Source organism: Vipera ursinii, assembly GCF_947247035.1.
Source record: "Vipera ursinii genome assembly, chromosome: W".
In the NCBI taxonomy this organism is placed as follows: domain Eukaryota; kingdom Metazoa; phylum Chordata; class Lepidosauria; order Squamata; family Viperidae; genus Vipera; species Vipera ursinii.
The window spans coordinates 26746328-26818416 of record NC_139522.1 but is presented as its reverse complement, the minus strand read 5'-3'; positions in this window follow the sequence as shown (position 1 = coordinate 26818416).

The following is a 72089-nucleotide window of genomic DNA, read 5'->3' as shown; positions in this document are numbered from 1 at the left end:
TCCCCAGCCACATGCCAGGGTTCATCCAGAGAGATAATAGAAAAACAAAGGCAGGAAGTCCTGCCATAAACTATGAAAGCTCCACCCACTTAACTTGAAAGCATGGTATTCACTAAACAGCTAGACTACAATTCCCATAATCCATCTCTTGAGGAAATAATGTTTAACCCAGTAAATGCTACATGTTCTTACATACAATGCTACTAATGGTGTTGTATTAACCCTGTAAAATGCTGAATACACTAACACAGTTCTTAATTCCTAAACTACAGTAGACATAAAATGGAGCAGCTGAATATATACTGGTCCAGCACAAACCCACTTTATAAACAAAACGCTACATTAAAACTTTAAATTAAATGATTACATGAGACAGTAGTATACACTGGAATGGACCAATTAGGCACTGACACTTCTCCATGTCCATTTCACTCCTGGCCACCTGCCACAGCTAAACCACAGTGGGCTTTTCTCTTCTGCTGGTCCTCTGCCAGTGATTTTCCACTGCCAATGGCCTCCTGGTCCTCCTCCCCCAACCCCTCATGTCAGCTGATTCTCTGAAGCACATTTCTAACCTGGAGATTCACTACACAGGACAAGTAGCCACCCCTCCCAACAGCCAATTGGGTGGTGAGAGGCAGCGATGATGCTGGAGATGTGTGATGCGCGACTGGCAGCAATGTGCAGTGGGGATTGCAGGGGCTCTGGGGGTGTATGATGTGTGACTGGTGGTAAGGAAGGGGATCATGGGGATTCTGGGGGATGTGACACATGAATGGCAGTGGTGCATGGTGGGGATTTTGGGGGGCTTGGGGGGGTGACATGCAACTGGCAGCAGGTGGGGGGATTGTGGGGGCTATGTGGGGTATGGTGCACGACTGGTGGCAGTGCATGGTGGGGATTGTGGGGGGTCTGGGGGTGTGATGGATGACAGGTGGAGGGCAGGGGGATCATGGGGGCTTTGGGGGATGTGGCATGCAACTCGTGGTGGTTGCCCTGCTTGCCGCCAGTCACACGCACAAGAAGGCCCAGGCAGTGGTCATTCTTCTAGGTTCTACCCCCAAAGTGATCACTCTTTGCCAGTGTGCCTTGCCCAGCCAGGCATCCCACTGAAGCCAGTGACAAAGAGAGTCTTTTTCAGGAAAAGAAAAGCTTGATACCCAGTGTGGCTGCTTCTTCTGGCATCCACCCAGATCAGAAGCAACAAACTGCAAGCCTAGGACACCCAGAAATAACAAATGGAATGGTAATGGCAGCTTTTGAAAGTTTGTTTTTAAAGTAAAGCAGGACACATTCCATCACGTTATTTGATGGTTCCAACAATGGGAGATAATTTTATATTGTGCAACACTACTACTGCACTATTGTTTAATAAGAATATTTAAGCATAAGTCAAGTAATTGGATCAGTAACATCTGGGTTAACCAGAATCTTTACTTGGCAGGAATAGACATGTTGGCTTTAAAATTAAAACACTTTCCAATCAGTTAGAGTTGCAATCAGAGTTGCAATCATTTGCGGCCATTCCACTTTTTCATCCTTCCACCAAACAAAACAACATAAATTCACCATATCCTCTTTAGTCAAATTTAGTTTGGTGATTATCTTATTATAGGGTGGTTTTCCCCAATTGCTTAATAAGAGTCCCAAAGGACTCTCTTTATCTATATTCAGTTTGGGATTTTTCCTAAATCCCATAAACTGAGCTGGATTTAAGTTGTGGTCAGTAGTTAACACCAAATAACTTTGTTCTAATAGGATAGCCTCATATTTTAAAATTCTTGAGTCGGTTAACCAACATCCAGCTTTTTTTTGTAAAATTGTTCGGACCTGATGTGGTGTACTAACAACAAGAGCTCCTCCAAATGTTAATTTTCTACTTTCCTGGACAAGTAAGGCCGTGGCTGCAATGGCTTGAATGCATGTCGGCCACCCCCTAATCACCGGATCCATAATTTTAGATGAAAAGGCCACAGGTTTACGCTGGCCAGCCCAAGATTGAGTTAACAATCCATAGGCAACAGAACCTTCAGTGTTTACAAATAGGTGGAAAGGTTTTGTTGTGACTCAGGGCCAGCCTGTGGGTCCGACAGCCGGCTCCGATGTATCGGATGACTCAGATGAGGGGGAGGGAAACGAACCGGCTGATGATGGTTTGGAGGCTTTGCAGAGCCCTCAGCCGGGGACCTCTTCTCAGCTGCGTGAGCCCGAGAGTGCGGAGGAAGATGACCCACAGCTGGCCCTGTTCAAGGACGCCCGACGCAGGAGGCAGTCGAGCAGGAACAAACAAAGAAAGGCTGTGGGACTCCTCGGGAGGAGGCACAGGGAGACCACGCCCTGAGCTCTCTATAAAAGGAGTGTTTGGGGAGGGGCTGGTTGCTGAAAGCAACTTTTCCGCTTGAGAAGACAAGCTCTAGTGTTTTTGTTAACTGCGTAATTAAATCTTGGCAGATGCCTTTTAGCCTTGGACGCTCTCCAGTCTCTTCTTTCTGAATAGGGGTTTGCCTTACTACAAGGCCAGAAGAGGGCTGGTTCAGAACAGTTTGCTTTCAGCCAGCCACCCCTTATTACTACGATGGAGCAGCTTCTTGCCAAGAATGCCCAGCTCACCCAGCAACTCACTTTGCTGGCAGCTCAGGTGGCTCAACTGCAAGCTCAGGTACATGCTGCACCCCCACCCAGGAGGAAATGTCAGATAGCTATGCCGGATAAATTTGCTGGTAATCCAGAACTGTTTCCTGCCTTCCTGGGACAATGCCAGCTTTATATCAGCGTGAGAGCAGCTGATTTCCCCACTGACCGAGATAAGGTGGGATTCGTGTTGAGCCTTCTGTCGGGAGATGCAGCTCGTTGGGGCACGCCTCTGTTGGCACAGCCTAGCCCTTTGTTGGATAACTTTGGGGGGTTTTGTGACCATATGCGCCTCATGTACGAGGACCCGATTAAGGCGCAGACTGCCACCCGACGCCTGAAAGCTTTGAGGCAGGGTCAGCGCCCTCTACAGGCCTATATCAGCGATTTCCGGCTGCTTAGCCAGGATTCCGCCTGGAATGAGGCTGCGCTCGTGGATGCCTTTCAGGATGGCTTGTCAGAGGAGATGTTGGATGAGCTGGCCCGCGTGGACATTCCCTCAGATCTGAATGGGCTGATCCATCTTTGTCTGCGGATCGATGCCCGGCTGCAGCAGCGAAAGAGTCGCCGTGCCTCCCCACAGACCCCTGCAGCCCCTGTTGTGCGTGAGCCCCCAGTCCAGAGGGAGGAGCCAATGGAGCTGGGTGCCGCCAGGTCCCGTCTCTCGGTGACGGAAATGGACAGACGACGATCGGGGGGGTTGTGTTTTTACTGTGGGGACCCTGGACATTTGGCTGCTTCTTGCCCGAAGAAGCGTCAGCGGGCATCAGTGACCAAGCCTGCCCCGAGAAAGTCTTCTACTTTGCTGTCGGGAAACGGCCCGAGCCCGATCTAGACGGTGTGATAGATCGGGCGACCCACAATGACCACGCCGAGCGACGCCGTTCCGACGGTGCCTGTGAACCTCCACGGCATTTGATTTTGGAGGCACGTCTGATCCTTCCTGGCAAGCCAGAGGGGATTCCGGTCCATGCCTTAATTGACTCTGGGGCTACCACTAACTTTATGGACTCGGCCTTCGTGGCCAAATGGGCTGTTCCCCAGTGTCCGGTGGATCCGCCCATGCTTGTGGAGACCATCGATGGTCGAGTGCTCCTGTCCGGGCCTATTACGGCCGCCACGCAACCCGTGTGTATGGCCATCAGTTCTCATGTGGAGGCCATTCAGTTCTACATCACTTCGGAACTGCACTTCCCCGTGGTCTTGGGTCTGGCGTGGCTCCGGGCGCATGATCCACAGATCTATTGGTCTCAGAACTTGGTCACCTTCCCAAGTTTGCAGTGCGTGGACCACACCCGCCATATCTGTGCCGGCCAGGTGGAGGGTTCCCCAGGGGTTTCCTTGCCTCCCGAACTGTCCGACTTTGCTGACGTGTTCAGCGAGTCAGAGGCGGACCAATTGCCCCCGCACAGGCCCTACGACTGCTCCATTGATCTAGTCCCTGATGCGCCTCTCCCAGTGGGGCGTTTGTACTCCATGTCGGAGCCCGAGTTGGCTGCATTGCGGGACTTCCTGTCAAAGAATTTGGCTCGTGGTTTCATCCGGCCCTCGTCCTCGCCAGTGTCTGCGCCCGTGCTCTTCGTCAAAAAGAAGTCGGGCGAGTTACGGCTTTGCTGTGACTACCGGAAACTCAACGCCATCACGGTGCGTAACCGCTACCCGCTGCCCCTCATCCCCGAGCTCTTGGACCGACTCCGGGAGGCTAAGATCTTCACGAAACTGGACCTGCGTGGAGCTTACAACCTCGTCAGGGTTCGGCCGGGTGATGAGTGGAAGACGGCGTTTGGTACTCGCTATGGACATTTCGAGTACACGGTGATGCCGTTTGGCCTGACCAACGCCCCCGCTGTGTTTCAGCATTTTATGAATGACATCTTTCGAGATCTGTTGGACCAGTTTGTCGTGATTTACCTGGACGACATCCTGATTTACTCCCCGTCGCGTGAAGTGCATCATCAGCATCTCCGTCAGGTCCTGCAGCGCCTCCGGAAACATCGGCTGTTTGCCAAGTTGGAGAAGTGCCAGTTCTACCAGGTGACCATCGATTTCTTGGGTCACCGCATTTCTCCTGAGGGCATCACCATGGAACCGAGTAAAGTTGAGTCGTTGCAGAGTTGGCAACCCCCGCGTCGCGTGAAGGATGTTCAGCGACTTCTTGGATTCGCCAACTACTATCGAACATTCATCCCTGGCTTTGCTGCCTTGACAGCCCCCCTCACTCGGCTCCTGCAGAAGAAGACTCGGTTCCAGTGGAACGCCCCCGAACAACAGGCGTTCCAGGCTTTGAAGGACGCCTTCATGAAGGAGCCCATCTTGAAGCATCCTGACCCGCAACGGCCGTTTGTCGTGGAGGCGGACGCCTCCGACATTGCCATTGGGGCCGTGTTACTCCAGGCAACGACGCCCAGCGGTACCCTTTTCCCTTGCGCGTATCACTCCCGGAAATTGAATCCCTCGGAGCGCAACTATACCATCTGGGAGAAGGAGCTGCTGGCCATCAAGGCGGCGTTCGAGGCTTGGAGGCATCATCTGGAGGGGGCGCGGCATCAAATCGAGGTCCGGACGGACCACAAGAATCTGGAAAGCCTGCAGACCGCTCGGAATTTGAACCAACGCCAGATCCGGTGGTCCCTCTTCTTTGCGAGGTTTGACTTCCGGGTGCGGTACATACCAAGCGGGCACAACCAGAGAGCGGATGCTCTGTCCAGGAAGCCCGAGTACACCCGAGCGGAAGACAAGCTTCCGCCCAGGACAGTGATCCCCGTCGAGTCTTTTGCTGCGGTGCGGGAGCCGGTGGATATACGGGCTCGGATCCGGGAGGCGCAGCAGCAGGAGGCGTGGGTGGCTCAGCGGAAGGAAGAGGTGGGGCCAGATTCGCCTTGGTCGGTCACGGATGGACTCCTGTATTATCGTGACCGGCTCTATGTTCCGGGAGGGCCACTCAGGGGACTCGTCCTCAGCCAGTGTCATGATAACCCGGCTGCGGGGCATTTTGGCCTGTTCAAGACTCTGAACCTGGTCTCCCGTACCTTCTGGTGGCCCCGAGTCCGACACGACGTCCAGTCTTATGTCACCTCCTGCATCCCATGCAGGCAGGCCAAGTCAGCGACAGGGGCCCCGCCTGGTTTACTGCAGCCTTTGCCAACACCCTAGAGACCCTGGGGGGCTGTGTCCATGGACTTTTTGACGGATCTACCCCCATCCTCCGGCTTCACGACAGTGTTCGTGGTGGTGGACATGTTGACCAAGATGGCGCACTTCATCCCCTGTCGTGGCTTACCGTCAGCTCGCGCCACTAGTCGCATGTTCATCCAACAGGTGTTCCGGCTGCACGGCCTTCCAGATAGAGTCGTCTCCGATAGGGGGGCCCAATTTACAGCCCGCTTTTGGCAGGAGTTGATGCGGGCGTTGGACATCAAGGTTTGCCTCTCGTCCGCGCATCATCCTCAGACCGACGGGGGTACCGAGAAGGTCATCGGCATCTTAGAGCAGTATCTGCGCTGCTACGTTAACCTGCAGCAGGACAATTGGGTGGACTATTTGGCCATAGCCGAGTTTGCCTTTAACAACTCACAGCACACCTCCACGCAGATGACACCGTTCTTGGCCAACGTGGGTTATCACCCCCGGTTTTTCCCCCTTTCTCCCGTGGACTCACCGGAGCCGGCAGCGAACGAATTCATGGCGGAGCTACAGGCGATCCATCGGTTGGTGCGACGGCAGCTGGAGAAGGCCAAGGCCGACTACAAGAGGTTCGCCGATCGGTTGAGAAGGGATACGCCTCCATTATCGGTGGGGGATCGGGTCTGGCTGTCCACCCGGAACCTACCATCCACTCGGCCGGCGAGAAAGCTGGACCACCGTTACCTTGGACCGTTCCCAGTCGAGGCCGTCATCAACCCGGTCGCCTATCGTTTAACTCTGCCACGTTCCCTGCGCGTGCACCCCGTCTTCCATCGGTCCTTGTTGGTCCCCGAACAACCGGCTTGTCCACTTCGCCAAGCGGAACCTCCCCCATCAGGACCTCGTGATGGCGGCAGCACCCCCGAGTACGAGGTCGCCAGCATCCGGGATTCCCGCTGGCTGAAAGGTCGCTTCCAGTACCTAATCGAGTGGAAAGGGTACGGGCCGGAGGACTTCACATGGGAAGACGCGACCGCCGTTCATGCCCCTGCGTTGGTGACTGCTTTTCACGAACAGTTCCCATCCCGACCGCATCCGGATCGGCAGACCCGGGGGAAGGGCCCTGCGGTGCGGGATAGTGTTGTGACTCAGGGCCAGCCTGTGGGTCCGACAGCCGGCTCCGATGTATCGGATGACTCAGATGAGGGGGAGGGAAACGAACCGGCTGATGATGGTTTGGAGGCTTTGCAGAGCCCTCAGCCGGGGACCTCTTCTCAGCTGCGTGAGCCCGAGAGTGCGGAGGAAGATGACCCACAGCTGGCCCTGTTCAAGGACGCCCGACGCAGGAGGCAGTCGAGCAGGAACAAACAAAGAAAGGCTGTGGGACTCCTCGGGAGGAGGCACAGGGAGACCACGCCCTGAGCTCTCTATAAAAGGAGTGTTTGGGGAGGGGCTGGTTGCTGAAAGCAACTTTTCCGCTTGAGAAGACAAGCTCTAGTGTTTTTGTTAACTGCGTAATTAAATCTTGGCAGATGCCTTTTAGCCTTGGACGCTCTCCAGTCTCTTCTTTCTGAATAGGGGTTTGCCTTACTACAAGGCCAGAAGAGGGCTGGTTCAGAACAGGTTTTTCTATGTTCGGGAGACTTAACACAGGCGCTTTTACTAAAGCTTGCTTTAGTTTTTCAAAACTTTCCTTTGCATCTTCATTCCACCTGATGTCCCATGATTCTGCTTCTGTTAACTTATCATATAGTTGTTTTACTAAAATTGCGTAGCCGTCTATCCACAGCCGACAATATCCCACTAGTCCAAGAAATTTCCTCAAGTCCTTTTTGGTTTTGGGAAGAGGTTGTCTCCCTAACCCCTCTATCTCTTCGGGTGTGATCCTTTGGCTCCCTTCGCTGATTAAATGCCCCAACTACTTTACTTCTTTCTCAACATATTGTAATTTAGTTTTTGACACTCTCAATCCCTGTTGGTCCAGGAAATTTAATAATTCATCCATGGCCAGTTTTGTGTCTGTTTTCTTCTTTCCAGATATTAGCAAATCATCCATATATTGTATTAAATATGTATTCCTAGGGCTGTGGAACTTTTCCAACACTTGTTCTAGCACTTGCCCAAAAAGGTTGGGGGACTCAGTAAAGCCCTGTGGTAAAACTGTTCACTGATATTGTTGTTTTCTCCCAGTGTAAGGGTTCTCCCATTCAAATGCAAAGACCTTTCTTGATTTTTTCCCCAAGGGAAAAGCCTAAAATGCATCCTTGAGGTCAATTACACTGAACCATTTATGTTCACTAGGTATCCTGCCCCTTAAAGTATATGGATTTGGAACCACTGGATGTCTAGCTTTTACTAATTGATTCAATAGCCTCAAATCCTGGACCATTCTAAAGTTTCCATCTAGTTTCTTTACAGGCAGGATAGGTGTATTAAAAGGGGACATCATTGGTTCTAATATCTATTACAAGTTGTAAGCATTTTCTTCCCTCCATAGAAATGTTATATTGTTTTTGCCTTACTACTTCAGTTGGGTTTATTAGTTCTATCTCCAGTGGAGTTATTTGTAGCCCCCCTCTATTGTTTTTCCTTAGCCATACATCAGGATTGTTTTCTCATCTTCTTCCGTTAATACATTAATTACTACTTCTGGCTGAAAAGAAATATTCAGTTGGAGTGCCTTCAGGGTATCTCTCCCTAACAAATTTATTCCAGCTTCAGGAATATATAACATTTCAATTTGGACACTCCCTGTCCCATTTTCCTTTCTTATTTCTACTGGTTTTATTTTCTTAACTTGTAAACCTTCCCCTTTCACTCCTGATACTCTAAAGTCTAGTAGTTTCCTCACTTAATTGCATGTGTGTAATTAAAGTTGAGACTAAGTTGACTTCCGGTGGCTCCGCGGCGACGGAGGGAGCCTTCCTGGGCTGCCCGCGGCTCAGCTGGTGTTTTTTTCGCCCGAAACAGCGCCGATCAGCTGTTCGGGCGAATCTGAAGCCCCCTCCTCGGGAGAAGAGGAGGGGGTGAGCCCCCAGGTGGGGGTTGAGTTCTCCGGGGCCGCCTGAGCTTGGAGCTTGGGCGGCCGAAGGATTGAACTCCCCCGTAGCCTGGGCTGCTCCCAGCTGACCAGCGTCTCTGCTCCGGACTTTATGGAGCAGAGCCAGGCGTCTGCGACCATCCCTGCTTGAAGGAGAGACTATGAAAGGGAAAGAGCAGGCAGAGCAGTACAAGAGGGAAAGATGAAGAGATGAAGAAGATTTTATTTTACTCTCAAGCTTGATGGACTTTGCTTAAAACTTAAAGTGAAAGTGCGTCACAATTGTAAGTAAAAGATGGCGGCGAAACCTCCCCCTAGAACTTTTCGGAGTGCTGGAAATTCTCCGGTGCAACAACAATCATTGCTGCAGGCGTTGCATTCTCCTGATGTATTGACATCGAAGGATCTTGAAAAACATACCCAGTTAATTTTGGAGTCAATGGGTGTTAAATTTCTACAGATGGAGGAGAAATTGGAGAAATTGGAGCAGAGAATGGAAGAAAGGATGGAACAGAAACTTAGAGAAATGAAGGTAGACATTTTGTCCTCAGTGCAAAAAGTTGCTAAATGTGTGGAGGTGCTGGATGATCAAGTGCAAGACTTGATTCAAAAGAATGCTTTATTAGAAGCAAAAGTATTGGAAATTGAAGATTTAAAAGACAAAATTGACAGTGAACAGAGCTTGGCCCAATTTTATCAGATGCAGTTTGCTGTTAGAATTAGAGGCCTAAAAGAGAATATTAAGGAAGATTTAAAGCAGCTGGTTTCTGAGGCTTTTGAGGGAGTATTGAACCATCCAGCATCTGAATTAAAACAAGGTATGGACAAAGTGTTCCGTGTGAATTCGTGGATTGCTAAACAGAGAAAGTTGCCTAGAGATGTGGTGGTTTATTTTGTAAAAAGGGAAATTAGAGATGAAGTTATACAAGCTGCCTACGATACCAAAGTTGTGATTGCTGGTCAACAAGTTTTGGTTTTAAAAGAAATTCCTCCAAAGATTTTAAAGAGAAGGAAGGATTTTATATTTCTTGTGCAAGAGCTCAAGCAAAGAGATATAAGGTTCAGATGGGAGATCCCAGTTGGGTTGAGCTTCATGTATGATGGCAAAAGATACTGTTTGAGTAATGTGAAGCAAGCGCATGATTTTTATAATAATGTCTTGGAAGTAACCCCATCAACACTTCTGGAAGCTGCAGAGGGATCTGGAGAAGGAGAACATCAAGAGGATGAAGATGCACAGATAGACGAGAAGGGTACAGGAGGAGTTCAAGCTGCAACTCTTTTGGATGATCTTAGAGAACAGAGGCTGACGCGTGCTGCCTTAAAACGCTCAAAAAAGAAAAAAAAATAAGACCAGTAGAAATCTATGGAACTTCCACAAAATATTTATAGTTAAGTGGTAGTTGTGTTTTTTAAAAAAAAAAAAAAAGTTTTGGGATGCTATGTATGGTAATAGATTTTTTTTTTTTTAAAATTTGGAATTAATGGACAACTTACTACAGAGGAAGAGGAAGAAAGTTTTGTGGGTTAATGTGGGTTAATTTGTGTAAGAACTATTTATTAATGTGTAAATGAGAATATGTTAAGGTAATAGTGAATTGTGGAAGAACATAGATGGGAATGATGCTAGTTTTCTTTTATTTTAGTTTTTTATATATATTTAGTATTATTAAGGACTGGTTTACTATATACAAGCTAGAGAGTGATGGATTTTAGAGTTTATAATTGTTAGTATATGATTGTTTATGATTGCCTTTTAGATATATACCTTGTATTTTGCTCTGGGAAGTCGGGGGGGGGAGGGGGGAGGAGGGGAAGTGGAGGGGGGGAGGTAGGGGAGGGAGGAGGGGGAGGGGGAGGGGGGGAGATAGGGGGGAGGTAGGGAGGGGAGGAGGGAGGGGGAAGGGGGGTTTTTTTTAAAGGAAAATTGTATTTTATAAAACTTTTCAATAAAAAAAAAAAAAAAGTTGAGACTAAAGTGCGCGCTGCTCCTGTATCAACTAAAAATACCATTTCTTCCCGTTCCGGTCCCACTAATAAATTTATCAAGGGCTCATCATGGGACCTTAAGGTAAATTGCCCCTGACACCTCTAAAACTGACTCTCATCTTCCTCCATCAGTTTATACACTTGCTTTTCCTGCTGTATCTTGGGACAGTCCTTTTTGAAATCTCCCTTCTGTCCACAGCCAAAACAAGCCCTTTCCATAATTTCTGGAGTAGGACAAAAATTACCTCTTCCCCATCCATTCAGATACTTATATCTTCCTCCCATCCTAGTATGGCCATTCCCTCTCCACTATTGAATGTTGGTGGGACGGTTCTGTCCTCCCCCCACTTCCTGTCTCTTCAGTATTTTGTTCACCGTTGCCACCATCATTTTACTTTTCTGTTTAGTTTTCTCATTCTCTCTTTGTACATAAACCTTCTGTGCTTCCTTCAAAAAGTCATCTGTTGGCTTAATAGTCCAGCCCTCTATTTTATGTAATTTCTTTTTTTAATAAGTTTTTTATTGATTTTCCAATATTACAATAGTATCTTTGAAAAGCAACATGATGTCTAGGTTACAATAGTTCCATTTCGTACAAATACATATTATTACAAATCTCCAATTTGTTGTAACCAGAATTTCCTCTCTTTTTTCCTTTGATACATATTATCTCTTATCTAAATTAACATACTTCTTATTGTTATCCATCAGTTATTTAGTAGTTTTCTTACATTTGTCAATACTTTTATATATTTTTTTTTTTATTGAAAAGTTTTACAATACAATTTTCCATTAAAAACCCCCATCCCCCTCCACCCTCCCCTCCCTACCTCCCCCCTACCTCTTCCCTCCCCCCTTACCTCCCCCCTTCCCCCCTCCCTCTTCCCTCCCCTCCCTCCCCCCCACCCCCCTCCCCCCCCCGGACTTCCCAGAGCTAAATACAAGGTATATATATATAAAAGCAATCATAAGCAACCATATACTAACAACCATAAATTCTAAAATCCATCACTCTCTAACTTATATAAGAACAAACAAAACTTAACATTATTAAATATATATAAAAAAAAATAGGAAAAGAAAAGAAAAAACTCGAAAGAAGACTTATTCGAATGCTAGATAAAACTTCTTAACCCTATACTTATTCTGGATAAACTCAATCCACTTTCTCCATTCCATAATATAACGTTCTTGCGAGTGATCTTTCAAATAAGCCGATATCTTCGCCATCTCTGCCAGGTCGGAAACCTTTAAAGTCCATTCTTCTATAGTCGGCAGCTCCTCTTTCTTCCAATATTGTCCTATCAAAAGTCTTGCTGCCGTGACTAAATTCAGCATCAACTTGGAGTCCACCACTGTAGCATCAACAATTATTCCCAACAAAAAAAATTGCGGACAAAACTTTATCCTCCTTTTAAAGATCTTCTGTATATTCCACCAAATTTTAATCCAAAAGGCCTTAACCTTTTTACATGTCCACCATATGTGAAAATATGTTGCATCTTCAACCCCGCACCTCCAACACTTAGGCTGATAATTCGGGTACATACTTGCAAGCTTTTTAGGATCTAAATGCCATCTATAAAACATCTTATAAAAATTCTCTCTTAAATTTTGAGCTTGAGTAAATTTCACATTCCTCACCCAAATCTTCTCCCACATGTCCATTGTAATAACTTCCTGGATATTTTGGGCCCATTTTATCATACAGTCCTTAACAAGCTCTGTTTCTGAATCAATCTCTATCAATGCAAGATATATCCGTTTAATGTGTGCAGGTCCCTGATTTCTAATTTGCTTTATCAGATTTTCATCAATCGTTGCAAATCCAATTTTCTGGTCTTCTTTCCACCTGGCCCGTAACTGAGTATATTGAAACCATGTTTGAACAACCTTCTCTTCTCGCAAGAAGCTATATGATTTCAAGCACCAAACATTCCTTTCCAAACTTAAAATTTCCTTGTAGGTAGTCTCATCGTGTTTGAAACCAGCATGTATATTTTCTATTGCGTGTTTTGGAATTGCCCACAATGGTATCTTACAACTTAGCTTATGTCTATACTTCTTCCAAACTCTCAGCAATGCCTGTCTTAAAATATGCGTCCTAAACACAGTACCTACCTTCTTATCATACAACAAATATGCATGCCAGCCAAACAACAAATCATGGCCCTCAAGATTTAATAACCTCGATTGCGTCAAATTGATCCAATCACTTATTCCTACTAATGCAGCAGCTTCATAATATAATTTAAAATTAGGCAATTTAAGGCCACCTCTCTCACGAATATCCTGCATAATCTTAAGTTTAACTCGTGGCTTTTTCCCTGCCCACACAAATTTATTGATACCACGCTGCCATTCCTCCAAATTAGAGTCTTTCTTAAGAATCGGTATCATTTGGAATAAAAATAAAAATTTGGGCAGGACATTCATTTTCACTGCTGCAATCCGTCCCAACAAAGTCAATTGCAATTTTTGCCAACTCTCCAATTCTTTTTGAATTTTCCCCCACAATTTTTCATAATTATTTTTATATAGCTTTGTATTCGAGGGCGACAAAATTACCCCCAAATATTTAACCCTTTTAACAATCTCAAATCCAGTTAATCCTTCCAAGAAGGCCTTCTGTGAAACTGTCATGTTTCTAGCCAAAATTTTAGTTTTCTGTATGTTTACTTTAAATCCAGAAACCTTCCCATATTGTGTTATTATCTCTATCAGGTCCACAACAGAGTTCTCTGGCTGGGTCACTGTAACAACCAGATCATCTGCAAATGCTCTCAATCTATAGTCCTGATCTCCAACTTGTATCCCCTTAATTTTTTCCGAATTCCGAATCTTGTTCAATAATATCTCTAAAGTTAATACAAATAACAAGGGCGATAACGGACATCCTTGCCTTGTACCCTTCTCAATATTACATACTGCCGTCAGACTATTGTTAACTATGATTCGGGCAGTTTGCTTTTGATATAATGCCCTAATCGGCTGTAAGAAATTTTCCCCAAAATCCATTTTATCTAACATTCTCAACAGAAATTGCCAATTCAATTGATCAAAAGCCTTTTCAGCATCTAAAAAGATTAGCGCTGCAGAGATCTGGTTGTGCCTTTCCAAATACTCTAACACATCAACTATATGTCTAACATTATTTTTCATTTGCCTACCACTAATAAACCCCGTTTGATCCCCATGAATCACCTGTTGCAGAACCCTCATCAGTCTATTAGCCAAAACCTTAGCAAATATCTTATAATCTGTATTTAAAAGCGAAATCGGTCTGTAATTTTTAACTTGAGTAGCATCCTGATCTTCCTTCGGAATCAATGAGATAAAAGCTGTTCTCCAAGACGGTGGCACCTTTCCCCCCCTCTGGATTGTCTGGAACAGTTCCTTTAACGGTTTTATCATCTCAAATTGTAAATTTTTATAAAAAGCCGCAGACAAGCCATCTGTACCGGGCGCCTTATCAACCTTCAAATCCTTAATTGCTGTAAGGATTTCTTCTTCTGTGATCAGTTGGTTAATCCCCTCTCTTTGTGCTTGCGTAAGGACCGGAATATTAGCATTCTCCAAATATTTATCAATGTCTTTTACCTCAATTTCCTCTTTGGTATATAATTTCGAATAAAAATCCACAAAAGCATCCTTAATAAGATTCTGTTGAAACACGACCCTTCCTTTATATTCAATCTTGTCTATATTAGAGGCCCTTTGTTTCTTCCTCAGTCTATAGGCTAACCATCTGCCTGGTTTATTAGCGTTGCAAAAAGTATTATGCCTAGCAAACCGCAGATTGGTTGCCACTTGGTCTGCCATTAATTTATCAAATTGTCCTCTTAACAGCCTAATAGCCTCTTTAATCTTCACGTCCCCTGGATTCAAAATCAAAGCCCTTTCTTTTTCCTTTATTTCATTCTCCAGTTCTTTCCTTCTGGTTTCCACTACACGTCTACGTCTATTATTCATATATATCAACACACCTCTCATATAGGCCTTACTAGCATCCCAAACCATATCCATAGAGGTACCCTTATTCATATTAATCTCAAAAAAATCCTTCATCCGCTGTTTACATTCTTCCACATTTCTCTGATCTCTAAACAAGTTCTCATTTACGCGCCACGAGCGCCTGTCGCTTTTCTCCTTATCAATCTCCAACCAAACTGGACTGTGGTCTGAAATAGTTCTTGCACATATCTTCACTTTTTTAGTTCTCAAAAAGAAATCATTAGTCAACAAAATAAAATCAATCCTTGAGAAAGATTGGTGTCTGTCAGAGTAAAAAGTATAATCCTTCTCCTGCAGGTGCCTCTCCCGCCAGATATCTCGCAATTCGAGATCATCCTTCAATTCAAAAAAAGTTTTAGGCAGTCTGGCGTGGCTTGGAATACGCTTAAAAGCTCCAGCTTTATCCAAGTGTACATCCAGAACACCATTCCAATCTCCCATAATAATAAAAGATTTATAATCCAACTGGGTAAGCTTTGTATGAAGTAAGCTAAAAAAATCAGCTTGTTGTTGGTTAGGTGCATATAGTCCAACTAGAAGCATCTTTTTACCTTCTAACAGCAGCTCAATCATAACATATCTTCCATGCTTATCTGCTTCAATTAAGTCTGCTGTTAAGGCACTTTTAACATAAACAACTACTCCATTTTTCTTATTCTCTGCAGAGGCAACAAAATGCGTACCCAGTCTCGAGTTCAGTAAATACTTTTGATCCAAAACTCTAATATGCGTTTCTTGCAAGCATATAACATCTATCTTAAATTGCTTTAAATATTGAAAAACTTTCTTCCTCTTCTGCGGTGAATTTAGTCCATTAACATTCCAAGTTAAAAATTTAGTTGCCATGCATATCATCCAGAAGCCCTTGGACCACAGCCTTGATAGGACTAACTTCTTTAGGCCGTGCCCCTCCCACAGCTTGACTGTATGTACGTTGCGAAGAAACTGAAGTCTTTTGCTGATCTTGTTCTATTATTTTCTTTGCTCGTTTTAAAGCAGCACGCGTCACTCTTTGCTCTCTAGGATCATCCAAAGAAGTTGTAACTTGATCTCCTCCCACGCCACTTTCCTCTGTTTCCTCCTCTTGTTGTTCTTCTTCTCCAGATCCTTTTCCAGCTTCCAGGAGTGTTAATGGGGTTGCTTTTAGGACATTATTGTAGAAATCACGCGCTTGCTTCACAGTAATCAACCGGTACCTTTTACCTTCATGCATCACCATCAGCCCCTGAGGAATCTCCCATCTGAACCTTATATCTCTTTGCTTGAGCTCATGCATGAGGAATGTATAATCCTTCCTTCCCCTTAAAATCCTTGGAGGAATTTCTTTTAAAACCAAAACTTCTTGTTCAGCAATCACCACTTTAACATCATAGGCAGCTTGTATAATTTGATCTCTGATCTCTCTTTTTGCAAAATAAACCACCACATCTCTAGGCAACTTCCTCTGTCTGGCAATCCATGAATTCACCCGAAACACTTTATCCATAGCTGCTCTTATTTCAGATGCTGGCAGGTTTAATACTTCTTCAAAAGCCTCAGAGATCAGCTGCTTCAAATCTTCTTTAGTATCCTCTTTTAAGCCTCTGATTCTGACAGCAAACTGCATCTGGTAAAATTGGGCTAAGCTTAAGTCCTTCTCCAGTTTGTCTCTTACATTTTCATTCTCTCTTACTTTAACTTCTAATATAGCATTCCTTTGAGCCAAATCATCCATCTTTTCATCTAATTCTTCCACACATTCCGCCACTTTATGCACTGAAGACAAAATGTCTACCTTCATCACGCTGAGCTTCTGTTCCATCCTCTCTTCCATTCTCTCCTCCAGTTTCTCCAATTTCTCCTCCATCTGCGCAAATTTGTCAGCCATTGATTGATTAATTGAGTCCAAAAGTTTATCCACAGCATCTCGAAACTCCTTCGCTGTCAGCGCTTCAGAAGGGTGCAACGCCTGTAAAGATGATTGTTGCACTGGCGAGGATCCACCACTCCGAAGAGTTTTAGGGGGAGGTTTCGCCGCCATCTTTTAATCCTCAAATATGACGCACTTTCACTTAGAGTTTAAAAAGTTCAAGTAGTTAGAGAGTATAATAAAATAAGCCTCTTCACCTTTATCTCTTGTATCGCTCTGCCTGCTCCTTTAAATCATAGTCCTTTCTTCAGGCAGGGATGGTTCGCAGACGCCTGGCTCTGCTCCAAAAAGTTCAGAGCAGACACGCCGGCCAGCTGGGAGCAACCCAGGCTTCGGGGGAGTTCAATCCTTCAGCCGCCCAAGCTCCGAGCTCAGGCGGCCTCGGAGAACTCAACCCCTACCTGGGGCCTCACCCCCTCCTCTTCTCCCGAGGAGGGGGCTTCAATTTCGCCCGAACAGCTGTTCGGCGCTGTTACGGGCGAAAAAACAAACAGCTGAGCCGCGGGCAGCCCGGGAAGGCTGTCTTCGGCGCCGCGACGCCACCGGAAGTCAATACTTTTATATATTTTATATTTTAACATTCTATCTTTAAGACATCAAACACCTTATATACTTTTCCAGCTTTAATTTTGCATTGATATTAAAGTTAAATGTTTGAAGTTTCTCATTTTTATATTTCTAGGTGACCTCCCTTCCCTTTACACAATTCTCTCCAATACCTAGTAATATAAATACACTTCTTATCTATCTCATTTCCATATCAACAAGTTGGTAATACAATATAATATTCTTGTTTTCATTATAATTTCCACATATTAAAAATTAGCCAAAATTTCTCCCATTTCAACATTTAATACATCCTTTCATATCACTACATCCAAGTATATTAATTACATTATATCATTCTTAACATAAAAAGGTAAAGGTTCCCCCGCACATGCGTGCTAGTCGTTTCCGACTCTAGGGACCAGTGCTCATCTCCGTTTCAAAGCCGAAGAGCCAGTGCTTGTCCAAGGACGTCTCCGTGGTCATGTGGCTGGCATGACTGGATGCCAAAGGCGCACGGAACGCTGTTACCTTCCCACCGTAGTGGTCCCTATTTTTCTACTTGCATTTTTACGTGCTTTCAAACTGCTAGGTTGGCAGAAGCTGGGACGAGTAACAGGCGCTCACTCTGTTATGCGGCACTCGGGATTCGACCCGCCAAACTGCCAACCTTCTGAACGACAAGCTCAGCATCCTAACCCACTGAGCCACCGCGTCCCTTAACATATATTAACATCTTAACATATACACCTTAATCAATTTCATTTAAACAGCTCATAATCCAAGTACAATCCTGTCTATTTTAGTATTTTCCGTTTCAGGCCTCTTAAATATGTCCATTCTTCTTCAATCTTATTCTTGCTTTTTTCCTTTGCCATATCATTTTTTGCTTCTTTGCTTCAGGGTCATCAAAGAATTCTTGTGTTATTGTATCGTATTGAAGTGACCCTCCAATCTTCCTTTTTGAAGGGTTGAGGGGTCTAATAAAAGCACCAAATCCTCTGATTATTTTCACCTCTTGATATAATTGTCCTGGACTGTGTAATTTTTCTTCCATTTGTTTATCATTTTGATCTTCAAATGTCTGTGCTTGTTGAGTAGTTAATTCTTCTGTCAATGTATTTGATTGTTCAATTTCTTCTGTTATGTTCTGTCGCAATAAATTATTAGTTGTAGTCACAATTTGAGTTTGCTTCTCCAAGATGCTTTCTAGTTTTTTTCCAAAAGCTCTTATTTCATCGCTGGCTGTAGACAGGAACTGATACATTTGGTAGGTTATTTTTATCATAGCATAGATTTGTTTTTGTATTTCTTCCATAGTGGAGTCTCACATCTGGTGTTGAAGGTTAGTCTTATCTTGTTTTTCTAAGGAATCAGCCAAATCTCTTCTCTCTCTCTCTCTTTTTTTAAGAGTGTCAGATTGCAATTTCAGGTTTAGCCACTGAGTGTCCCCCAAGTGCTTAGAGAATACTTTTCTGTTTCTTTTAGGGACCTATCTGTTAAATCAATTATTTCTTCTATTTTAGAAGAACAGAGCCAAATTTTCGAATAAGAGTAGGAAGTAAGGAGTAGGTAGTCAAAAGCTTTTAGTCCACAAGTTATAAAGTTCTAGTTGAGGTCAATTCACTTTTTCAACTTTTTTTAAAAAAAGAAAACCACCCCTGGAGGCTTGATCGCTGCTCTTTTGAAGGGAGAGTTGAACTCCCCCTTCCCTCTCCACAGGGGGGAAAGTACTTAGCAGCTTATTTAGGTGAAAGGAAGAAGATTGGAATATAAGAGAGGAATCTTACCCAGTCTCTTCCATGCTGCTTTAATGTTGCCTAGTGGTAAGTGTGACTTCGGCTGTCTGCAGCCTAGTAACCGGCCATGTTGCTATGGCCAGTCTTTCATCCGCCGGTTCGAAGGGAATGCAGGCACTAACGGGGGGGTTGCGGCTCCCCCGTGTTTCTACAAAAGCCCCTTCTTGCTGGTCGCCCCTCCAGGGTGACTCTTCGGCCCTTTTAGGACCCCCCAGCAATGCGAAACTGGACATGGAAGATGAGAGCCATCCTCCAGATGTCCATAATGGCAGCGTTGGCAAACCGGAAGTCTCTATTTTATGTAATTTCTTGCTTATATCTGGCCATGCCCTTGTAACAAATTGGACTTGCACTATAGGTACATTAGCTACATCATCTGGGTCCATGCCAGAATACTTTCTCATTCCATCTTTTAATCTTTGGAGAAAGGTGGCTGGAGATTCATCGTTTTCTTGTTCTATATTTAAGGCTTTTGTCATGTTTTGTGCTTTAGGGACTGCTTCTTTCATTCCCCTTATTATAATCATTCTCAAGTCTTCCATATTTTGTCTTCCTATAGGGTCATTATTATTCCAATTAGGTCTATTCAGGGGAAATTTAGCTTCACCATTAGGTGGTGGGTTATTTCCACCTTGTGGATGTTCTCTGTCCCAAAGCTTCATAGCCACCATCCTAATTAGTTGACGTTCTTTGGCAGAAAATAAAGTGTTTAAAATGGCCATTATCTCTTCCCAAATATAAATGTTTGGTCCCAGCAAATTGTTCAATTGTTCAGATGTACCTAATGGGTCTTCTATAAGACTTTTGAGTTCCTTCTTAAAAGCCCTCACCTCTGATGCTCTTAACAGTTCCTGCACAAAACTGGTACGAGGGATACCATTAGCATCTACTGATAGGCCAAGGTACCTGTCTCTCACCCTCTTATACAGGCAGCAGTTAAATAGGATATGAGCCAGGTCCTCGACCTCTGCCACTCCACAGATGCAGAGACGTCCATTATAGGGTATAGAGTGGAATCTCTCATATCTGACCATTGTGTCAAACTGTTCAAATCTCGCTCATGTGACTATTTCCCTAAGATGTTTTGGCAGTTGTAACTTCAAATAGCTGCCTGCTTGAGAATTGCGTTTGTATTTGCTCAGCCATTTCAAGTTACCCACCTTACTAAGGATAGCTATGTCATTTTGTGCTTCTATATCCTTAATTCTTTGGGCAGCTCTTTTTTTAGATTGTTCCCATGTTACGCAAGAGACAGGAAGGCCACAGCTTCTTACAAACTTTGTCCATTTATTGAACCAGGAAGTCTGTGATTGTAATTTTATCTGCTCTAGTAGGCATAACTTGGGGAGTCTATCACTCTCCATTTCATTAATTTTATGCCTGTAATTATATGTTCTGATTTTGGATAGAGCATGAATTCTATAGATTCCCAGTTTAGCTCTAACTGCTGCAGATGTTTTTAGATCTACGCCCAAAATACAACTCAGGTGCTGGGACTGTGTTTGTTCTAGTGCTGTAATTGAGTATATACCCCAAATGTCTGCTCCATACAAGAGCAGAGGAGTAACCTTAGCTTTATATGCTCTGATTAATGGGACAAGGGACCCTGGATAACTATGATTCTTTAATTTAAGCAGTAGATTCAAAAAAGCCTTTGCTCTGAGTGTGCTCCGTTGATGATGGCAAGCCCAAGATCCAGTCTTGCAAAACATTATGTCTAAGTATACAAAGGTGTTAACCTGTTCAATTGATTCACCATGTAATTGCCATCTCTCATGTCTCTCATGATGTTTCCAAACACCATGATTTTTTATTTAGATTTACTGATGGTTAGGGAGTTGTCCTGGCAATAGGAGCTAAACCTTCTTAATAGCCTGCATAATCCTACTTGTGAATATGATAATAGGATCATCGGCATATGTACCATGGGATCCTTCATTAACCCTGGCAGGTCATTGATGTATAAACTAAATAATAATGGGGCCAGGATACACCCTTGCCTTATCCCTTTATTTGTGTGAATCCTGTTAGTCAGGGCCCCATTAACCCCATACCGCACCCTCAAACAGGTACTTGTGTAAAGGGCTTTAATCAAAGCCAGGAGTCTGTGTTCTATTTTAAGAGATGTCAATTTACTCCATAGTACTTCTCTATTTACCATATCAAATGCTGCTGTAAGGTCTATGAAAGCAGCAAACAGGGGTCTCCTCTTATAGGCATATTTGGCAATTAGATGGTTCAAGACAAAGCAGTTATCAATAGTAGATCTGTTTTGTCTAAAACCTGCTTGTTCTTCTGTGAGGATATTGTTTTCCTCTACCCAGATTTCAATTCTGTTCAAAAGGTACCTAGCATATATTTTTGCTACAATGTCAATCAGGCTGATGGGCCTGTAATTACTAGGATCCTTTTTATTCCCTTTTTTATATATGGGGACAACTATTGCCATCTTCCACCCATCTGGTATATGGCAGGTGTTAGCTATATGTGCAAAAAAACCTGCCAGTACTGGACCCCACCAGTCAGGGAATTTGTTAAATAATTCTGCTGGTAAAAAATCCTCACCTGGGGCTTCATTGCTCGTTAGGCTTTTAATGATGGATTGTATCCCTTTTACCGAGACTGGAGGCCAAAGGGGTGGAGTTCTAGTATTTGCTAAGTCACTGCTTAAGGACGGTTTCTCTACAGGTTCCATAGAAGCAAACAGACATTGATAATAATTCTCCCAGTCCTCAGCCGGGATTGGTATATCAAATGCAAATCTCTGTTCCTTTAGGACTCCTGCTACAGAGTGCCAAAATATTACTGAGTTATAACTTTTGGCAGCTAGCTCAAGTTCTGACCAGATTGAAATGGCAAAACTTTTTTTTTGTTAATTTTATGAGTTTTTTATATTCTCTTCTCATATGCAGAATCTCAGCTTGTATATGAGCAACAGGACTCCTCTGAGCGAGTCTCATGGCTGCCTTCAGTTTCTTTTTCAATGACCGGCATTCAAAATCAAACCAGCGAGACCTACCCACACAACAACTTTTAGCAGGGGGTTTAGTTATTAGGTATTTCTTCACCATATTACAAAGATTAAAAAATGCTTTGGAGACTGATAGCCAGTTGGTAGTAGACGACTGAATTGTTCTAGCCCAGTTAACGGCATTCTTTGTTTTAAGACTGTGTGATATTGCCTTTGTATCAACTTTAGCCCAGATTAACCTTTTATTTTGGGTCACCTATAAGTTTTTAGTGATCCATCTGTCGGCCATATTATATGATCTTAAGTCTGAGCAACCTCGTAATGTTACACTCACAGGCTGATGGTCACTTTCATCACCTAAATGTATGGTAACCTCTGAAAAGAGGTCAACTTTATCTCTTGATACACAGAAGAGATATAGCACACTGCTTGAGTGGGCTGAGTGGTATGTGTAGGGGTATATATAGTTATTATCTTTACCTCCCAAGATTTGGAGATTACCTTTAAAAATCAAAGAAAGTAGGAACAGACCGGCAGTATTACTTTTGTTGTCTCTAGAAAGCCACTGTGGTTGATTATCAAGAAATTCCTTTGGGAATTCTTTCTTTTGAGCAAACTCATGTAAGGATGGACCTAATTTAGCATTAAAATCTCCCAGCAATATAATTATGGATTGGGGATACAGTACAGATATATCATCTAGAATGACTTCTAAACATGTCCAATAGTCAGAGTTATAATACAGGGGTGTGTTTGGAGGAATGTATACATTTACCAATATTAATTCAAACTCCTCATATCTAAATTTCACAGCTAAAAAATTCAAAAACTTATCTTCATTATATAGTTTCTCCCCCTGCCATTGCAATTCTTGCTTAATAAAAATACATAGACCACCAGAGGGTCACCCTTTGTTCTTTGTTTTTTGGGTGGGGGAAGGCCATCCCTGAAAACCTGGAAATTGTACTAATTCATCCTCTTCTGTTAGCCAGGTTTCCTGAATGGCTATTACATCAAATTTAGATAAGAAACTCACTAGTCCAGGGCTTTTCAACTGGTGGTACGCGTACCACTAGTGGTACGTGAGCACCTGGCTGGTCGTACGCATAGGACGGGTTGAACAGCACTGTAAAAAAAAATGTTAAAACCCCTCATTTTTTTACTAACCTGCTTTCAGCTGCATTCCATTTCTCCATTCGCTCCTCAGCCTTCGGCACACATTTGTGGGACAAAAAAAAAGTTCCATGAGACTGTCAACATTTTTTTCTTTTTTACTGATAGTTCCAAAAACACACGGCGAAGGCAGACAAGCAAACAGAGAAATGGAATGCAGCTAAAAGGCAGCTAAGCAAAAAAACGCTTGGGGGAGGTGAGGGCATCTGGGCAGGAGCGGGAACCTTACCCTGCATGGTGGAAGGAGGGTTAACGGTGGATGCAGGGGCCCCAGGAGGAGCAGCGCAAAGCAGGTGGAGGGGAGGCCGGGCAGATTGCGGGTCCTTAACCTGCCAGGCAAGCAGAGCCGCGACCCTCTTTGGCAGGCCATGAGTAGCCCTGATCCCAGCCAAGCCCCTCCCCACTCTCCTCCTCTTCCCCTCAGAAGAGGTGCGGGGCTCAGGAGCCTCCCCCCATGCCCCCCACACATGAGGGAAGAGATGCAGCAACCAGATTGAATTCTTCTCGTGCGTGCAGGCCAGTGGGATCCATGTCGCCCTTCCCCCCTCTTCTTACTTCACAAGCAAGCGTGAGCCTGATGGGGGACAGAACCGTCCACTCCCTCGGCAGGAAGGAGTTTGAGACTGCTCGGGTCGTGGCCCTGATCGACAACATCACAACCTCCCCCTCCTTCTTTTCCCCCTTCTTTCTTGCTCTCTCTGATGTGGCCTCACTCTCTTCCATCTTCTTTTCCTCCCCCCCCCCCGTGAGCTTGCGATACACCTCATGGCCCTCACGTTGCCTCCCGGGGATTGAGAATTTTTTTCCCTCTCCTCTTCCTGAGGCCCTCGACTTTATGGAGGGGAAAGCAAAGTGGTCAGACGGTGCGTGCCCTCCTGGAGGACTCATCCTGTGGCAGCAGGTGGGAATCAAGGCTGTTTGTTTTGCTGACATGCTCCAGGTGAAGCCAACAGAACGCGGATGTGGAGGGAGAAACGCGCCCACCTGACTCCCTCCCCCCACTGTTTTGCAGCATTTAACCCTTCCCCATTTCCACGATGGCTGGCCTGCCCGCCTGCCAGTCAGTTTCCCCTTCCGGGCCGGGAGAACCGCATGGCGTTGCCTGTATTGTGGGGTTAAAGTCTGAAACAGCTGGGCTTTTGGCTGACTGATCGCATTTCTCCCCCCCTCCCGCATCTTTTCAGGGTTTTTTTTAAATAGAAGTTTTATTGATTTTTTAGTTTTACATCCAGGTATTTATGAAGCAATGTGGTGGTTGGGTAGTTAAAAGTAAACAGTAGTAAATAACAAAGTCATTTGTAAATAGGTCAAGTTACATCAACAAGAATTCCCTCTCCAATTCCCTTAGTTATGATAGCATAGTCAAATTAATCAAATTAATACATTTCTAATTGTAACACAATCAGAACAATTTTCAATATATTTTCACATATACATATCCATGTCCTGTTTTTAAGTTTTAGCTAATTGGAATAAGATATTCTGAACTAGCCTATAATATATAAAAGAGAACTTAATTTTCGGGTAGCCCACATTTCCCCCATTTCATTATATAGTAGTTATCCTGTCTAAAATAAATATATTTTTCATTTCAATGCATTCTTATGTTATACAAATTTATTCTATTTAACATCTTAATAGTTCACCAATTATTGAGAAAATATCTTTTGTTGTCTCCTTCCAAATTCTGTAATATAAGTCAATTCTAATAGCTAACTTTCCTTTCCTTTAAAGGTCTAAAAGTTAAGTATAAAGTCAGTATGTATCTTTTAAAGATTCCCCTTAGCCCATTAAGAAATTTTTTTAGCTCTATCATTACAACAAATATATTCTCTTTATCATCTTAGTAGTTCATCAATTTTTAAAATAATATATTTTATTATATCATTGCAAATTCTATAATATAATTCAAAGTTATGTTCTGATAGCTAATCTATTTCCTTATATAGTAATTATCATGTCTGAAATACATACATATTCTATTTGTCATCCTTACAATTCATCTATAGTTAACAAAGTATGTTTTATTGTTTGTAGCTAATTTTCATTCCCTTAAAAATCTAGATCCTAAATATATGTTTATGTTTATGTTTATGTTTATTGGACTTATATACCGCCCTTCTCCCGTAGGACTCAGGGCGGTTCACAAGGAATTTAAAATTACAATACAAATTACAAAAGTTAAGAACAATTAAAATAATTAAATTTAGTCCTTGAATAAAATAAAACCCCTATTAAACACGAATTAAAACACAATTAAAATAAAATTACAATTAAAATTCTCAGTCCTGGCCATAAAGCTCAAAGAGCCAGGTCTTCAGGTCCCGGCGGAATGAACGAAGGTCAGGGGCAGTCCTGAGCTCTACGGGCAGCTGGTTCCAAAGGGCAGGCGCACCCACAGAGAAGGCCCTACCCCTGGGTGCTACCCGCCGGCAATCTTTTGCCCGTGGTACCCTGAGAAGGCCCTCCCTGTGGGAGCGCACAGGACGAAGGGAGCTTGATGCCAGCAGCAGGTGTTCCCTCAAATATCCCGGACCCAAGCCATTTAGGGCTTTATAAGTCATCACCAGCACCTTGAATCTCACCCGGAGGGCAACCGGAAGCCAATGCAGCTCGCGGAGCAGAGGTGTTACATGGGAGTATCGGGAAACCCCCATCACAACTCGCGTGGCTGCATTCTGCACCAGCTGAAGCCTCCGAGTGGTCCTCAAGGGCAGCCCCATGTAGAGAGCGTTGCAGTAGTCCAACCGGGAGGTCACAAGCGCATGAGTGACTGTGCGTAGGGCATCTCGGTCCAGATAGGGCCGCAACTGGCGCACCAGGCGAACCTGGGCAAAGGCCCCCCTGGTCACGGCTCCTATATGATCTTCAAAACTGAGCCGCAAATCCAGGAGGACGCCCAAGTTGTGAGCCCTATCAACGGGGGGTAACACCTCACCCCCCATCATTAAAGGTGGAATAGACTGGTTAACCCGAGATGCCGGTACGCACAGCCACTCAGTCTTGGCAGGATTGAGACGAAGCCTGTTTTTCCCCATCCAGACCCAGACCGCATCCAGGCAACGGGACATCATGGCGAGGGCATCACTGGGTTGGTTCGGGGTGGAGAAAAAAAGTTGGGTATCATCAGCATACTGATGATACCCCACCCCGAAACCATGAATGATCTCGCCCAGCGGCTTCATATAGATGTTGAACAGGAGGGGAGAGAGAACCGACCCCTGAGGAACTCCACAAATGAGAGGCCTCGGGGCGGATCTTTGCCCTCCCGTCAACACCAACTGCGAGCGGCCCAGGAGATAGGAGAACCACTGCAAAACAGTGCCTCCCACTCCCAGCCCCCTGAGACGCCGCAGTAGGATACCATGGTCAATGGTATCAAAAGCCGCCGATAGATCTAATAGGACTGTCCCAAGCCCGCCAGAGATCATTCACCAGCGTGACCAATGCCGTCTCCGTGATGTTCCCGGGCCTGAAGCCCGATTGGTACGGGTCAAGGTAATCAGTTTCCTCCAGGAACAGAGGAAGCTGATGCGCCACCACACTCTCAACAACCTTCGCCAAAAAGCGAAGGTTGGAGACCGGATGATAATTATTTAAAATCGCTGGGTCCAGGGCAGGCTTCTTGAGAAGGGGCCTCACCACCACCTCCTTCAAAGTGGCGGGGAAGACACCCTCACTCAAAGAGGCAGCTTCGTGTCTCCTCCCAAGCTGCATAAATCAGCCAGGAGGGACACGGGTGCAATAAACAGGTGGTGGAGCTCAGCCTCCCCATAATCATGTCCACATCATCAGGGGAAACAGGATCGAACTCAGTCCAGATAACATGCTCAAGACCGTCTGATTCCTCCACGTCAGACTCTGCCCAGTCAGAGTCCAAACCGGCTCGGATCTGAGTGATTTTGTTCGTCAGATGATGACTAAACTCCTCGGCCCACCCCTGCAAGGGCTCCTCCCTCACCTCCTGATTAAGAAGGGAGCGAGTCACCCTAAACAGGGCGGCCGGGCGATTATCTGTGGCCGCGATGAGGGCAGCGAAGTAGTTAGCCCTCGCTGTCCTCTTCGCCGCAAGATAAGACCTTACAAAGGTTCTTAACTGCAATCGGTCAGATTCGGAACGGCTGGACCTCCAACCGCTCTCTACACCCCGTTTCCGATGCTTCATCTCCCGGAGCTCCGCAGAAAACCATGGAGCCCGACAGGATCTGCGCCAGGTCAGGGGTCGCAAGGGTACAACACAGTCAAGTGCCTCGGCGACCGCCCTTTCCCAGGCATCCACCAAGGCATTGACTGGGCTGTGAGTGAGGGCGATGGGTATAGACCCAAGCGCCATCTGGAACCGTTCTGGGTCCATTAGGCGCCTGGAGTGGAACCACCTGGTCGGTTCCACAGCCCAGCGGCAGGGGGTGGCATAACAGAAGACCAGCCGCAGGAGGTGATGATCGGACCATGACAGGGGAACAATAGTTGGTGAACCCCCTCCCAAATCATCCAGCCACTGTCCAGACAGGAACACCAGGTCGAGAGTGTGACCCCCCCATGAGTCAGGCCCTGAATTACTTGGGTCAGGTCCATGGCCGTCATGGAAGCCATGAAGTCCCGAACTAACTCAGACGACCCTCCCAGGGAAGGCAGGTTGAAGTCACCCAGAACTATAAGCCTGGGTACCTCCACCGCCAACCCTGAGAGGGTGTCGAGTAGCTCAGGCAGGGCTGTTGCCACACAGCTGGGCGCCAGGTATGTGAGCAACAAGCCCATCTGAGCCCGGGGGCCACATCTCAGGAGGAGGGACTCACTCCCGGCCATCTGGACAATGGTGGTCTCCCGCGGGCATAAAGTCTCCCGGATAACCACAGCCACCCCTCCACCCCTACCCTGAGCCCATGGCTGGTGTAGCACACGGAAATCTGGGGGGCATAACTCGGTCAGAGGAACTACTCCTTCCGAGCCCAACCATGTTTCTGTGATGCATGCCAGATCCGCGCATTCCTCCTCGATCAAATCATGAACAAGGGGAGCCTTATTAACAACGGATCTGGCATTTAAATGTTGTTAAATTCCTCATCCTCTGTTCATTTTTGGATTGTCAGTTCATCAATTGAAGTAAGAGTCTCATTTGGTAAGTTTGTACTGTCAGATTTGTCTTTAAGTCTGGCTTTTATTTCTGCAGTCATTGCCAAAATTGTATCAAGTATGAGTTTAAAGTCAAGTGGTGGAATATATTCTTTCATTTCTTTAGTATTTTACAGATAGGCCTTTAGAGGAGGCTATTTTAATAAGTCAATAAATGTCCACCTCCACTATTCCTAAAAGTTGTTTTCAGTGCCAGGTGTTCCCAATTTGTTCCCTCCGAGGGAGAAAGACCGGATGGCGGGGGGAGAGCTTCTCCCGGTACATCCGCCAGCACCACATGCGCAAACCGGAAGCCTTTTTGGGTTTTTTAACTCGCCACTTTAGAGGCAGTGTAAAGGAAAACTCCAGGAAGCGCGCACGGGGCAAGTGTGTCGCCTTCCTCCCCTCTGCTCCACTTTTTTTCTCGCCCTTTCTTCAATGGCCTTGAATGCATGCTGAGGAGGAGCAGGGGTGTCCGGCCCTTTTTCTCTGTGCCGCCGCCGCCAGTGCCATGTTGAAACAACCGTTGCCACCACCCTTCCCTCAACCTGCTGTGCCTTCCTCGAGCCCCCCTCCTCCGACCACACCGCCCCCACCTGTTTTCCGCAAGCAGGTGAGCTGGGCAGGAGCCCAGGCGACACTGGCGCTTGTGACTTTTCTGCAGCGCAGACCTGAGGGCTGCTTCATTCCCGTTCGGCCTCTCACAGGACCCGGGCTGCCTGCACTGGCAGGAAATGCAGCGCTTCTTTTTCCGCAGCGGTGGAGCTCAGGCATCACTTGGCAGCAACTCTGCGAGATGCGCCCTTGCAGCAGGTTTCCCCTTCTGTTAGATATCGGAGGTTTGAAAGGCAAGCTGCTCCCAGGGCGTAAAAGTAGAGGGTCCAAACAATGACAGTGATGCAGCTCTCTGACTCTTTGCTTCAGGCTGAAACAGTCTCAAAGGTGGGGACTGGAGATTACTTCGCCCAAAGGAAGGGTGACTTGGTGGTGATGCGAGAAAAACGTTGCTCTCTTCCTTCGGGCGGGTGCAAATGTAACTTAAGAACAGTAGCAATGCAGCCAGAAATGGGCATCTCTCGACAGCACTGGGGAGAGCTATGACCGGGGGGGCATGGCCAGCCCATCACTCAGGTTGTGGAGTGACTGGGGGGGGAATCCGTGGGTCTCTGGTGGAGGGGGGGTGGGAGTGGGGTGGGTGTCTTCCTTCCCTCCCTCTCTCCCATTGTCCCTTCCTTCCTTCTTTCCTTCCTTTCTTTCCTTTCCTTCCCTCCCTCTTTGTCTTTTCCTTCCTTCCCCCCCTCCCTCCTATTGTCATGTGCTATGCCGCCCAGATCCCAGCCTGGTTTTGGCAGGCAGTGGAGCATTCTCAACCACACGGAGAGGCTGGGTGAAGTAAACCACCGACATCATGGCCCTGCCCGTGCGCACGCAGAGGCAGAGGAGAGCACATGCACCTCAGCCTCTGCATGCGCACAGGCAGGGAGGGGATGTTGCCAGTTCACCTCCTGTTTTCAGGCATGTACATTACAAACCAGCTGCTTCTCCCAGTCATTTTTCCACTACCGGGGCCCAGCGTTCGAGCCAGGTTCCCCGATCCTCTCCGTGTACATCGTTCTTCCCATAGCTCTCCCCAGCAAAATGTGCAAACCATGTTCTGAATTTAGTTGTTAATACTTCTACCAGTAAAATACCATACACAATATGGCATGGTAGAAAACCAAACCTTGATTACCTGCACACGTTTCGCACCCCAGCTTGGGTCCACATTCCTGCACAACTCAGGTGTAAAGGCCAACATAGGGCTAGGCAATTATACTTCGTAGGTTACAAAGCTAATCACAGATCCTATCGTTTCTGGGAACAAGGCACAACTAATGTATATAATAGTACACGTGCCAAATTCCTTGAGCACGTTGGTTGGGATAGGTTAGAGCAAGGAACTGTTAATAATGATCAACTAGTGTTTGAGGACTCCTCTGATAACATAACTAGTAATGATAATACATCTTCTGTAATTATAAAAGATGAAGAGGAGATAGGGGAGATAATAGATGAATCAGAGGAAGGAAAGGAGTCAGAAATTCAAAGCCCTGTAATTCCTTGGCGTTCAACGCATATCAGACGTCCACCTGATCGCTATGAAGCCAGTGTAATATGTCAAGTTAGTTTAGAGCCATCTAACTATGATGAGATCAGGATGTATCCTGAAAAGGAACAGGCATCATGGAAAGCTGCAATGAACAGGGAGTTGAAGTCTTTGCAGGATCTTAAGGTATATGAGAAAACAAAGCTACCACCTGGTGAGCAAGCTATAGGATGTAAATGGGTTTATAAAATAAAGAAGGGTGTAGATGGGACTGTAACCCATAAGGCACGTTTGGTTGCACAAGGTTTTGCCCAAACTACTGAGGATTATGACGAGGTGTTTGCACCCAGTCTGAGGGCAACTACTTTAAGAGCAGCTTTAGTATGGGCGGCTAAAAACCAATATATGGTTAACCATGTAGATGTTGAAACTGCATACCTACATGCTCCATTGCAACATACTATTTATTTAAGAATACCACCAGGATTGACTAATGATAGAGACCATGATTGTTGGGAATTAAAGAAAAGCCTCTATGGATTGAAACAATCAGGCTATGAGTGGAACAAATGTATAGTTAATGGGTTGAGTGCAATAGGTTTTGTAGCCAGTAATGCTGATCCTTGTTTGTTTAGAAGAGAACACAACGGAGCATTATCTTTTCTTTTATTATTCACAGATGATATTGCAATAATAAGAAAAACTGAGTTAGAAGCATGAACTATCATTTCAAGATTGGAAAACAAATTCACAATTAGAAGTCTTGGAGAAATAAGCCACTATTTGGGGTTAGATATTGTGAAAACGAATAGGGGTTTTAAGGTGTCGCAAGCCAGTAAAATATCTCAGTTATTAAAGAGATACAATATGGAAATGTGTAAACCAGCAAAAACTCCGATGGCTATGGGTTTTAAGGACACTAATGTTGAGAGTCCTGTATTTGATAAGACTATGTACCAATCTTTGATAGGAAGTCTTATGTATCTGAGTAATTGGACTAGACCTGATATTTCTTACTGTGTAAACCAATTAGCTAGGTACAACAATAATCCAACTGTTAGACACTGGCAATTGGTAGCAGAGGATGGTTTCGATCCATCGACCTCTGGACCAGTAAGAAGACTTTGTATTTTAGATTGCTACTTGGACTGTTTATTTTTGACTGTGCATTTTTGTTTTTACACCACCTTAAAGTAAACTACTTTTTGCTTTTACAACTCAGTGTACTCTTGTGGTTACTGTGAAACTCTTACTGCTCTCAGTACCCTTCCTTGTCTGTGCAACTCTTTAGTAGCACAAGGAGACCTCTGCACAACAAATTCCTTAGCAAAAGCGCTGCACTAATCCACTGTTAACCACTTCTTTCCAGCCAGCTTTGTTCCAGGTCACAATTTGTATAGGAGTCCCAACAGCAGGATATTCTGACTGGGTTGGATGAATAGGGAGTAAAGATACCGGATGTAAACTTGTTTTTGGAGCTGGATCAATGTTGACTATACTTCCTGTGTAAACACAGTTATTGTGAAATTCAATATTCCTCCTTGTAAGTTGTAGTTGTTGCTCTTCTTTATCTTGATTGCTGATATTCCCTTGATTTTGATCTAAGACTGGCATTTCTACTGATGTACAAGGGTTCCAATCCTCCTTCTCATTATCTAGTTGTCGTACTGGATCATTAATTTGGACCTGTACAGTTATGTCCTTTTCCTTTACTTTTTGCTTTGGACTGACATGCTTTTTTATTTGTTGGGGATTTGGTGCTTTCAGAAACCGAGCTTGATAAAAGTTCCACAGAAGAGCAGCTAGTGGACAGCAGAGTGTTCAGACTTTTTGTTGCATTATTTGCTGATTTCAACATTGAACTAATTATTCCAATTTTCTTTAAAATCAACTGTTGATCTCCTGGGCAAAGGGTGGCAAACTGATGGATTATCAGTGGTGGTGAACCTTTTTGAGACTGAGTGCCCAAACTGCAACCCAAAACCCACTTATGTATCGCAAGGTGCTGGGTGGGCATGGCCCGCCGGGTGGGCGTGGCCCACCAGGTAGGCATGGCTATGGTGGAAATGGCAGACTGGGGTCATGGCCAGGGTGGGCGTGGCCAGCTCAATGTTGCTCTGGTGGGTGGGGCAGTGGGCAAGAGGCCATCTTGCTCAGTCGGTGGGGGGGCATGGGGGGAGGCTCCTGAGCCCCACAGCTCTTCCGAGGGGGGAGGAGGAGAGTGGGGAGGGGCTGTGCTGGGATCGGGGCTCCTCGTACCTTCCGCTGCCTGCCTGAGCTCTTCTGCAAAAGATGCCGTGGCTCCACTTGCCTGGCAGGGTGGGGGGTGCTCGTGCACAGGGATGAACATAGAGCTGCTGCCTCACTTTCCATGCAGCTACCACCCTCCCGCGCTCTCCAGCCCGTCACCAGCCAGCTGGGTGTGCTGGGATTCCTCTCTTTGGGCTCCCTTGGCCTCTCCCCTCCCCAGGCTGGGGCTGGCCAGATTCCCCCCATGGGCAGCCCTGCGCCCGTCCCTGGCCAGCCCTACTCCTCCATCCTTTTGCTCCTTCTGCGGGTGGACCGTGGCTTACCGAGCTGGGCGGCTCTTCTCTCTGCATGCGTCCTCAGGCGGAGGAGCTGGGCAGCCATGGCTCTCACTCCCTTCTGGCCTCCATCTGCCGAGGCCCGAGCTCGGCGTGCCTGGCTGGCCAGCAATGGGCTGGAGAGTGTGCAATGGCAGCAGGTGCCCCAGGACGAGTGGTAGGTGGGGTGGGTGCTCCCGATGTCGACAGGGGAAGAAGCGGCAAGGAGGCTCTGCACCCAGCCCAGCCCAGGCCGGGCACGATATGGAAAGCGAGGCAGCAGCCCCACATGCATCTGACCCAACCCTCGCAGAGCGCCCTTCTCCTGCTGCCCCAACCCGGTTCCTTACCTCCACCTGGCTTGTTCCGTGGCCTCATGGCAGTAGCATTGGGCAGGAGGCAGCAAACAGGGCTTTCTGGGGATCAAGCTGCATTTGCCGTCCCCGCCCTCGGAGCCAGCGATCAGCAGGGGCCTGTCATGGGAGGACTCAGGGATGTAGGGGCCCAACCCTATGAAGCTCACCTTCTTCTCACCTGAGCTGCCTGGATACATGCCCCCATTGTGTGACTTCTGCAGCGCCAGTGGCGGCGGCGCAGAGGGCGATCTCACGCACGAGTGGGACAGCCCCCTTGCATGGAGTGCCCTGCTCCTGCCGCTCCCCCCACCCCCCACGGCACCTTTTTTCCAGCTCCGACGCGTCACTTCCTTCGCTGCTGTGTGGGACTGAAAATAAAGTTCAATCAAGCAATTCCAACTTTGCGAAATCTCTTTTTTTCCACGAGAAGTTGAAATTGATTGAACCTTTTTTTTTGCACATGGCAGCGGAGGGCTAGGACTGGGGCAATGGCACACGTGCCCACAGAGAGGGCTCTGCATGCCACCTGTGGCACGCGTGCCATAGTTTCGCCACCACAGGATTAATTCTTCATCATCCATGAACTGTAACTGTCCATTGAGTAGATCTGAGTTCTCTTTTTTATTATCCTTATCTTGTTCTTTCCTTGTTAATAGAGGGATTCTTTGCTTGGCCGTTAATGTTTTGGAATTTTCAAGATTGGAGTCAGCCTCCCTCTCTAACTTCGCTCTCTGCCTAGACTTTAGCAGAGGCTGAATTTGGGTGGTATAAAATACCCGTATTGGCTGAATACAGTATTTCCTTAGAAAGCTTTCACGCCTAAGCAACATTTATGGAAGAACAATCTGCCCAAAGTTTAACAATATTCTTTTACAACCATGTCTGCTGGGGAGCCATGAAATCTCTGTTAGTTCATTAGAATATACCCTGCAGTGTAAAAGTTGGGAAAGAGAATTCAGTATTACTCGTCTGTTATGCCACCTGCCCCTGTTCAAGGAAACGTCCACAACTTGGAGTAGTATCCTATGTCTCTGTAGAACCAGCCTGTCTTCCGTGTCTTCTCCATCTTGAGGCCCCCGGCCCATGTAAGCTGTCCGTGAATTCAAAGTAAGTTTTGGAGCATGGGCTTTGCTATTTACTTCCTTATCTAATTTAGAGATATAATTTCCCATTAGAGACTTTAATTCTTCAATCTTTTTATTTGATTCCAAGAGCTGATCAAATATAGCAATAACTGTTTGCACTGTCAAGAGGCAATTCTTGGCAACCAAGTCCAAGTCTCCCTTAAACTTGCTCTTAATATTATCCTTATTCTCTCCTCCGTCTCCTAATGGAGCCTCATTTTCCACAGAAAGACAGTCATCATCCTCCCAGTCCAGTAAGGAGCAGGGCTTATTTAAAGTGGTTACAAGGTGAGAAGAGAAAAAAGGAGAATTACTTGCAGTGTCCATTATCTGAAATAGGTCCTTTATCTTTAGTTGTTTGGGTGTTGTTGCCATGTTGTGATTAGGGTTTCCTCCCAACTATATATCCAATTTATGCCTCCTTTTAGACTTTCTTTTAGAGTCCCTTTTTGCTTTTACTGTTACATTTTGTTTTGGCATCCTTGGGTGGTTTAAAAGATTTTAAAACATACTTCCACTTCATTGACAAATGCTTGAAGCTGATAAATTCTGGAACTCGTAGTCTAAACCCTAATCCTATCTAATCCTAAATTTAAAATCATAAAAATACAACTCCTAGTAAAAAAGATCTAACTTTGTTAGTTAATAGTTAATATTAGATAAAAATTAAATGAAAATGAACTGTTTCACAACCATATAAAATTAACTAAAAATAAGAGGATGAGGAGCTTACTTAAAGAGCTTTCACATGGTGGCCATCTTTCAAAGGTCATCCAGTTAATTCACATTATGAGTGAGACTATGCAATTGTCCTGAAAAGATTTCACAGGGCTTCACAGTGCTAAAGCAATTCAAATCCAAACAATTTTATAGATTTCTAAATAAAAACAAATGTTAAAAGTCAGTTATATGATACAGGTGCAATTAGCAGCAAGAGACAAACAGAATAACTTTTTAGGTATTGGATCAATTGTCCTTTACAGTGAGGGAAAAGAATATTTGATCCCCTGCTGATTTTGTACATTTGCCCACTGACAAAGAAATGATCAGTCTATAATCTTAATGGTAGGTTTATTTTAACAGTGAGAGACAGAATAACAACAAAAAAATCCAGAAAAACACATTTCAAAGAAGTTGTATATTGATTTGCATTTTAATGAGGGAAAGACGTATTACTTAGTACTTGGTGGCAAAACCCTTGTTGGCAATTACAGAGGTCAGACGTTTTCTGTAGTTGTTGGCCACCAGGTTTGCACATACCTCAGAAGGGATTTTGTCCCACTCCTCTTTGCAGATTTTCTGTAAGTCATTGAAAAGATCCTCCTGTGTAGTTCTGGGGTGATTCTTTACCATTCTCATGATCATTGAAACACCATGAGGTGAGATCTTGCATGGAGCCCCAGACCCCAGAAGCTGCTTGGTAATAGGCTTCTAGCCCATTCCAGCCTTGTGTAGGTCTACAATCTTGTTCCTGAGATCCTTGGACAGCTCTTTGGTCTTGGCCATGGTACAGAGTTTGGTATCTGATTGATTGCTTCTGTGGACAGGTGTCTTTTTTACAGGTAACAAACTGAGATTAGGAGCAATCCCTTTAAGAGAGTGCTCCTAATCTCAGTTTGTTACCTATATAAAAGACACCTGGGAGCCAGAAATCTTGGTGATTAATAGGGGATCAAATACTTCACTTATTAAAATGCAAATCAATTTATAACTTTTTTGAAATGCATTTTCTGGATTTTTTGTTGTTATTCTGTCTCTCACTCTTAAAATAAACCTACCATTAAAATTATAGACTGATCATTTCTTTGTCAGTGGGCAAACATACAACATAAGCAGGGGATCAAATATTCTTTTCACTGTATCAGCTTAGTTCATTGCTCAGAGTGTTCATCAACCCAAAAGTGTACAAAAGTGATTAAGAACCCATATAGTTTACTGAACCTCTTCAGACCTTTATTCCACAGTCAGCCACAACTTTTCAAAACACCAAGTTAGAACTTTAGCTTCCTTCAACCTGGGTATGCCTTCTGCAGGTTTGGAGGAAAAAAAACCTATGACCTCTCACTGAAGTTGGAAAAGTTGCTATATCTACAATATATGTTTTATCACAATATTCTCCATATCTCAAAAAAATGCCTACAAAAAGTGCTACATTCTGTGAGTTTTGGAAGGGCTGCACCCTTCCAAAACCCTTTTTATATAACTAAAAATCAAAAACAGCAGCGGTACATTCAGGGCAAGTACATCTGAGATTCGTTGTATCTCAGCATGTCTGGCTTAGTTCAGTGCAACACTTGTTTTGCAGCTGTCTTTCGCAGTACCCTTTTCAAATTTGGAAACTGTCCTATCTGTAAACAAATCACTAGTCTACAAGGACAGATTATTTATCTAGGGTCTGTAATCTGTGCTTGTGAGAAGCCTCACAAGACCGATGGCTCGTTGAGGCGCTTCCAAGAAAAAGGCAGCACGCAGGGATGCAATCAGGTGAAAGCTTTATTTAGATATACAGCAGAGAGAAAGAGTTCCCTGGCATGGAGGCACCCATGCCTGGATTGAGCCCATGGATCAGTCCCAAAGGGGGCTAGAACAAGAGCTAAAGAGCAGCCCCTGTGCAGAGGTTTTTATGGGGGTTCCCGGCCCCTCCCTTACCAATGAGAGTGAGGGGGCCGGAGGGCCATTAACTCTCTCCAATGGGTCTGCAGGGGCCGGAGACCCCTGACCCACCAGTGGGAGCAAAGGTGCCTCTTTGCTCCCATCTGGTGACCTTTTAAGGAACTGCCATGGCTGGCACAAAAACATCTAACAATTCCCCTTCTTGCCAGCCAATGACAGGGACCAGTGAGTGTATGTGAGGGGGCGAGCAGGTGTCATAGACATACAGATGCATTGCACATGTTCAGAAGACCAAACACAAATGCTTACACAGAAGGTTGTGCTGGTCAATGGGTACAGGTTTGGTGAACAGGTCAGCTATCTGGTCAGTTGTATTACAATGTTTGACATGTATGAATCCCATTCTGGCAAGCTGGCTGACATTTTTATAGTGGATGTCTATGTGGCGGGACCTAGAGCCCGCCACGTATGCCCCCGAGATTCCAATTGCGGCTGTATTGTCTTCTTGAATCTGGATGGGCAGAGGAGGAGGTGCCCAGATGCTCGTTACCAGAGCATCAAACCAAATCAAATCATTGGCCGTGTCGGACAGACTGGCATATTCCGCCTCAGCAGTGGAGCAAGAAACAATTTTTTGCTGCCTAACATGCCAATGGATAGGACAGCCATTTAGCAATATGAGGAAACCAGAGGTGCTCCGTCTACTCTTGGTGTCACCAGCACAGTCTGCGTCCGAGTAAGCGGAGAGCTGGGCCGTCTTCCCCTTCTCTGGCTCCAGCACAAGGAGAGCATCAGCCGTGCCCCTGAGGTACCTAAGTACCCTCTTAACAGCAGTCCAGTGGAATTCCTTTGGGTGTTCCACATGCCTGGACAATAGATTCACAGCTAAAGCTATGTCAGGCCTGCTCCAATTGCTAATATATAGCAAGGAGCCAATCACAGATCTGTAAAGCTTATTATCTGTGAACTCAGGACTGTCCTCGTGAGTGTGACTGTAATAGTCACTTTGTATCGGGCTACGCGTTGGGTTAGATTCTGCCATGTTGCATCTGGCCAACAACTCCTCAATCTTTTCTTTCTGAGATAGGGTGAACCCCTTCTCAGTGGCCAAGATGTGTACACCCAAGTACCTGTCAACCCGCCCCAAGGACTTCAGGGTAAACCTTTTCCCCAGGGCCTTGGCAAATTCATCACACCTTTCCTTGCCAGGCCCTACATATAGGAGGTCATCCACATAAACTAACACCCGTTCTGTGATACCCTTGGAGTTGTGTGTGAAAACGCACTCATCTGCATGGGATACCCTGAAACCAACTCATTCTAAACTTTTTCTAAGGCAGTCGTACCATAGTTTCCCGGACTGCTTGAGGCCATATAACCCTTTTCAGAGCAGCCATGTGTTTCCCCCCTCCTGCTGGTAGCCAGGAAGGGCCCTCACGTAGATCTGCCGGTCCAAGTTGGCATGGAGGTAAGCCGTCTGGATGTTGAATTGGTAGACTTCCTCCCCCAGAGCAGCTGCAGTTACGAGGGCGGTCTTGATGCTCTCTGCCCAGATGGTTGGAGAGTAGGTCTCCCCGTAGTCTTCCATGTAGCACTGGGCGAACCCCTGTGCTACCAAGTGGGCCTTATACAGGTAGAGGCCATTGGCAAGTGGTTTGGCCTTGAAAACCCACCTTGTGCCAATGACTTTCCTCTCCTTCGGTGGTTGTTGGGGGGTGAAGACCTTGAGCTTTCTCAGACTCACCATCTCCCGCTCCATCGCGAGCTGCCACTTCTCCTGTTCTTCGAAGGGCAGCTCCTGGATGTCAGAGAAGGATTTTGGGGTGGCCACGATGCTGTTGACGGACGCGATGTGCCCAATGTCGATTCACTTTGGCGGGACCCCTTTGTTGGACTGCTTTGACCTCCTGACCTCCTGCCACTCACCGCCCTTTTCTTCTGCGGGTTCCTCGTCAGCCGGCCATTCACAAACGGGATGTGAAGGCCCTCGGTTCCAGGTGCTGGGTATCGCGGGCCTCTGAGGTGTCGCTGGGGGCAAAGTGTTGGGCAAAGATGGCGTGTCTTCCCCCTTGGGACTGGACGGCTCATCCTCCCCATCTGGACCAGGTAGGATGACCTCTTCATCTTGTTCCTCACTCTCGTCGGTGGCAGGGTGTGTGGTCGTCTCAGGTGGTGTCGTGGTCAGTGCGTCCTTGCTGGGCCGGTTGACATATGGGCCCAGATCATTTGAATGGATCTGGGTCCAATTGGAGTCCTCTTCGAAGGAGGCAGATTGGGAAGTCACAGTCCTGCCCCCTTCTCCCAGGAAACGGTAGGCCTTGGAGCCAGGAGCATAGCCCAAGAACCTTAGTCTCTGGGAGACAGATCTTCCCTTCTTCCACAGCTGCTTGGGGATGTGCACCCAAGCGTAGGAGCCAAACACACGCAAGTGTCCCAGACTTGGCTTCCTACCATGGACCAGGAAATATGGGGTCTGGTCCACAACACTGCTCCAGGTGCGGTTTAAGGTGTAATTGGCGTAATGCAGTGCCTCCGCCCAGTATGATTCCGCAACCCCAGCGTCCGCAATCAGACTACGCACCATAGTCTGCAGGATTCCATTTCTTTTCTCAGCCACGCCGTTCTGAGCAGGAGTGAAGAGCGCTGTAAGAAAATGGTGGATACCCTTATGCCTTACCCAGTCCTGGAATTTTCGGGACATGAACTCAGCCCCACAGTCGCTCTGCAGCTGTCCGATCTTGGTCTTGTGCTGAGTCTCCACAAAGTTGTATAGCGATCTTATGACATCGAAGGCTTTGGATTTTTCTGTGAGGGTATACACATGGCCGTACCACGAGAAATTGTCGACGGCAGTGAGGAAATACTGCCTTTTCCCTAGGGATGGTGTGAATGGCCCAACCAAATCAATATGGACTAGTTGGTATGGGTATTGAGTCTTACGTAGTGACACCTTAGGGATGGGGCAGCCTTCCTCTTTGCCCTCTTACAGATGGCACAATCCAGGAACACCTCACAATCCTTGAGCTGGACCCCCTCAGCAAACTCTCCCATCCTTTTAACCATGGGGAAGCTCGCATGACCTAATCTTCTGTGTAAGAGATGGGCACAATTATCATGGAGCGGCCTCCCCACTGACACCCTCTTGGCTCTGGTTGCCTTGAGCGGTGCTTGCACCTTAGGCTCCTTTTTGGGTTCACCTGCTTTAGGTGCCTGCTTAGGCTCGGGTTTCTTGCCCACACTGCCCTTGAAAAGCCTTGGGGCTGGCTGAGGCGGCTTGGGTGCAACCGCTTCGGCCTTGCGCTCCTTAGACAGCCTTGGGGCTGGCTGTGGGGCCTTTCTCTCTTTCCGTGCGCAGGCCCCTTCTGAGGTGGCACCCGGTGGACTGTTCTCTGTGGCTGGGTCCTCAGGGGAGAAGTATGGCAAACCATTTATGATGGTAACACTCCCAATGACCTTCTGGTCCCGAGTGACATGACCTCCCCCTTTACGAAATAAAACCTCCACCGTGTCATCATCACATAACTTGATTATGCTCAACAGATTGTTGGCAATGGAGGGAGCATGCAATACCCCTTCAACATTTCCCAGCCCCGGTACAGAGACAGTGCCCTCCCCAACAACCAAAGCCTTATCACCATTGGCAACCTTGACAGAGGAGTTAATCCTCCTCAAACTTTTAAAACCTTGTTTCATGTTGGTAATATGGGATGAAGCTCCAGAGTCCAGTAACCATAGGCCAGTGGGGCCACCAGCCTTTGTGGCAGGGGTGAGAGTACAAGTACATACAAAATTGCCCTTGGCACCACCTTTGCCCCCGCTATGCCCCCTTCTCTGCCCCTTGCCCCTTCCTTGATTGGAACCACGCTTGGGGCCTTGCTGGTGATGGGGGCAGTCCTTCTTCAGATGCTCCTCAGAGCCACAGATGAAACACCTGAGTAGAGGATTGACCTGCTCTGAGTTGTGGTGCCTCCTGCTGGTGCACTGAGTGGTGGCTCTGGCGTATTCTCCTGCATTTCTACGCCTCCTGTCCTCCTCATTGAGCCTCCCTGTGAGGTAGGACAGAGTCATGGCTTCCTTTCTGGTCCCCTCCAGCGAAACAATGAAATTGCTCCAATTTTTGTCCAGAGATGCCAGAATGACAGCAATCATGTTCGCTTCAGTTACAGGGTAGTCCCAGAGCATCAGTTCTGCCCTGAGCACCTTCAATTTTCCCAGGTGCTCTGCCATGCTAGCCGCAAACCTCAGCTTGGTGTTATAAAACTCAGATGTGAGCCTGGTGGTGGAACCCAGGCTGTCGCTGTTGAATAAGTCATATAACAAGCCCCAAACGTTGCCAGCTGTGAGCCCATCTGGAATGCTGGGGTACAAGTTAGCATCCAGTGAGCTCAGTAGAGTGGTATATGCTTTCCTATGATACCACTCTTCTTGGGGTCCCCAGGGAAGAGGTGGGGGGTCCAGAACCATCTCTAGAGTCCCTTCCTTTAATAGACAAACCTGCACTTCCTTATTCCAGCTGCTAAAATTCCCCCCCCCAAGATGCAATTTTTTAAAATTATTTGGGAGACCAGAAGCAGATGTAGGGGTCTGGGAATAAAGGAAATTTTCCCCAGCTCTTTGTCCATTTCTATATCTGTGTGAGTTTTCCATTGAGGTGAATGGAAGAGGGATCCCTCTGCTGGCAAGTGTTGGTATTTCTCTCTCTTTTTCAGATGGCCTCGACTGAGCATGCTCAGAACTCATTTGAGCCCAAGAGGCGGAGGGAGCGGATGTCTCTCTCTCTGCCTCTGGGCCAGGCCTAGGCCTAGGCCTGCAGGCCGGGGCCTGGGCCTAAAGAGGGGCTGAAGGCCACAGAAGCCCTGAAGATTCCTCCTGAAGCCCCCCCAACACTGGAACACTCACCGGGGGGGTGAAGACTGCAGGATGGGGCTGGGATGGAACAGAGATGCCGAGGATCGCCCGGAGGAGCCCATCGCTGGTCCTGAAGACCCTGGAGGCGGCTGAAGACGGCGCTGGAGGTGGGGACCTCATCCGGAGGCCCCCCAAAGACCATCTGGTAAGCAGGGCATCTGGGCGGCGGCGCAGGGTAGGCCGGAGGGCCCAAGGGCTCCCCAGAGGCCCTCTGGCATTGCAAGACACAGCTGGGAGGCTCCAGGCTGAACGCCTCCTGGCAGTTAGGCCCTGGGGAGAGGGTTGGAGGCCCCGGGGCTCCTTCGGAGGCCCTCTGGAGGCACGGGGCGCAGTTGGGGGGCTCCGGACTGGACGCCCACCCGTAGTCAGGTTCCTGGGGGTAGCGAGGGAGGCTGGCTACCCCTGATGTCAAGGCTGTGGTCGTTGTGGCCTCCAGGGCTGCAACCAGGACCTGGATGGCTGCTTTAATCCCTGCTGTAGCAGGCGCGGCTGGGCAGGCTTCGAGGCCATCATAGGCCTCGAGGCTTTCCAGTGGGGAAGGCCAGGCGGTTTGCGTGCCGCTTAGGCTGGCTGCCACCGGTTACTGGGCCTCGAGGCCTAGCTGAGACCTACCAAGCCACGCTGGGGTAGGTGGCCTGGGGGCCGCCATGTTGCTTTCGGTTGGCCCCGGAAGCTGCAGGTCACAGTTTGGCGGGAAATTTCCCACCAAAAGCTCCAGGGCCCTGGGGTCCCCCAGGGTGGCCGGTGCCATGTTAGGGGCCTCCTGGGTGCTGGGGAAGGACTTACCCGGTGTCCAGAGGCCCCCTGCACTGGTATCCCTCGTGGAGAGGCTTGTGGCGTCCTTCGCGCTGCAAGGAGCGTTCGGACCAGCTCCCTGCATTCCCGGTCAGTCAGCTGGTCCACGCTGGGTGTGGCCTGATCCCAGGCCGCTTCCCCGGTGTCTGGGCAGTCTTGGGTGGACTGCAGGCCTTCCATGCTTCCCTCCGTGGCTTGCGGCTGTAGGGAGGTATGCGAAGGGGTCCCTGGCGCTTCGCTGGGTCCTCTGGGGGGATAGAGGTCATCTGTGTCCTCACCTGGATCAAAGCTTGCGTCAGGGGCTGGATGCAGGGCTGCCATCCTTGACTGAAGACTCCTGGTCACAATCGGGGATCTCCTGCCATCCATCTCAAAGGGGTTCTTGCTGGAACCTCCAGGCATCTTGCTTCTGCTGCTGGCTTGGAAGCATTGCCTCAAACCATCCTCTGCTACCAATTTGTGAGAGGCCTCACAAGACCGATGGCTCGTTGAGGCGCTTCCAAGAAAAAGGCAGCACGCAGGGATGCAATCAGGTGAAAGCTTTATTTAGATATAAAACAGAGAGAAAGAGTTCCCTGGCATGGAGGCACCCATGCCTGGATTGAGCCCATGGATCAGTCCCAAAGGGAGCTAGAACAAGAGCTAAAGAGCAGCCCCTGTGCAGAGGTTTTTATGGGGGTTCCCTGCCCCTCCCTTACCAATGAGAGTGAGGGGGCCGGAGGACCATTAACTCTCTCCAATGGGTCTGCAGGGGCCGGAGACCCCTGACCCACCAGTGGGAGCAAAGGTGCCTCTTTGCTCCCATCTGGTGACCTTTTAAGGAACTGCCATGGCTGGCACAAAAACATCTAACAGTGCTCTTCAGGCAGAAATTAGGTGTCCAGTTCAGCCCTTCTACCCTTTTGAGCCTCCGTGCTATCAGCCCCCTCTACCACAAAGATCCTGCAGGAGAAGGGCAGTGTGGACAACCGTGGGATCTGGCAGGGTGAGATCTGTGAACCATAAACACAAAGCTTTCGCTGTGTCCCTGCACAACAGATACAGTGCCCTTTCTGACTTTAATAGGGACATTAAGGAGACAGGTAAAAGTATCTGTGATAATAACTCAAATAAGCAGGGGATCATGGTCCAAGATGAAAAACTTGTTTTCGACAAGGAGAAGTGTGAATCTGGTATTACACACTAGTCATGCAAGAACAGAAAGGCATCCAAAAAGTGAAGCCACCTTCTGGTTGGTGATTCAATTATAAGGGACGTAAATTTAGGAAAAGACACAGAGGTTTTGAAACAGGTCAGGTGTCTTCCAGGTGCTTCTGCCAGTAGGGACAAGAAGCGTATTTCTAAAATAATCAAGAATGCCACAAGGACTGTGATGTGGAGGCTATTGTACATCTTGGCACTAACGATCTGTCCCAAAAAGATGTACTCTCTGTGCAGAATGATTTCCAGAGCTTGGGGCAGGAACTTAGCAGAATAGGCTGTAGGCTTACTTTTTCAGAGGTTTTACCAGTGTATAAGGAGCAAAATGGAAAAGGCCAGCGTATAGCAGAATTTAATATGTGGCTAAAGGAGTGGTGTAAAGGAGAAGGCTTTGGTTATATTAGTCACGATGTCTGTAGCTGGTCCAATGAAAAAATGTATAAAAGAGATGGTCTGCATCCATCCAAGAAAGGGACTGAGTTACTTGGCAATAAAATCACAGCTTTTCTGGAGGAACATTTAAACTAAACAACGGGGACAGTGAGTTAATTGATACAGAACATCACTGTCCCCGGCAATCTAAGAAAATAGGGGAAGCCAGGCACCACACAAGTTATGCAGCAAGTAAACACAGGGTCAGTCATAAAGGACTCAAATGTCTATACACTAATGCACAGAGTATGAACAGTAAGCAGGGTGAACTAGAAATTCAGGTAAATGAGGGTGGATATGATATTGTTGCCATTACAGAAACATGGTGGGACGAAACCTACAAATGGAACACACAACTAGAGGGATTTAAACTATTTAAAAGAAACAGACTAAACAAAAGAGGAGGTGGAGTTGCTCTCTATATAAGAAATAACTATCTCTACAGAAATAGAGCACAACAATGATGAAAACTGTAAACGTGAATGCATTTGGGTCAATATAAAAGGGGGGGGGGAAATGACATTGCCATAGGTGTATACTATAGGCCGCCCAACCAAGCAGAGGAAATAGATGAACTTTTTGCTAGTCAGCTAACTAAGGTATGTAAGAAGCACATCACAATAGTAATGGGGGACTTTAATTACCCTGATTTCAACTGGGAGACAAACTCTGCACCAAGTGGAAGATCAAACAGATTCCTGACAAACCTAGCAGACAACTTTCTCTCCCAAAAAGTAGAGAAGGGAACTAGGGGATTAGCCATATTGGATTTAATTCTCAGAAACAGAGATGAAATGATAGAAGGTGTCGAAGCCACAGGAACCTTGGGGGAAAGTGATCATGCAATATTGGAATTCAACATTCTGGAGGCACAAGCAATAGAACACAGCCAAACTAGAGTCTTGGACTTTAAAAGAGCTAATTTCAATAAACTTAGAGAGACCATGGGAAGAATTCCATGGATGAGAATCCTAAAGGGGAAAACAACTCAAGAAACTTGGGAAATTTTGAAAAGTGGTATTGTCTAGTACAATACCAACACAGAAGAAAAATAACAGCTCTCAAAAGAAACCAGTGTGGCTGCATAAAGAACTCTCTGATAAATTGAAAGATAAAAAGGACAAGTATAAGAATTGGAAAGAGGGGCACATAACTAAGTCAGAATATCAGCAAATAGCCCGTGCCTGCAAAGATGAAGTGAGGAAAGCTAAGGCTCAAAATGAACTAAGGCTTGCGACCAAAGTCAAAAATAACAAAAAATGCTTCTTTCAACATATAAAAAACAAGAAAAAAGTTAAGGAAATGATTGGTCCATTAGTGGGGAAAAGTGGCAAAAAGATGACAAGCAACAGGGAGAAAGCAGAACTATTTAACTCATTTTTTGCATCTGTCTTTACACAAAGGGAAAAAACAGTCCAACCTACCAAAACCAGTGCCATAAAAAACAGAATAGAAACGCAAGTTAAGATAGGCAAAAAAATGGTAAGTGAACACCTGTCCAGCCTAGACGAGTTCAAATCACCAGGACCAGATGGATTACACCCCAAAGTTCTCAAGGAACTGGCAGACGTGATCTCAGAACCACTGAACTATATTTTTCAAAGATCCTGGAGCACTGGGGAACTACCAGAGGACTGGAAGAGAGCTGATGTAGTTCCCATCTTCAAAAAAGGGAAAAAAAATAGATCCAGGAAACTACAGACCTATCAGCCTGACCTCAATACCTAGGAAGATTCTGGAAAAGATAATCAAACAACAAATCAGCGAACACCTTGATGCAAACAAAGTTATCACTAAAAGTCAACATGGTTTTGTCAAAAACAGATCATGCCAGAGAAATCTTATTACATTCTTTGACCAAGTGACAAAATTAGTGGACCAGAGGAATGCTGTAGATATAATTTACTTGGACTTCAGTAAGGCATTTGATAAAGTAGATCACAACCTACTACTTGATAAGATAGAAAAATGTGGGTTAGATAGCATCACCACCAGATGGATTCGTAGCTGGCTGACAGGCCGTACTCAGCGTGTGGTCCTCAATGGAACTGCATCTACATGGAAGGAAGTGTGTAGTGGGGTGCCCCAGGGCTCTGTTCTGGGCCCAGTGCTCTTCAATATCTTCATTAACGATTTGGAGGAGGGGATAGATGGGGAACTCATCAAATTTGCAGACGACACCAAGCTGGCAGGAATAGCCAATACTTTAGAAGATACAGGAGGATCTGGACAGACTCGAACACTGGGCACTATCTAACAAAATGAAATTCAATTGTGAAAAAAGTAAGGTTCTACATTTAGGCAGGAAAAATCAAATGCACGGGTATAGTATAGGTGGTACTTTGCTCAATTATAGTAACTGTGAGAGGGATCTCGGAGTCCTAGTAGACAATCACTTCAATATGAGCCAGCAGTGTGCTGCAGCTGCCAAAAAAGCCAACACAGTGGTAGGCTGCATTAACAGAGGGATAGAATCAAGATCAAGTGAAGTACTAATACCACTTTACAATGCTTTGGTAAGGCCACACCTGGAATACTGCATCCAGTTTTGGTCACCACGATGTAAAAAAGATGTCTAGACTCTAGAAAGGGTACAGAGAAGAGCAACCAAGATGATTAGGGGACTGGAGACTAAAACATATAGGGAACGGTTGCTGGAATTGGGTATGTGTAGTTTAACGAAGAGAAGGGTGAGGGGTGACATGATAGCAGTGTTCCAATATCTCAGGGGCTGCCACAAAGAAGAGGGAGTCAAGCTATTCTCCAAAGCACCTGAAAGCAGGACAAGAAGCAATGGATGGAAACTAATCAAGGAGAGAAGCAACCTAGAACTAAGGAGAAACTTCCTGACAGTTAGAACAATTAACCAGTGGAACAACCTGCCTCCAGAAGTGGTGAATGCTCCAACACTGGAAGTTTTTAAGAAGAGACTGGACAGCCATTTGCCTGAAATGGTATAGGGTTTCCTGCCTGAGCAGGGGGTTGGACTAGATGACCTCCAAGGTCCCTTCCAAATTATTATTATTATTGTGATTATTGTGATTATTGTGATTATTGTGATTATTATGATTATTATGATTATTATGATTATTATGATTATTATGATTATTATGATTATTATGATTATTATGATTATTATGATTATTATGATAGCAGAAGACTCATGAAATTGAATATGCTTCATTTTATTTTTTTAAGAAAGTTTTATTGATTTTCTGGTTTTACATTTAGGAATTTCCAAAGTAACATGGCGGCTGGGTTAACCGATAATTCAATAACACACAAGTATCTTTAATACAAATCTCAAAGTACCACATTAAATATTTCCTCTCTTTCCCCCTTTAGCATTTACTGTCTCATATTTAAACAAATACAATTCTTATTATATCAATTGAATAAAAATAACATTTTCACAGTTATCAATATTTTTTAAATTATACATATTGTAGTTTAATTTAATTTAATTTAATTTAATAATTTAATTTGTATACCGCCCTTCTCCCGAAGGACTCAGGGCGGTGAACAGGGCAATACACAATAAAAATAGAATACAAAAATTAAAAAGCCATTAAACATTATGCCCATAAAATTAATACATATTAAAATTAAAACTATTTATAAAAACCCAACCCCATCCCGTCAGACCAGGCCAACTTGTTCGAAAAAGAAAGTTTTGAGATCGCGCCGGAAGGAGCGAAGGTCGGGGGCCATCCGGAGCTCAACCGGTAAGCGGTTCCAAAGGTCTGGCGCGCCCACAGAGAACGCTCTCCCCCTGGGGGTCACCAATCGGCATTCTTTGATCGGCGGCACCCTGAGGAGGCCCTCTCTGTGGGAGCGCACTGGACAGAGGGAAGTTGATGCCGGCCGCAGGTGTTGCCGTAGGTAATCCGGACCCATGCCATGAAGGGCTTTGTAAGTCATCACTAACACCTTGAACCTCACCCGGAGAGCAACCGGTAGCCAATGCAGCCAATGTTATTTTAACATTCAATCTTTATAGACAATCAATGTCCTAATCAGTTTTCCCAATTTTTAGTTTCCCGTTAATATTTAAATTTAACGTTTATTGATTATAATTTCCAAATTTTGAGTAACCAAAATTCCCATTATCAAATTCATTACACAGTCTAATATTCAGGATACACATCTTATCTATTCAAACATATACTATTTCACACCATCTTACACCATCTAATTAATAATACAGTATAAAGTTCTTATTTTCTATTAATTTCCAAATATCTTAACCTTAGTAATCAGAATTTCTCTTTTTTCAACATCAGATGTGTTCTCCCTTTTTTTAAATATCTACTATCTCATATTAATACAATTCTTAATATATCAGCTAAATAAAATATGTTCATTACATTTTTCAATAGATTTTTAGCTTATATATGTCTTAATTACTTTTACATTCAATTTTTGTAGGCAAATCAACATTCAATTTTAACTTTTAATATTTATACTCAATATTATCTTTATTTCAGTTCATAACAAAATGTAAATTTCAAAGTATACATCTTATCTATTTAAGCATATTCTTTTTTAATCTTCACTTGTTGACCCGGAATTAGGGGACAGTATAGGAAATATCAATTGTGAATGTGCAGATGGCCCTACTGTCTTTGGGTTCTTGCAAAGTCCTGGATGCAGGGTCATGAAAGGCCAGCAAGGAAAATACTCAATGTCCTAACCCACCCAAGAACATACAATATCTTTAGGGAAACACCCAAAAGGGAACATGTTTGTTACTTCTGCTCTCTTATCTACAGTATGCCAGACCTATTGGGTGAAATCTTTATCATATGCGTGTCAGCTTTGCTGGATGGCTTGCTTATGTAACCAGAAAGAATAAATACAAGGATTTCTTGTCTTTCTGGGCTGCTCTCATTTAGAGGAGCCCATCTTTTTGTTCAGCTGAATAAAAATGTAAAGCTTGAAGGCAACTTCTGGTTTCCTGTATTTTTTACCAGCAAAACCTCAGAACTTGCATATCATTTTTGGTGAGCCAGCCAGGAGAGGTGCTTGGTTGGTCCTAGGGAGGCTCAGGAAAGGGGAAGGCACTGAGCACACTCTGGGATTTCCTGGAGGTGCCCCCCTTCTTGACTCTTCATTGTGGTTTTAACAGGAACCAGCTTTTTTTCTTCTTTTTGGTTGCCTTTTACTTGGTTCCTGCATACTCAGGAGGGCTGAAGATAAGGTAGGATACACAGATATACATTACTTTGTTGCACCGGCTTGCTTGGGGAGTGTGTGTGTATGTGTAAACATGTGTCTGTTTCCTTGAATTATTTCCCACCGTTGACCAGAGCTGGGCAGAACGGGTTATTGCCAGCCGCACTTTTTGGGGGGGTTCTGGGGGCACCTAAAAAGCAAGGGGCATTAATCTTGTACTCTTGTGCTCCAACGGGTTGTGAGTGGTGTGTGGTTTGAGATTTGTGGTTGCTCCTTATATATACATATTTCCCGCTGTTGACCAGGCCTAGGCGTGATACTGATCTTGCCTGAAGGTCAGTGGATCTCTTGTGTTCCAACAGGCTGTGCAAGTGGTGTGAGTGACTTGAACACATGGGCTACAAAAAGGAAGGAGGGTCCTTGATCTGCAACTTAAAGGTTTCCAATATATTATTGTCACTGCATTGCAGATTGCCCTCCCTAAACAGGAAATGTGGGCACAATTTATGATGTTCATCAGTTGCCAGATGAAAGTCCCAGTGACTTCATTGAGTGCTCCAGATGTTAAGTGTGAATTACAGAAGGTGGAGGGGACTTCAGGTGATGATAGACAAGTTGTTGGAAGGAGCGTATAAAGCCTACATGACATGGCCAGAAGTGATAACCAGGGGGGATGAAGAGGGTGAAAAAACCCCACAGTATTGTTTTGCTGGCTTAAGCTCTGTAACAGGTGCCCTAGTGCGCTACTTTTCAACCTTTCCCCCCATTGTACTGCTTTTCGGATACAATATCAGTTACAATATTTGAGAATACACCCCCAAAACTCATGCAAACACAATGCATCATGTCAGTTGTAGGACAAATAACATGAGCATTTTATTTCCTCCCTGGATACAATTCCTGCAGCTGCAGAAAAAAAAGCAGCAAATGTGGGAAAAAGTGGATGTACATTTCCTTGCTGTAGACAGTGCTTTTTTGTAAAAAAACCCAAAAAGGTGCCGGAACTCACACGTCACACAACCCGCCTTGCCTACCCTACAAGGTTCCATCCAAGAAACAGTGCCAGTACTCCATTCTGGGCGTTCTATGACAAAAAAAGAGCCCTGGCTGTAGAACAAAGGGACAGTGAGTAACTTAGACTTAAGAGGAAAGAGTAAGCTAAAGATAAATAAGAAGTTTGTAAGAAGTTTGTTTTTCTTAATTTCCTAGCTTGTTTCACCCCCTCCCCCTTTTCAGTAGGATTGTTTACTCCTATCGCCCAGGGATGGGAATAATTTGTTGATGCAGTTTTTTTCTTGTCTTTGTCTCTGTCTTGTCGTGGGTCCTGGTGTATGTGGGGTTAATACTGTTGTTGGGGTTTTTTTGTGCATGGGGCAGACCTGTCGGCTTTCTGATGATTTGTTCATGGTTAATGCTTATCTTTTCCTTCGTGTTTCTTGGCTGTCTGCCCGGGACTGTAAACTGTGCTGGGCGGGGGAGGAAGAGAGGGGAGGAAAAAAAAACCCTCTTCCCTGGTGCTTTTATTTTTCGGCTTGCATTTCCTGAGAGAAGGGAGGGTTGCAGCAGCCTTTAGTATTGTAATAGTTGGTTTCTGGGGCTAGGATTTCTACTTTTTCATCCATGCTGGCTCAGGGATTCTGGGAGCCAAGGTCCACAAGTCACAAGAGGGCCAAGGTTCCCTGCCCACCAAGCCGTGCCCTAGTGGAAGGGGGAGAAAGTGGGACTTGCGAAAGAGGATGGCAAGGAGTGGCAGGGTCCCCTTCAAGAGAGAAATGGGATGATGTCACCCAGATTCCAGGCACACCCAGACCACCCACTGCGGCCTTTTGCCCTGGGACAGGACCAGTGTTGTATATGCATGACATTTGGCCACTGGAGCAGGGAATGTATTTTATGTTCCCTTCTTAACTGTCCTATAGTGTACTGTTCCTCAACCATGCTCTGGATAGATGGGGGGGGTGAGGGGCTGGGGCCTTTATCTCCCTGCCTTCATGGATGATTCTTCCTCTTCACCCCTGATACAAGTCAAAGTAAGAGAAGAACAATACCCTTTTTGGTTGGTACAGGAGCGTTACATTCAGTATTAAATAAGCCCCTTGGAGACACTTCCTCGCAAACATTTCAGGTCTTTGGGGCCAATGGCCCTTCTGTCTCCGCTGCAATACTCGAGCCTTTGGAATGCTTTATGGGTGGTATTGGCCTTAATCATCTTTCTTTCCCTTTCAGACTGCCCTATGCTCTTTTAGGATGTATTTGCTTCCTACATTGCAAGCCACCAACTTTGCTCTAATGGCGAAGCCCCTATATCAGGCTACTACAGCCACAGATAAAGAACCCTTTGTGTGGACCAAGGATTGTCAGGTGGCATTTGATAACATTCAAACTGCTTTAGTCAATGCTCTGGCCCTTGGCATTCCTGATGTGATATCACTGAACCATTCCCCTTGTATTTGGCTAAAAGTAAAGAGGTGACTGCTGGGTTCCTTACTCAAACCCTTGGTACCTGGTCTCACCATGTAGCCTATTTTTCCAAACAATTGGATCCTGTTGTTCAAGGATGGCCAGCGTGCCTTCGGGTGGCTGCAGTGCCATTCTTCTTTTGGGGCTGTTGAACAATTAACCTTTTGGGCTCCTATCACAGTGGAATCACCCCATTCCATCCAGGTATCAAGCAATACCACTTGAAAAGCCCATACGTCGGAAACTTGACATCAGGATTTGTTAGCATCCAAGGGGGGCCATTGGCTTACAGCCTCCTGACTGGAACGGTATCAGATAGCACTCCTTGACAACGCACAAATTCATATAGAGTGCAGTAGCAGGTTCAATCCAGTGACCTTTCTTTTTTTTTTATTGAAAAGTTTTACAATACATTTTATCTTTAACAATCCCTCCCCCCCTCCCTCCACCCCCCCTTCCTAGCCCTCCCTAACCCTCCCCCCCTTCCCCCCTCCCCGACTTCCCAGAGCTAAATACAAGGTATAAAAGCAGAAAACAATCATAAACAACCATATGCTAACAACAATAAACTATTAAGTCTATCGCACTCTAGCTCATATGAAATGACTACAAGCAGTACTAATATTACATAAAAAAGAAAGAAAAAAAACTTATTCAAATGCTAAGTGAAACTTTTTAGTCCCATATTTGTTCTGGATATAATCAATCCACTTTTTCCACTCCATAATATAACGTTGTTGCGAATGATCTTTCAAATAAGCCGAAATCTTTGCCATTTCCGCCAGGTCAGAAACTTTAAGAGTCCATTCTTCTATAGTCGGGAGTTCCACCTTCTTCCAATATTGACCTACTAAAAGTCTTGCTGCTGTAATTAAATTCAACATGAACTTGGTGTCCACAAGAGTAGTATCTGTAATTATGCCCAATAAGAACAATTGCGGACAAAACTTTATCCTTTGCTTAAAAATCTTCCGCATATTCCACCAGATTTTAATCCAAAAAGCCTTAACCTTTTTACAGGTCCACCATATATGAAAATACGTTGCATCTTCGCCACCACATCTCCAACATTTAGGTTGATAGTTCGGATACATACTTGCAAGCTTTTTAGGATCTAAATGCCACCTATAAAACATTTTGTAAAAGTTTTCTCTTAAGTTTTGAGCTTGTGTAAATTTTACGTTCCTCACCCAGATCTTTTCCCAAGTGTCCATTGTGATAACTTCTTGAATATTCTGAGCCCACTTTATCATACAATCTTTAACAAGTTCTGTTTCTGAGTCAATTTCTATCAATGCAAGATATATCCGTTTGATATGTGCTGGACCCTGATTTCTAATTTGCTTTACCAAATTTTCATCAGTCATTGAGAAACCAATTTTCTGGTCTTCTTTCCACCTGGCCCGTAGTTGACCATATTGAAACCAAGTTTGAACAATCTTCTCATCTCGTAAAAGATTATACGGCTTCAAACACCATACGTTCCTCTCCAAACTTAAGATCTCCTTGTACGTAGTCACATCATGTTTGATGTTTATGTTTATGTTTTCTATTGCATGTTTCGGAATTGCCCACAACGGTATCTTGTAGTCTAACTTATGTCTATACTTTTTCCAAACTCTCAGCAATGCCTGTCTTAAAATATGCACTTTAAACACATTATCTACCTTCATATCATACAGTAAATATGCATGCCAGCCAAATAACAAGTCGTGGCCCTCAAGATTTAATAATCTCCCTTGTGTCAAATTAATCCAATCACTTATCCCTGACAACGCAGCAGCTTCATAATATAATTTAAAGTTGGGCATTTTAAGACCACATCTTTCACGCGTATCCTGCATAATCTTAAGTTTAACTCGTGGCCTTTTCCCTGCCCATACAAATGTATTGATACCCCGTTGCCATTCCTCCAAATTTGAATCTTTTTTAAGAATCGGTATCATTTGAAATAAAAATAGAAATTTAGGCAAGACATTCATTTTCACTGCTGCAATTCTTCCCAGCAAAGACAATTGCAATTTTTCCCAACTCTCCAATTCTTTTTGAATTTTTCCCCATAGCTTTTCATAACTATTTTTATATAACTTTGCATTTGAGGGTGACAAATACACCCCGAAATATTTAACCCTTTTAACAATCTCGAATCCAGTTGACCCTTCTAAAAGGGCCTTTTGCGATGCTGTCATATTTTTGGCTAATATTTTAGTTTTTTTTACATTAACCTTAAATCCAGAAACCTTCCCATATTGCATTATTATCTCCATCAGGTCCACAACAGAATTTTCTGGCTGGGTCACCGTAACAACCAGATCGTCTGCAAACGCCCTCAGTCTATAATCCTGATCTCTAATTTGAATACCCTTAATTTTTTTCCGAATTCCGTATTTTAATCAATAATATCTCCAATGTTAATACAAATAATAAAGGTGATAACGGACACCCTTGTCTTGTGCCCTTTTCAATATTGCATACTTCAGTCAAACTATTATTTACTATTATTCGGGCAGTTTGTTTTTGATATAATGCCCTAATTGGTTGTAAAAATTTATCCCCAAAATTCATTTTATCTAAAACTTTCATCAGAAATTGCCAATCCAATTGATCAAAAGCTTTTTCAGCATCTAAAATGATCAACGCCGCAGGGATCTGGTTGTTCCTTTCCAAAAACTCCACCAAGTCAACTATATGCCTCACATTATTTTTCATTTGTCTACCACTAATAAACCCAGTTTGGTTGCCATGAATCATCTGTTGCAAAACCCTCATCAATCTATTAGCTAAAACCTTAGCAAATATCTTGTAGTCCGTATTCAAAAGTGATATTGGTCTGTAATTTCTTACTTGAGTAACATCGTGATCTTCCTTCGGGATCAGGGAAATAAAAGCAGTTCTCCAAGACGGAGGCACCCTTCCTCCCCTTTGAATTGTCTGAAACAATTCCCTTAATGGCTTTATCACCTCCGATTGTAGATTTTTGTAATAGACCGCAGTCAGTCCATCCGTACCTGGCGCTTTATCCACCTTCAGTTGCTTAATTGCTAAAAGAATTTCTTCTTCTGTTATCAATTGATTAATCTCTTCCTTTTGTTCTTGTGTAAGAACCGGGATGTTGGTATTCTTCAGATATACGTCAATGTCTGTTTCATTAATCTTATCTTTAGCATATAATTTGGAATAAAAGTCCACAAAGGCTTCCTTAATAAGATCCTGTTGATACACAACCTTGCCTTTATGTTCTATTTTATCTATGTTAGAAGCCCTTTGCTTTTTCCTTAACCTGTAGGCTAACCATCTACCTGGTTTATTGGCATTGCAAAAAGTGTTATGCCTAGCAAACCGTAAGTTGGTTGCCACCTGATCAGACATCAACTTATCAAATTGTCCTCTTAACAAATTAATAACCTCTTTGATCTTCACATCCGATGGATTCAAAATTAGGGCCTTTTCTTTTTTCCTAATTTCATTCTCCAATTCTTTCCTCCTGACTTCCAAGTTACGTCTGTATTTATTATTCATATATATTAACACCCCTCTCATATAAGCTTTACTAGTGTCCCAAACCATGTCCATAGAAGTATCCTTGTTCATATTAATTTCAAAAAAGTCCTTCTGTTGTGACTCAGGGCCAGCCTGTGGGTCCGACAGCCGGCTCCGATGTATCGGAGGACTCAGATGTGGGGGAGGAGGGAAACGAACCGGCTGATGATGATTTGGAGACTTTGCAAAGTCCTCAGCCGGGAACCTCTGCTCAGCTGTGTGAGCCCGAGAGTGCGGAGGATGATGACCCACAGCTGGCCCTGTTCAAGGACGCCCGACGCAGGAGGCAGTCGAGCAGGGACAAACAAAGAAAGGCTATGGGACTCCTCGGGAGGAGGCACAGGGAGACCACGCCCTGAGCTCTCTATAAAAGGAGTGTTTGGGGAGGGGCTGGTTGCTGAAAGCAACTCTTTTGCTTGAGAGATAAGCTCTTGTGTGTTTACTATTAAATCTTGGCAGAAGCCTTTTAGCCTTGGACGCTTTCCAGTCTCTTCTTTTGAAATAGGGGTTGAGAGAAGAGGGCTGGTTCAGAACAGTTTGCTTTCAGCCTCGTCACCCCTTATTACTACGATGGAGCAGCTTCTTGCCGAAAATGCCCAGCTCAACCAGCAACTCACCTTGCTGGCCACTCAGGTGGCACAACTGCAGGCTCAGGTACATGCTGCCCCCCCACCCAGGAGGAAATGTCAGATAGCTATGCCGGATAAATTTGCTGGTAATCCAGAACTGTTTCCTGCCTTCCTGGGACAATGCCAGCTTTATATCAGAGTGAGAGCAGCTGATTTCCCCACTGACCGAGATAAGGTGGGATTCGTGTTGAGCCTTCTGTCGGGAGATGCAGCTCGTTGGGGCACGCCTCTGTTGGCACAGCCTAGCCCTTTGTTGGATAACTTTGGGGGTTTTTGTGACCATATGCGCCTCATGTACGAGGACCCGATTAAGGCGCAGACTGCCACCCGACGCCTGAAAGCTTTGAGGCAGGGTCAGCGCCCTCTACAGGCCTATATCAGCGATTTCCGGCTGCTTAGCCAGGATTCCGCCTGGAATGAGGCTGCGCTCGTGGATGCCTTTCAGGATGGCTTGTCAGAGGAGATGTTGGATGAGCTGGCCCGCGTGGACATTCCCTCAGACCTGAATGGGCTGATCCATCTTTGTCTGCAGATCGATGCCCGGCTGCAGCAGCGTAAGAGTCGCCGTGCCACCCCACAGACCCCTGCCGCCCCTGTTGTGCGTGAGCCCCCAGTCCAGAGGGAGGAGCCAATGGAGCTGGGTGCCGCCAGGTCCCGTCTATCGGTGACGGAAATGGACAGACGACGATCGGAGGGGTTGTGTTTTTACTGTGGGGACCCTGGACATTTGGCTGCTTCTTGCCCGAAGAAGCGTCAGCGGGCGTCAGTGACCAAGCCTGCCCCGAGAAAGTCCCCCGCTTTGCTATCGGGAAACGGCCCGAGCCCGATCTAGACGGTGTGAAAGATCGGGCGACCCACAACAACCACACCGAGCGACGCCATTCCGATGGTGCCTGTGAACCTCCACGGCATTTGATTTTGGAGGCACGACTGATCCTTCCTGGCAAGCCAGAGGGGATTCCGGTCCATGCCTTAATTGACTCTGGGGCTACCACTAACTTTATGGATTCGGCCTTTGTGGCCAAATGGGCTGTTCCCCAGTGTCCAGTGGATCCGCCCATGCTTGTGGAGACCATCGATGGTCGAGTGCTCCTGTCCGGGCCTATCACGGCCGCCACGCAACCCGTGTGTATGGCCATCAGTACCCATGTGGAGGCCATTCAGTTCTACGTCACTTCGGATCTGCACTTCCCCGTGGTCTTGGGACTGGCGTGGCTCCGGGCGCATGATCCACAGATCTATTGGTCTCAGAACTTGGTCACCTTCCCAAGTTTGCAGTGCGTGGACCACACCCGCCATATCTGTGCCGGCCAGGTGGAGGGTTCCCCAGGGGTTTCCTTGCCTCCCGAACTGTCCGACTTTGCTGACGTGTTCAGCGAGTCAGAGGCGGACCAGTTACCCCCGCACAGGCCCTACGACTGCTCCATTAACCTAGTCCCTGATGCGCCTCTCCCAGTGGGGCGTTTGTACTCCATGTCGGAGCCCGAGTTGGCTGCATTGCGGGACTTCCTGACGAAGAACTTGGCTCGTGGTTTCATCCGGCCCTCGTCCTCGCCAGTGTCTGCGCCCGTGCTCTTCGTCAAAAAGAAGTCGGGCGAGTTACGGCTTTGCTGTGACTACCGGAAACTCAACGCTATCACGGTGCGTAACCGCTACCCGCTGCCCCTCATCCCCGAGCTCTTGGACCGACTCCGGGAGGCTAAGATCTTCACGAAACTGGACCTGCGTGGAGCTTACAACCTCGTCAGGGTTCGGCCGGGTGATGAGTGGAAGACGGCGTTTGGTACTCGCTATGGACATTTCGAGTACACGGTGATGCCGTTTGGCCTGACCAACGCCCCCGCTGTGTTTCAGCATTTTATGAATGACATCTTTCGGGATCTGTTGGACCAGTTTGTTGTGATTTACCTGGACGACATCCTGATTTACTCCCCGTCGCGTGAAGCGCATCATCAGCATCTCCGTCAGGTCCTGCAGCGCCTCCGGAAACATCGGCTGTTTGCCAAGTTGGAGAAGTGCCAGTTCTACCAGGTGACCATTGATTTCTTGGGTCACCGCATTTCTCCTGAGGGCATCGCCATGGAACCGAGTAAAGTTGAGTCGTTGCAGAGTTGGCAACCCCCGCGTCGCGTGAAGGATATTCAGCGACTTCTTGGATTTGCCAACTACTATCGGACATTCATCCCTGGCTTTGCTGCCTTGACAGCCCCCCTCACCCAGCTCCTGCAGAAGAAGACTCGGTTCCAGTGGAACGCCCCCGAACAACAGGCGTTCCAAGCTTTGAAGGTCGCCTTCATGAAGGAGCCCATCTTGAAGCATCCTGACCCGCAACGGCCGTTTGTCGTGGAGGCGGACGCCTCCGACATTGCCATTGGGGCCGTGTTACTCCAGGCAGCGACGCCCAACGGTACCCTTTTCCCTTGCGCGTATCACTCACGGAAATTGAATCCCTCGGAGCGCAACTATACCATCTGGGAGAAGGAGCTGTTGGCCATCAAGGCGGCGTTCGAGGCTTGGAGGCATCATCTGGAGGGGGCGCGGCATCAAATCGAGGTCCGGACGGACCACAAGAATCTGGAAAGCCTGCAGACCGCTCGGAATTTGAACCAACGCCAGATCCGGTGGTCCCTCTTCTTTGCGAGGTTTGACTTCCGGGTGCGGTACATACCAAGCGGGCACAACCAGAGAGCGGATGCTCTGTCCAGGAAGCCCGAGTACACCCGAGTGGAAGACAAGCTTCCGCCCAGGACCGTGATCCCCGTTGAGTCTTTTGCTGCGGTGCGGGAGCCGGTGGATATACGGGCTCGGATCCGGGAGGCGCAGCAGCAGGAGGCGTGGGTGGCTCAGCGGAAGGAAGAGGTGGGGCCAGATTCGCCTTGGTCGGTCACGGATGGACTCCTGTATTATCGTGACCGGCTCTATGTTCCAGGAGGGCCACTCAGGGGACTCGTCCTCAGCCAATGTCATGATAACCCGGCTGCGGGGCATTTTGGCCTGTTCAAGACTCTGAACCTGGTCTCCCGTACATTCTGGTGGCCCCGAGTCCGACATGATGTCCAGTCTTATGTCACCTCCTGCGTCCCATGCAGGCAGGCCAAGTCAGCGACAGGGGCCCCGCCTGGTTTACTGCAGCCTTTGCCAACGCCCAAGAGACCCTGGGGGGCTGTGTCCATGGACTTTCTGACGGATCTACCCCCATCCTCCGGCTTCACGACAGTGTTTGTGGTGGTGGACATGTTGACCAAGATGGCGCACTTCATCCCCTGTCGCGGCTTACCGTCAGCTCGCGCCACTAGTCGCATGTTCATCCAACAGGTGTTCCGGCTGCACGGCCTTCCCGATAGAGTCGTCTCCGATAGGGGGGCCCAGTTTACAGCCCGCTTCTGGCAGGAGTTGATGCGGGCGTTGGACATTAAGGTTTGCCTCTCATCCGCGCATCATCCTCAGACCGACGGGGGTACCGAGAAGGTCATCGGCATCTTAGAGCAGTATCTGCGCTGCTACGTTAACCTGCAGCAGGACAATTGGGTGGACTATTTGGCCATAGCCGAGTTTGCCTTTAACAACTCGCAGCACACCTCCACGCAGATGACACCGTTCTTGGCCAATGTGGGTTATCACCCCCGGTTATTCCCCCTTTCTCCCGTGGACTCACCGGAGCCGGCAGCGAACGAATTCATGGCGGAGTTACAGGCGATCCATCGGTTGGTGCGACGGCAGCTGGAGAAGGCCAAGGCCGACTACAAGAGGTTCGCCGATCGGTCGAGAAGGGATACGCCTCCACTATCGGTGGGGGATCGGGTCTGGCTGTCCACCAGGAACCTACCATCCACTCGGCCGGCGAGGAAGCTGGACCACCGATACCTTGGACCGTTCCCCGTCGAGGCCGTCATCAATCCAGTCGCCTATCGTTTAACTCTGCCACGTTCCCTGCGCGTGCACCCCGTCTTCCATCGGTCCTTGTTGGTCCCCGAACAACCGGCTTGTCCACTTCGCCAAGCGGAACCTCCCCCATCAGGACCTCGTGATGGCGACAGCACCCCCGAGTACGAGGTCGCCAGCATCAGGGATTCCCGCTGGCTGAAAGGTCGCTTCCAGTACCTGATCGAGTGGAAAGGGTACGGGCCGGAGGACTTCACATGGGAAGACGCGACCGCCGTTCATGCCCCTGCGTTGGTGACTGCGTTTCACGAACAGTTCCCATCCCGACCGCATCCGGATCGGCAGACCCGGGGGAAGGGCCCTGCGGTGCGGGATAGTGTTGTGACTCAGGGCCAGCCTGTGGGTCCGACAGCCGGCTCCGATGTATCGGAGGACTCAGATGTGGGGGAGGAGGGAAACGAACCGGCTGATGATGATTTGGAGACTTTGCAAAGTCCTCAGCCGGGAACCTCTGCTCAGCTGTGTGAGCCCGAGAGTGCGGAGGATGATGACCCACAGCTGGCCCTGTTCAAGGACGCCCGACGCAGGAGGCAGTCGAGCAGGGACAAACAAAGAAAGGCTATGGGACTCCTCGGGAGGAGGCACAGGGAGACCACGCCCTGAGCTCTCTATAAAAGGAGTGTTTGGGGAGGGGCTGGTTGCTGAAAGCAACTCTTTTGCTTGAGAGATAAGCTCTTGTGTGTTTACTATTAAATCTTGGCAGAAGCCTTTTAGCCTTGGACGCTTTCCAGTCTCTTCTTTTGAAATAGGGGTTGAGAGAAGAGGGCTGGTTCAGAACACCTTCATCTGTTTTTTACATTCTTCCACATTACTCTGATTTCTAAACAAGTTCTCATTTAAGCGCCAAGAGCGCCTATCTCTATTATCCTTATTAATCTCTAACCAGACTGGACTATGGTCAGATATAGTTCTTGGACAAATCTTTATCTTCTTAATCCTAGAAAAAAAATCATTAGTCAGTAATATAAAATCAATCCTGGAAAAAGATTGGTGTCTATCAGAAAAAAAAGTATAATCCTTTTCATGTAGATGTGTTTCTCTCCAGATGTCTCGCAATTCCAGATCATCCTTCATTTCATAAAAAGATTTAGGCAATCTAGCATGGCTCGGGGCATGTTTAAAAGAACCACACTTGTCCAGTTGTACGTCGAAGACACCATTCCAATCTCCCATAAAAATAAAAGATTTATAATCCATCTGGGTAATCTTACTATGTAGTGATCTATAAAAGTCAGCTTGTTGTTGATTAGGAGCATACAGTCCAACCAAAAGCGTTTTTTTGCCTTCTAACAGCAGATCTATCATAACATATCTTCCTTGTTTATCTGCTTCTATTAGTTCCGCTGTCAGAGTATTCTTGACATAAATAACCACTCCATTTTTCTTATTCATTGCAGAAGCAATAAATTGCGTACCCAACCTTAAGTTCAACAGGTACTTTTGGTCCATAACCCTAATATGTGTTTCTTGCAAGCAAATAACATCAGTCTTAAATTGTTTTAAGTATTGAAAAACTTTCTTTCTCTTCTGTGGTGAGTTTAAACCATTGACATTCCAAGTTAGGAACTTAGTCGCCATCCTTGGCATCCCGAAGCTTCTGGAGCACGCCTGCCAGGATCCCCTTAACTTCCTTAGGCTGCGCCCCTCCCACAGCTTCGCTATAAGTACGCTTTGAAGGTTCCATAACTTTCTGCTGGTCTTGCTCTTGCTCTTGTCTCACTCGTCTCGAGGCGGCACGGGTCATCCTCTGCTCTCTAGTGTCTTCCGATGAAACTGTAATTTGATCCCCTCCAGTAACTTTCTCATCTGTCTGTGTTCCTTCAGCATCTTGAGGCTTTCCCTCGCCATTTTTCTTTGCAGATTCCAAAAGTGGTAGAGGGGTTGCTTTTAAAACTTTGCTATAAAAATCACGTGCCTGGATCACTGTGACCAAACGGTGTCTCGTACCTTCATGCATCACCACCATGCCCACTGGCATCTCCCATCTAAACTTGATGTCGCGTTTCTTAAGTTCCTGTGCCAGAAAAGCAAAATCTTTCCTTCTCCTTAAAATTCTTGGAGGAATCTCTTTTAAAACCAAAACTTCTTGCTCAGCAACCACAAGCTTAGTATCATAAGCAACTTGGATAACTTCATTCCTGATTGCTCTCTTTGTAAAATAAACCACCACATCTCTAGGTAGCTTCCTCTGCCTTGCAATCCATGAATTCACACGAAAGATTTTGTCTATACTTCCCTTAATTTCAGCTGCTGGCTGTCCCAGTACCACTTCCAAAGCCTCAGAGACTATCTGCTTTAATTCTTCTTTAGGATTCTCTTTAATCCAGTGACCTTTCTTCCCCAACTGGATAGTGATCATAACTGTGTATAAGCTATTACAGAAGTATTTTCTGGCTGGCTGGATCTACCTGACCCGCCATTGGAGGACGTGGACAGGAACCTGTATACAGACGGCAGCAGTTTTATGGGACAGGGAGAAAGGCTAGCTGGCAATGCTGTGGTCACATTGGACCAGATAGTGGAAGCAACAGCTCTCCCTGCAAGTACTTCAGCTCAGGAAGCTGAACTCATTGCCTTGACGAGGGCCTTGAAAAGTCGGATGGGAACTGAACTGAACTGAACTGAATTGGACTGCCACGCTCCCTTGAAGAATAAGGAATTTAAATATACTGAACTGGGTTACATTCCCCCTTTTTTGAATATTGGCTTATTCATATTATTACTTATTTCCTTTCTTTTTTGCCATTGATAGGGCCTATTTACTATATTCTCTCTATATTTTTCTTTTTATGCCTTATATAATAACAACATATTTAACCCTTACTTTAATAAACTTAGAGAAGAAATTAGGTGATTAGGATAATATTGAGAGTACCAGGTGCTTGGGGAGGAGTCTTGGAGATTGAGTAAGTGTAGGCTATTTTGGAAGAGCACCAAAGAATAATAGAAATGGCGACCATAACAACTTTTGCCAAGAAGAAGACCATAGTGCCTGTGCCCATACAATCCCCGTCAACTACACCCCTGACAACTCGCAAATTTCCGGATGAGACAGTGACAGGGAATAAAGACGCTTTATCTATACAGGGAGTTCAGGATATGTTTAAGTCACTTCAAGACTTAATGTTGAAAAATCAGGAGACTACAGCTATAGGATTTGAGGAGTTAAAGAGGGAAATGAAGGCTGAGATGGGTAACCAGATGGAAGGTTTAAAGGGAGAAATAAGGAGTATACATACGAAGCTCCAGGAAATGCATACAATGGTAGTGAGTCAAGAGGAACGGATCCAGGTGGTAGAAACGAGAATGGATAAGACAGATGTAAAAGTGGAAAGTATGGAACACCGGCTGGTGATAGCTAATAAACGCCTGGAGGATGAAATAATTGCCCTTGAATTAGATAAATCTGCCTTCTTCCTATGTTTACAAAACATTGAAGAGGACCGAGAGGAGCAGTTGGAAACTATTGTGACAGAGATTTTGGCTGGAGTGCTTGAGGTGAACCCACAAGAGATGTTGAGGGATATAGATGACGTATTTCGGGTTTACACTAGTTATGCACGTCGAAACAAACTCCCGAGAGAGATACATGTCCGACTGAATAAAACATCAGTGCGGGAGCAGGTCCTAAGGAAAGCAAGAGAGAAGACTATATCCTTTAAAGGAAGATCAGTAATTATTCTTAAGCAGCTACCAAGAAGAGTGAGAGATCAGAGGAAAAAATATGATTTCCTAACAAGTCAGTTTAGGAAATTTGACATTCGCTACCGATGGCTGATTCCAGAAGGATTGGCTTTTATGTGGCAGGACAAGAGATATCGTATTGATAACTTACAGGATGCCCATGTATTTTTTGAATCTCAGTTCAATCAGGAGAGTGAGGAGGAGTTAGAAGGCAAAAGCTGTTCTGAACCAGCCCTCTTCCGGCCTTGTAGTAAGGCAAACCCCTATTCAAACAGAAGAGACTGGAGAGCGTCCAAGGCTGAAAAGCGTCTGCCAAGATTTATTAGTCAATTAACAGAACAAGAAACAAAAACACTGGAACTTGAATCCTCAAGCGGAAGGGTTGCTTTCAGCAACCAGCCCCTCCCCAAACACTCCTTTTATTTAGAGTTCAGGGCGTGGTCTCCCTGTGCCTCCTCCCGAGGAGTCCCACACCCTTTCTTTGTTTGTTCCTGCTCGACTGCCTCCTGCATCGGGCGTCCTTGAACAGGGCCAGCTGTGGGTCATCATCCTCCGCACTATCGGGCTCAAGCAGCTGAGAAGAGGTCCCCAGCTGAGGGCTCTGCAAAGCCTCCAAGCCATCATCAGCCGGTTCGACTTCCACACCCTCCTCCTCCCCCTCATCTGAGTCATCCGATACATCTGAACCGGCTGCCGGACCCACCGGCTGGCCCTGAGTCATAACACTATCCCGCACCGCAGGGCCCTTCCCCCGGGGCTGCCGATCCGGATGCGGTCGGGATGGGAATTGTTCGTGAAACGCTGTCACCAACGCAGGGGCATGAACGGCGGTCGCGTCTTCCCATGTGAAGTCCTCCGGCCCGTACCCTTTCCACTCGATCAGGTACTGGAAGCGACCTTTCAGCCAGCGGGAATCCCGGATGCTGGCGACCTCGTACTCGGGGGTGCTGCCTCCATCACGAGGTCCTAATGGGGGAGGTTCCGCTTGGCGAAGTGGACAAGCCGGTTGTTCGGGGACCAACAAGGACCGATGGAAGACGGGATGCACACGCAGGGAACGTGGCAGAGTTAAACGATAGGCGACCGGATTGATGACGGCCTCGACTGGGAACGGTCCAAGGTAACGGTGGTCCAGCTTCCTCACCGGCCGAGTGGATGGTAGGTTCCTGGTGGACAGCCAGACCCGATCCCCCACCGATAGTGGAGGCGTATCCCTTCTCGACCGATCGGCGAACATCTTGTAGTCGGCCTTGGCCTTCTCCAGCTGCCGTCGCACCAACCGATGGATCGCCTGTAACTCCGCCATGAATTCGTTCGCTGCCGGCTCCGGTGAGTCCACAGGAGAAAGGGGGAAAAACCGGGGGTGATAACCCACGTTGGCCAAGAACGGTGTCATCTGCGTGGAGGTGTGCTGCGAGTTGTTAAAGGCAAACTCGGCTATGGCCAAATAGTCCACCCAATTGTCCTGCTGCAGGTTAACGTAGCAGCGCAGATACTGCTCTAAGATGCCGATGACCTTCTCGGTACCCCCATCGGTCTGAGGATGATGCACGGACGAGAGGCAAACCTTAATGTCCAACGCCCGCATCAACTCCTGCCAGAAGCGGGCTGTAAACTGGGCCCCCCTATCGGAGACGACTCTATCAGGAAGGCCGTGCAACCGGAACACCTGTTGGATGAACATGCGACTAGTGGCGCGAGCTGACGGTAAGCCGCGACAGGGGATGAAGTGCGCCATCTTGGTCAACATGTCCACCACCACAAACACTGTCGTGAAGCCGGAGGATGGAGGTAGATCCGTCAGAAAGTCCATGGACACAGCCCCCCAGGGTCTCTTGGGTGTTGGCAAAGGCTGCAGTAAACCAGGCGGGGCCCCTGTCGCTGACTTGGCCTGCCTGCATGGAACGCAGGAGGTGACATAAGACTGGACATCGTGTCGGACACGGGGCCACCAGAAGGTACAGGAGACCAGGTTCAGAGTCTTGAACAGACCAAAATGCCCCGCAGCCGGGTTATCATGACACTGGCTGAGGACGAGTCCCCTGAGTGGCCCTCCTGGAACATAGAGCCGGTCACGATAATACAGGAGTCCATCCGTGACCGACCAAGGCGAATCTGGCCCCACCTCTTCCTTCCGCTGAGCCACCCACGCCTCCTGCTGCTGCGCCTCCCGGATCCGAGCCCGTATATCCGCACTGCAGCAAAAGACTCGACGGGGATCACTGTCCTGGGCGGAAGCTTGTCTTCCACTCGGGTGTACTCGGGCTTCCTGGACAGAGCATCCGCTCTCTGGTTGTGCCCGCTTGGTATGTACCGCACCCGGAAGTCAAACCTCGCAAAGAAGAGGGACCACCGGATCTGGCGTTGGTTCAAATTCCGAGCGGTCTGCAGGCTTTCCAGATTCTTGTGGTCCGTCCGGACCTCGATTTGATGCCGCGCCCCCTCCAGATGATGCATCCAAGCCTCGAACGCCGCCTTGATGGCCAGCAGCTCCTTCTCCCAGATGGTATAGTTGCGCTCCGAGGGATTCAATTTCCGAGAGTGAAACGCGCAAGGGAAAAGGGTACCGTTGGGCATCGCTGCCTGGAGTAACACGGCCCCAATGGCAATGTCGGAGGCGTCCGCCTCCACGACAAACGGCCGTTGCGGGTCAGGATGCTTCAAGATGGGCTCCTTCATGAAGGCGTCCTTCAAAGCTTGGAACGCCTGTTGTTCGGGGGCGTTCCACTGGAACCGAGTCTTCTTCTGCAGGAGCCGGGTGAGGGGGGCTGTCAAGGCAGCAAAGCCAGGGATGAATGTTCGATAGTAGTTGGCAAATCCAAGAAGTCGCTGAACATCCTTCACGCGACGCGGGGGTTGCCAACTCTGCAACGACTCAACTTTACTCGGTTCCATGGCGATGCCCTCAGGAGAAATGCGGTGACCCAAGAAATCGATGGTCACCTGGTAGAACTGGCACTTCTCCAACTTGGCAAACAGCCGATGTTTCCGGAGGCGCTGCAGGACCTGACGGAGATGCTGATGATGCGCTTCACGCGACGGGGAGTAAATCAGGATGTCGTCCAGGTAAATCACGACAAACTGGTCCAACAGATCCAGAAAGATGTCGTTCATAAAATGCTGAAACACAGCGGGGGCGTTGGTCAGGCCAAACGGCATCACCGTGTACTCGAAATGTCCATAGCGAGTACCAAACGCCGTCTTCCACTCGTCACCCGGCCGAACCCTGACGAGGTTGTAAGCTCCACGCAGGTCCAGTTTCGTGAAGATCTTAGCCTCCCGGAGTCGGTCCAAGAGCTCGGGGATGAGGGGCAGCGGGTAGCGGTTACGCACCGTGATGGCGTTGAGTTTCCGGTAGTCACAGCAGAGCCGTAACTCGCCCGACTTCTTTTTGACGAAGAGCACGGGCGCAGACACTGGCGAGGACGAGGGCCGGATGAAACCACGAGCCAAATTCTTTGTCAGGAAGTCCCGCAATGCAGCCAACTCGGGCTCCGACATGGATTACAAACGCCCCACTGGGAGAGGCGCATCAGGGACTAGATCAATGGAACAGTCATAGGGCCTGTGCGGGGGTAATTGGTCCGCCTCTGACTCGCTGAACACATCAGCAAAGTCGGACAGTTCGGGAGGCAAGGAAACCCCTGAGGAACCCTCCACCTGGCCGGCACAGATATGGCGGGTGTGGTCCACGCACTGCAAACATGGGAAGGTGACCAAGTTCTGAGACCAATAGATCTGTGGATCATGCGCCTGGAGCCACGCCAGTCCCAAGACCACGGGGAAGTGCAGATCCGAAGTGATGTAGAACTGAATGGCCTCCACATGGGAACTGATGGCCATACACACTGGTTGCGTGGCGGCCGTAATAGGCCCGGACAGGAGCACTCGACCATCAATAGTCTCCACTAGCATGGGCGGATCCACCGGACACTGGGGAACAGCCCATTTGGCCACGAAGGCCGAGTCCATAAAGTTAGTGGTAGCCCCAGAGTCAATTAAGGCATGGACCGGAATCCCCTCTGGCTTGCCAGGAAGGATCAGTCGTGCCTCCAAAATCAAATGCCGTGGAGGTTCACAGGCACCGTCGGAATGGCGTCGCTCGACGTGGTCGTTGTGAGTCGCCCGATCTATCACACCGTCTAGATCGGGCTCGGGCCGTTTCCCGACAGCAAAGTAGAGGACTTTCTCGGGGCAGGCTTGGTCACTGACGCCCGCTGACGCTTCTTCGGGCAAGAAGCAGCCAAATGACCAGGGTCGCACAGTAAAAACACAATCCCCCCCGATCGTCGTCTGTCCATTTCCGTCACCGAGAGACGGGACCTGGCGGCACCCAGCTCCATTGGCTCCTCCCTCTGGACTGGGGGCTCACGCACAACAGGGGCGGCAGGGGTCTGTGGGGTGGCACGGCGACTCTTTCGCTGCTGCAGCCGGGCATCGATCCGCAGACAAAGATGGATGAGCCCATTCAGGTCTGAGGGAATGTCCACGCGGGCCAGCTCATCCAACATCTCCTCTGACAAGCCATCCTGGAAGGCATCCACGAGCGCCGCCTCATTCCAGGCGGAATCCTGGCTAAGCAGCCGGAAATCGCTGATATAGGCCTGTAGGGGGCGCTGACCCTGCCTCAAAGCTTTCAGACGTCGGGTGGCAGTCTGCGTCTTAATCGGGTCCTCGTACATGAGGCGCATATGGTCACAAAACCCCCCAAAGTTATCCAACAAAGGGCTAGGCTGTGCCAGCAGAGGCGTGCCCCAACGAGCTGCATCCCCCGACAGAAGGCTCAACACGAATCCCACCTTATCTCGGTCAGTGGGGAAATCAGCTGCTCTCACGCTGATAAAAAGCTGGCATTGTCCCAGGAAGGCAGGAAACAGTTCTGGATTGCCAGCAAATTTATCCGGCATAGCTATCTGACATTTCCTCCTGGGTGGGGGTGCAGCATGTACCTGAGCTTGCAGTTGAGCCACCTGAGCTGCCAGCAAAGTGAGTTGCTGGGTGAGCTGAGCATTCTCGGCAAGAAGCTGCTCCATCGTAGTAGTAAGGGGTGTGAGGCTGAAAGCAAACTGTTCTGAACCAGCCCTCTTCCGGCCTTGTAGTAAGGCAAACCCCTATTCAAACAGAAGAGACTGGAGAGCGTCCAAGGCTGAAAAGCGTCTGCCAAGATTTATTAGTCAATTAACAGAACAAGAAACAAAAACACTGGAACTTGAATCCTCAAGCGGAAGGGTTGCTTTCAGCAACCAGCCCCTCCCCAAACACTCCTTTTATTTAGAGTTCAGGGCGTGGTCTCCCTGTGCCTCCTCCCGAGGAGTCCCACAGCCTTTCTTTGTTTGTTCCTGCTCGACTGCCTCCTGCGTCGGGCGTCCTTGAACAGGGCCAGCTGTGGGTCATCATCCTCCGCACTATCGGGCTCACGCAGCTGAGAAGAGGTCCCCGGCTGAGGGCTCTGCAAAGCCTCCAAGCCATCATCAGCCGGTTCGTCTTCCACACCCTCCTCCTCCCCCTCATCTGAGTCATCCGATACATCTGAACCGGCTGCCGGACCCACCGGCTGGCCCTGAGTCATAACAAAAGCCAGGAAGAAGTTCAATTAGATTCCAAGGGGAGAAGTGGAGGATTAAAAGAAAAGAAGAGTATAGATAAGGAAGATGCTGGGGAATTGGGAGGCTCGGGCCCTCAAATGGAGACACGGTTAGCAAAAAAAATAAAGAATACAGCGAAGCAGTGACATTCAGGAAGAGGTTCGGTCTTAATGCTCCTACTAAGAGGAAAAAAACTTGGTCCAAACTTTGTAAATTAAAATATGATATAATTTGTATCCAGGAAGTCCATATTACTAAAAGTCAACAGAATGTACTAGCGTGTCCAAAATTGGGGGAAGTTTTTGTGTCCCTGGCAGAACAAAAGAAAAGGGGAGTAGTGATTTACGTCCGGCGAAATATTGAGGCCCACTGGGTGTATTCAGATACAGAAGGTAGAGTAGTGATGGTAGAACTTCGATTGGCTCAGAAGAAGATCTTATTGGTAAATGTGTATGCACCAAATTGTAATCAGTGTGCCTTTTTTCAAGGTTTATATAAAGTAATAGCAGGGTTAGAATACGAGCATAGACTTCAATGCAATAGTAGATGTTGATAAAGATTATACCCCGGGGCAACGTTTACTTAAAGGGGTAAAAAGAACATTGCCTAAGGTGTGGGATCAAGTGAGGGAGGAATTAGGTATATGTGATATATGGCGAGATTTTCACAGGGAAGAGAGGCAATATACTTATTTCTCTCCCAGACATCATACATGGACCCGAATTGATATGATATGGGCATCTCATGAATTGAAAGAGATGGTTAGGGAAATAGAGATTACGACTAATGACTGGGCAGATCACAGCCCGTTAGTTTTGGTTTGGAAAGGAGAAAAGAAGAGGTATAGATGGACAATGAGAGCAGCTCTTTTAAAAGAAGAACAATTCAAAAACTTGTTGAACCAGGAAATGGGATACTTTTTTGAGGAGAACAGAAGGGAAGATACACCAATTCAAATTATATGGGACACTGCGAAAGCAGTGATTCGAGGGATAGCTATTAAGTATTCGGCATATAAGTGGAAGAAAGAGAGGGTTAAGAGATTGGAGTTGATGGGAATGTTGACAGAGGCTGAGGAGGCTCTTCAGAAAGACCCATCCTCAGTAATAGCGAGGGAGAGGAAAGATATTACGTGACACAAGATTTCCCTCCTGGATCAACATGAATTAGCAGAGAAAATTCAAAGGAATAAACAATTTTTTTTGAACATGCCAACAAGGCTGGAAAATGGTTGTCCTATAGGCTTAGGAAGCGAGCAATCACGAGAAAAATAGAATGGTTACAGGATGGGATGGGAAATATGGTGGGATCAAATGATCAAAAGAAAAAGGTGATTCAGGAATTTTTTACTGCATTGTATAAGAAAGACCCAATTTTAGAAGAAAGGATTGGAAGTTACATAGAAAGGGTGGATTTACAGGAGGTTCCTGAGAATGTAAAACAAATTTTGAATTCAGAGATCTCAGAAGGGGAAATAAAGGAGGCAATTAGGAAACAATCGAATGGGAAAACCCCGGGAACGGATGGACTCCCGGCGGAATTATATAAAGAGATGTTGGAAATGTTTAGTGGCCATTTAAAAGATTTATTTAATGAGGTTTTGAGTGAAGGGAAAATACCCCAGTCATGGACAGAGGCTTATATATCTTTGATCCCAAAGGAAGATTCAGATCATACCTTGGTTAAAAATTATAGACCCATTTCGCTATTGAATGCAGATTATAAATTTTTTTCCTCAATTCTGGCGGGCAGGCTTAAAGTTTTTTTAAGAGAATTTATACATCCAGATCAGAATGGTTTTCTTCCAAATCGGCAAATAAGAGATAATTTGAGAATAGTAATGAATACGTTGGGATATTATGAGATGCACCCTAGCAAACAGTTGGCAATGATGTTTCTTGACGCTCAGAAAGCATTTGACATGGTTAGTTGGGAATTTTTAATATGTCAGATGATTAAAATGGGATTTGGACCAAATTTTGTAAGAGCTATACAAACAATTTACACTACGCAATCTGCCCGAGTATTATTCAATGGTGAAATGACTGGGAAAATTGATATACAAAAAGGTACGAGACAGGGATGCCCCCTTTCACCTCTACTGTTTATATTGACTTTAGAACCACTATTGATCATAATTAGGCAAAATAATAATATTAAAGGATTAAAAATAAATGATCAGCAATATAAGCTTCAAACTTTTGCTGATGACTTAGTTTTTATTTTGGAAGACCCATTGGAATCAGGCCCTAAATTATTGGAGGAAATTAGTGCCTTTGGAGAAGTAGCAGGTTTAAAGATTAATCGAGATAAAACTAAATTTTTGGTAAAGAATATTGGAACTGAATCCAAGGTACAATTACAAGAGGTGATGGGGATCCAAATAGTTAAAAAAGTTAAATATTTAGGTATTTGGCTATCTTCAAGGTGTCCATCTATAAAGGAATTAAATTATCAAAAATTGATGACTGAGATGGAAAAGAAATTAGACAGCTGGAAAAACATTCAACTCTCAATCCTAGGACGAATCGCAGTGATTAAGACTCATATTTTGCCAAAGTGGTTATACCTATTCCAAACTGCTCCTGCAAAACTAGATAAGAAATTTTTTAAAAAACTAGAATAGATGGTTGGTAGATTCATATGGAATAATCGAAAGCCGCGTATTAAAAGAAGAACGCTGCAGGAG